This window comes from Oncorhynchus masou, chromosome 16 (assembly GCF_036934945.1).
Source record: "Oncorhynchus masou masou isolate Uvic2021 chromosome 16, UVic_Omas_1.1, whole genome shotgun sequence".
Taxonomy (NCBI): domain Eukaryota; kingdom Metazoa; phylum Chordata; class Actinopteri; order Salmoniformes; family Salmonidae; genus Oncorhynchus; species Oncorhynchus masou.
The window spans coordinates 9061076-9122023 of record NC_088227.1 but is presented as its reverse complement, the minus strand read 5'-3'; the positions used below and the strand labels follow the sequence as shown (position 1 = coordinate 9122023).

The 60948-nt window shown below is 43.9% G+C and overlaps 1 protein-coding gene across 1 annotated transcript; it reads right to left on the bottom strand.

The window, feature by feature from the left end:
- Positions 1–2381: 2381 nt before the first annotated feature.
- On the bottom strand, positions 2382–34713 carry LOC135557425 (bifunctional protein GlmU-like). Its single transcript, XM_064990680.1, has 3 exons — positions 34457–34713; positions 17975–18160; positions 2382–7388 (listed from the first exon to the last, which is right to left on the bottom strand). The coding sequence occupies exons 1-3, from the start codon at positions 34457–34459 to the stop codon at positions 7137–7139; spliced, it is 441 nt and encodes a 146-aa protein (XP_064846752.1). The 5' UTR covers positions 34460–34713; the 3' UTR covers positions 2382–7136.
- Positions 34714–60948: the final 26235 nt, after the last annotated feature.

Below are 60948 nucleotides of genomic sequence, written 5' to 3'. Positions count from 1 at the left end.
TTTTAGCATAGCAATAGGAATGCCCGCTGTGTGCCCGCTATAACAAACAGCCCTTATCAACATGGCATCCGAGTGTGTACTGTACACAGTAAATAATACCCACTGTACAGGGCATTACTTTTGACCAGAGTCACATGGGCCCCGGTCAAAAGTGGTACACTGTATTGGGAATAGGGTGCCATTTGGGACGGAACCAGGCGGACACCATAACAACTTCTGTCCCCAATAAGTGATTTGTCAACTAAGTTATTCAGCCCGAGGCCAAAGCCCCGTGCTGTGATTTAAACAGATCTCCCTGTCATTAGGCTGGGAAACTTTGGCTTTGACATGAAAGCTACGTGACACCAGTAAGAGCGACAGTTCTGCCCAATCAGTGCCGGCACCCCGGGGGGGTGACCATATTCCCCGCTTAGGGGACTTGCATATTGGTACTGCTCAGTTGGCACGTTTTTCTTGTTCTCTCAGTTCACAGCTAGATCAGAGACTGCTAAGCAGATGTGTGATAATGACATGGATTTGTTTGTGTTTAGGGCCCACGGCAGGGGAGTTGGGGCACTAAGCAGCCAGAGCTACTGAACCTGCAACTGTAGACCATCTCATTATATCACTAATATGGCTCACAAACATAGGCATCGATAAAGAAAAGTCACTAATGAGAAAACACATGCTAAATAGGAGCTCTCTGAACTGCCCTGGCTGCTTTCAACAGGCACACACAACATCAACAGGCACACACAACATCCACACACAACATCAACAGGCACACACAACATCAACAGGCACAGACAACATCCACACACAACATCCACAGGCACACACAACATCAACAGGCACACACAACATCAACAGGCACACACAACATCAACAGGCACACACAACATCCACAGGCACGCACAACATCAACAGGCACAGACAACATCCACACACAACATCCACAGGCACACACAACATCAACAGGCACACACAACATCAACAGGCACAGACAACATCCACACACAACATCAACAGGCACACACAACATCAACAGGCACACAAAACATCAACAGGCACACACAACATCAACAGGCACACACAACATCAACAGGCACACACAACATCAACAGGCACACACAACATCAACAGGCACACAAAACATCAACAGGCACACACAACATCAACAGGCACACACAACATCAACAGGCACATACAACATCAACAGGCACACACAACATCAACATCCACACACAACATCAACAGGCACACACAACATCAACACGCTGACCGACACACACACAAACACAAAATGCAGGATATTTCACTTAGGCCTTCCGTTATCTTCTTCTTACTGCAGCTTTATCTGTCCCTTGTAGAGGGACAATAATAACGATGATAAATAACTGGGAAGAAAAAGCCTTCAATGACTGAAGAAGAAAGGTCTATAGACCAATGACAGGACAGGAGAAACCAGGAGTCATACCATCTATCTACTTTGCCTTATCACAAAACCATGGCCTTATTTGGGGAATTATACATCCAGGCCTACTGTATGTGCAATATTAACAAGAAACACAGATAGTTGTCGCCTATTACACATGCTGAGGATGGCAAACAATGCAAATGCTGTAAAAGAAAAATGGCAGCCAGAGATCGATTTAGCAGAGCAGAGGCTTCTGTTATGCCTCCTCCTAGCTGCCAAATTATTCCAGTCCCACTCATTCACTCCAAGCCCTCATCCCTAATCATCTGCCCACACTACTATGACTGCCAGCCACCGCTGCCTCTCTATACACATGGAACAGGAAAGGGGGATTATTGCACAGTTTGCTGTGAATGAATGAGAGATCCTTCAAATGTAATGGTGCTCTTAAATGATTCATTAGCACAACCGTGTATTCAGGAGGGAAGAATTCACCCCTTTTTTTTAGGAAATCTATCCAGATGTAAAATGAGGACACAGTGAAGGGGGCATTCACATTCAGTTCTGTTAGCCAGGGCATTGAGTGATAGCAACCAATAAATACTCTCTGGTTAATGATGTTGTCAGTGGGGATAATTTATGCTAGAGAGCAACACAAAAGAAGATTGTCCACAAATAACTATTGCTTTTTCCATCCTCATTAAGAAAGACTGAATGCTACTGTTTAGTGCCCGCAGCAGCAAAGCTACTCTTTGTCCCATTGATAGAGGCCATTGTGTGTACCGAATCTACGGATGACTGTGTCACGATTCCGGAAGCTATGAAACGGATGGAGGATGATAAAGCCAATCAATCATTTAGTGTAGAGAGATTGATGTCTTTGGATTTCACAGCACAAAACTGTACTATAGTGACATCAGGCCTCATTCATTTACTAAAGTGTTTCCTTACTGTATGTGCAGTTTATTCTCAAATGAATACAACGTTTTATTTATTTATCCTTTATTTAACTTGGGAAGTTACTTTGAGATTGTTATTTTTCAAGTGAGCCCTGAATGTAGGTCTTTAGTAGAGGGTTTAAAGTAGGGTAGGATTTAGGGTAAATGTACTTAAAGTGTTTTTAACATAGTTTTTTTGTTGTCATATTACTCCCTTATACCATAAGATGTAAAATAAAAAAAATAAAAAAAAAGCTTCTTAAATCGAGACCATAGATTGCACGCCTTCCATTATCAAGCCGTCATTTTATATGCACATTGAACAGCATTACATTTATCAAATTTCTTCTTTATCACAATTCTCCTTGACCTCACCTGAAATGCATTTGTGAAATAGCTTTTAGTACTTGCATCCATTTCACTGTAGCTCACTGGTTTGGCGTTGAAGTGTTTTTTTCCCCAACAAAATTCCAGCATGAATCTAGTCCCATGCAGTTGAAAGGGAAATGTGTAAATATGTAACACTTCCAACCAATTATCATTGGATAGTGCCTCCACATCAATTAAATTCATTTCCAATTATTTTCAAGACACAAATGATATATTTAACCGGCGCACCATGTCAAGGTACATTTCATTAGACCATTATACTGTATATTTGGAGACAAATCATTTTTGTCAGTCAGTAAAGAAGGACAGATAGCTTTCCAGTGGACAACAAAAGCCTTTTGTTTAGGACTGTAGCCGTCTCGGTCAAGTTCTATCTGCTCCGTTCTCTTGTCGCGGGGGAACAATAACAAGCTTCCTCCGCAGACAGAGGCTGTCGTGTACGTCAGTGGAGGCTGCTAAGGGGAGGACGGCATTATAACGGCTACGACGAAGCGAATGGAATGGCATCAAAATCACGTGTTTGATGAATGTAATTCCATTCCCCTCGAGCCATTACCATGAGCCCATCCTCCCCAATTAAGGTGCCACCAACCACCTGTGGTGTTTCGTGTAAGTCTCCAGATAGAGTGCAACCTTCTGCAGGATCACTACAATCCAGACAGTGTGCCCCAGAGCAGAGAGAGAGAGCTCCAACCATGACCACCCCCAATCACAGAATTTGCATATAACAGTTAAACACAGTAGAGGGTGGAAAACTAAGCACCTTCTCTCTCACTCAGAAACACTAAGGGCACGTTGGACTCGGAGAGCAATGAAAACCAACAACACAGATCTTTGAACACTTACGGCACGATCAATATGCTGCAGAACTGTAGGAAATCTTTAGATCTCAGGATGTAGATCAAACAGTATATCTCTTTCAAATCCAGAAACATCCGTTTGGGGTCACTGTGCTCGCCTGCTCATTTGTCACAAAAGAGGACTTTGAGCTGCTTAGCAGTACGTGTAGCTAAAGCAGTCCCAGTGGGCACGGGGGCAGACCACCAACACATTCGGCCACCATGCTGTTTAAATAGATCAAAACAAAAGCACAAAGATGCTTGCCGCGGGAGCTCTATAGTTCCCTCAAACTCTGGCTTGATTTACTTCCACCTTGTAGGCATCTAGCTGTGTCCCCTTGGACTGGAACCATCCGTTATTGTGACACAGTAACAGTGACTAAATGCCCTTTTTGGGGAGAATATTCCAGTTGATTGTCCCTACTCCCAGTGGGCAGCTGTGTCAATACACATGTCTTTCTGGATTCTTACTGTTATATCAGCCTTCTGCATACTTTACTGAAATTTTACATTAACATGACATTGTGTTATCATTATAAAATTATACCAAGCGAGAGAAAGAGTTAGCTACCTCTTGAAGGAAAGAAATTCATACAAGAACATCGCCTGGTGTTGAGGGTAATCCACACAAAAAACATGAGTGGTGACACTACAAATATGGCTTAAGAGAGGACATTAAAAAAGCCATGAACCAATGGCTCGTCTGATGTAAAAATGAAAAACTAAAATGGGATTTTTTTTTGTGACAGGATTAGCATTCCACCCCAAAGCGGGGATTGTTGGGGAGAGGGGTGCATGGCCACTTCAGCATGCCCGCTCAGAGCTGAAAGCACTGGGAGCCCAGTAGTAAGTGATGCTCCGGCTCATTTCAATGGGCACTTAGAGGCTCAGCCTCTCGTCCACATACTGTGAAAATGTATCTGTAGTGCTGCCCGGTGAGTAAGTGTGTATCCATGTGTCCCTTCGTCAATGTCAAAAACCTTGCTGTACCTATTGCTGTGCTTTGAGGCACTCTTCCGTCCTGCACACTTTGAGTTAATTTGGAACATGAACTATAGTACACACAAAATACAGCTCTCTCAGAATAGCACCATGTAAACTTTGAGTTGTGTGATGCAGTTAAATGTACAATATATTGATCATGGTTTCCTGCTTTAAAAAAAAGTATAATGTAATGGGTTAGTTACAGTATGTTAAACTGCTTGCTTATTCCAACTCTAATTTTACTGCTCTAGCCCTCTGACTGTAATCCGAAACACAATCAACTGTCTCTCTAGAATCAGGATGAGGACCAAATGGCACCCTATTCCCTTCATAGTCTCTGGTCAAAAGTAGTGCACTATGGGCCCACTTTATAGGGAATCGGGTGCCATTTGGAATGCATTCTCAGTCTAGCTTCCTCCTCCAGCCTACCAAGACTTTGCGGAGACTCATAAGCAGGAACCCACGACAAAAGCCATATAATCTACTGTATTGTTTCCAGCCCAATTCATGTTGTATTCCTGATTTAACATCGTTGTGGGATCTATTACGATAAGACCGGTAATCAACACAGGGCCTTGATGGCCCACTCCTTCACTAGCCATTTGACATTGAAGAATGACAACAGGCACACCAGCAGGTGCCTGGAAGGGAAAGCAAAAGAAGATGCATAAAATGGATAAAGTTCCATGCTAAAAAATCTGTAAAATCCTTTAGGAAATGTGGTGAAGGGCTTAGTTATGCACCGTCTAGCTCCTATTTGAGTCATCATCAACACTCTGATCTGAAGAACAACTTAATGTAGCACTCGTTCAGTAAGCACTTACAACACATACAGGTATGCTTTCAATGTCACCCCTCTCTCCCTCCCTCCATCGGGCCTAATTAAAGCACATAGATCTATGTGAACCCTGCTCCATCAAAATGTTGTCACCACTCCCTGCCCACATACAACCATGTATATGTCCCCTCAGACAGCCCTGCGCTAGCCTACTTTCTTCAGTCGGGCGGCTGGGGCTGTGTGGATGTCACAGCTAATCCTGGGGGAGTTCTCACATTGTGTCTCAGCAAACAGGCGGTCAGAGCCATTCAAAAGACATGCTTTGGTTAGACATCTATTAGCAGAACACTGCCCAGGCCCCTAGAGATTCTCCTATTGGTCAGAACAACTTCACGCTCAGGGGAGGGAGGGTTTCTGTTCGAAACGATTTCTCCCACAGCTGTTCGGTGTTACATCATTAGTCATCTGCTCCATAGAAAGTGTTACCGTCCAAAGGCGCTCTATGGAGGCTGTATTTGGGGATCGTCAGTTCACATTAGCAGAGGAAAGGTGGAAGAAAATAATATATAACTACTGTGAAATGGCTGTTTTCCTAGCAATTTTACAACCTCCCAGTGAACAAAAGAGCCAAACCCAACATCTACATGTGGAAACTGTAAGAGACAACAAAATGGAAGAGTGCTCCCTCCAGTTGGCTGTTCCGTCAGCTGTTGACATATGCTACAAACATCCTTATGGTATTGTCAGCGCTCTCCAAGGCCTGCTCTGGTAAAGACCACTGTTCACTGGTGGCTGTATGTGTGGGGGAGAATAAGAACACTAAGCTTAAGAAAGTGACCAAGAAGTGGGTTAGATTAGGGAGGTGTGCTGTATTAAGGCTGGTCTTGGTGAACGTAGTATACTACATTACAAAAGCGTAATAAGAGTGTAGTAAACGACAAAGACAAAGCTGTCTCCAAATATCAAATATCTGGTATCTGGTAAGTGTTACACTGCCATTGTAGTCAAGCAGAATGAATTAAATCTCATTACAATCTATTTATATCAAACTGCTAGAGGAGAAGATAATTTCTATTAGACATCCAAACACGCCCATCCATATGAATTTAGTCAGTGAAGCATTTTTTTTGAGGGGGGGGGCCTCTATACTCCAGCATTTTTTATTTGAGATCAAATGTTTCATATTACTTGAAGCACTTTGAGATTCTATGATTAGCGCTACAGAAGTTTAATAAATGAAAATGCTAACCTGCTATTGGTAATGGTGAGAGGTTAGCATGTTTTGTTGTAGCCTCTGTAACCTTCTCGATCGTCATTATTCCTGATTCTCTCCTGATTTTTCTTAATCGTGGCATTTACAGGATTCATTTAGAAGTGTTGAGAAACATCTTATCTTTTCACTTCGAAAGAAAACTACTCCAGACATCATTCACCATTCAGTTCCTATTGGGCAAAACGCAACCAAAACCAACTGCAAATGCATCCATCGAGTTTGTAGGGTCACCAGATTGATGTAATCATTGTGTACTAGGAATATAGGACCAAATGCTAAACTTTAGACCACTTCAATACCCTATAAGTGAATTTGTCCAAATACTTATGACTTCTTTAAAATGGGGCAACTTGATACATGAAGTGTTTTCATATCTTAACAATGAAACAGAAAAGGTGACATTCTGTACTGTCGCCTCATAGGAAACATTTGATCATAAATCCAAAATTCTGGATTACAGAGAAATAATTGTAAAAATGCCTCACTGTCCAAATAAATATGGAGGTGAGTATAGAAGAATAAAGGCCTCCTCCTTCATCTAGTTCTTTTCAGAGCGGGGTTGGATGACCAGTTCAGGGAAGCCTGTGCGATGGTCCATCTGTCTGTCAAACAGCAGATCAGAGGCCTCACCGATGACCACCTCAGCTGTGGTGAACACCTCCAGGTCTCCCAGTACATGTCCTCCCAACGTCTTCCCCTCCTTGTCGGCCAGGCAGATGTGGAGGTGAGCCTCCTTGTTCAGCGTGCCCACCAGCGACACGATCTCAAAGCGCTCGTCAAGATGGGTCACCTGGAAACAGGTTGGAGGAAAAAACAACTTAGGGTGGTAACACAAGGTTATTGCAGTGCCTTCGGAAAGTATTCAGACCCCTTGACTTTTTCCCACATTTTGTAATGTTACAGCCTTATTATAAAATGCATTAATGATTACATTTTTTTTTTTATCTACACACAATACCCCATAATGACAAAATGAAAACAGGTTTTTAGAAATGTTTATACATTTGTAAAAAAAACAAACCCAAATACATTATTTACATAAGTATTCAGAACCTTTGCTATGAGACTCTAATATGAGCTCAGGTGCATCCTGTTTCCATTGATCGTACTTGAGATGTTTCTACAACTTGATTGGAATCCACCTGTGGTAAATACAATTGATTGGACATGATTTGGAAAGGCACACACCTGTCTATATAAAGGTCCCAGATGACAGTGCACGTCAGGGAAAAAACAACAAACAAAAAAAACAAGCCATGAGGTCTATTTACTATACAGGATTACAGTCTATTTTCGTCATTTCCGGTCACAACTTGCAGACTTGTTGACGTGTTGCTGTGCGTTCTGTTGCCAACCTTACTTTGCTACCTGACAACTTTATGGTTTTTACTTTTTAATTACTGTTTATATTTTTAGTTTTTCCCTCACTCAACTTTTTCACTCCGGACAAGGTTCGCCAGGACTTCCAACAGCCGATGCTAAGTAGTAACATTAACATGATGCCTTCTAATTGCAGTCGCTGTACTCATAATATATAGGAAAACGATCGCCTTACGGCGAGGATAGCTGTGCTGCGAGCCCAGCTTCAGACGCAATCTTTAGGCGAGGGTCATTCCAGTGTAGGAAAAGATGAAACAGCATCTGTGCCACCAGTAAGTACAGATAGTAACGTTAGTACAAATCCCCTCGCGCGGTCCCTGCAGCCGGACAACTGTCTCACGGTTTCTGGAGGGAAATGCTGTAGGAATGCTCAACCGGTGTCACTCATTCAGCCGACAGAAACTTTCAACCGGTTCTCCCCATTAAGCAGCGAGTCGGAGTCTGAGGCCAAGCCTTCTCTGGTCTCTACTCTTCCCATTACTGGGTCTGAGACGCCAAAGGCTTCCACCATTAGCTCTGACAAATTGAAAATCCTAGTCATTGGCGACTCCATTACCCAAAACTAATCATCCAGCGATCATACACTGTTTACCAGGGGGCAGGGCTACCGATGTTAAGGCTAATCTGAAGATGGTGCTGGCGAAGGCTAAAACTGGCGAGTGTAGAAAGTATAGAGATATTGTTATCCACATCGGCACAATGATGTTAGGATGAAACAGTCAGAGGTCACCAAGCGCAACATAGCTTCAGCGTGTAAATCAGCTAGAAAGATGTTTTTGCATCGAGTAATTGTCTCTGGCCCCCTCCCAGTTAGGGGGAGTGATGAGCTCTACAGCAGTCTCACAAGTCAATCGCTGGTTGAAAACGTTTTTCTGCCACTCCCAAAATATAGAATTTGTAGATAATTGGCCCTCTTTCTGGGACTCACCCACAAACAGGACCAAGCCTGCCCTGCTGAGGAGTGACGGACTCCATCCTAGCTGGAGGGGTGCTCTCATCTTATCTACCAACATACACAGGGCTCTAACTCCTCTAGCTCCACAAAGCCATCCTCTCTTGGGGAATTAGTTAGCTTTGCGACAGTATCAAAAATACATTTCGGATCGTTCTGTTAGCCAGCCTGCCAGCTTAGTGGAGTCAGCTCAGCTATCCCCTATCCTCATTGAGACTGTAGAAAAGGCCCATGGAGTTGGTGGAATAATCCTTTAATTCATTGCCATTTACTCAGCTGGGCCAGGGGCGCTTTAATTAGGTCAGGTGGAAATGTCAGATCTCAACTCCATAAAAGGAGGAAATTACCATTGCCTGATCTCGCTGCTTTCTCTTCCTGGACTCTATCTGATCCAGAAGTTCTGTGCGTCCATGAATCCACACTACTCAGTAAATATACCACTTTATGGTTAAAGGAATTCCTGCCTCAGTCTCATCCATTCCTCTGTCACCTGACACGTGACCACCTGTTCACCTTCACTGTCAGTCATCCTACCTGTCCTGCTACCCACACAGATTCCACTAATCTTTCAGAGACCGTGTCTGTGCCTCGACCTAGGTTGGGCAAAACTAAACATGGCGGTGTTCGCCTTAGCAATCTCACTAGAATAAAGAACTCCTCCATTCCTGCCATTTTTTAAAGAGATCATGATACCTCACATCTCAAAATAGGGCTACTTAATGTTAGATCCCTCACTTCAAAGGCAGTTATAGTCAATTAACTGATCATATTCTTGATGTGATTGGCCTGACTGAAACATGGCTTAAGCCTGATGAATTGACTGTGTTAAATGAGGCCTCACCTCCTGGTTGCACCAGTGACGATATCCCCCATGCATCGCAAAGGTGGAGGTGTTGCTAACATTTACGATAGCAAATTTCGAGCTGTACCTCGCTGTACCTACCACCATTTTGTTACATTTGCAATCCCAACAAATAATCTGCTCAGACCCCAACCAAGGAGCATCAAAAGTCGTGCTATAAATTCTCAGACAACACAAAGATTCCTTGATGCCCTTCCAGACTCCCTCTGCCTACCCAAGGACATCAGAGGACAAAAATCAGTTAACCACCTAACTGAGGAACTCAATTTAACCTTGCGCAATACCCTAGATGCAGTTGCACCCCTAAAAACAAACAACATTTGTCATAAGAAACTAGCTCCCTGGTATACAGAAAATACCCGAGCTCTGAAGCAAGCTTCCGGAAAATGGGAATGGAAATGGCGCCACACCAAACTGGAAGTCTTCCGACTAGCTTGGAAAGACAGTACCGTGCAGTATCGAAGAGCCCTCACTGCTGCTCGATCATCCTATTTTCCAACTTAACTGAGGAAAATAAGAAGGATCCGAAATGTATTATTGATACTGTCGCAAAGCTAACTAAAAAGCAGCATTCCCCAAGAGAGGATGGCTTTCACTTCAGCAGTGATAAATTCATGAACTTCTTTGAGGAAAAGAAAGCAAATTACGGACTCCTCTTTAAATCTGTGTATTCCTCCAAAGCTCAGTTGTCCTGAGTCTGCACAACTCTGCCAGGACCTAGGATCAAGAGAGACACTCAAGTGTTTCAGTACTATATCTCTTGACACAATAATGACACAATCATGGCCTCTAAACCTTCAAGCTGCATACTGGACCCTATTCCAACTAAACTACTGAAAGAGCTGCTTCCTGTGCTTGGCCCTCCTATGTTGAACATAATAAACGGCTCTCTATCCACCGGATGTGTTACCAAACTCACTAAAAGTGGCAGTTATAAAGCCTCTCTTGAAAAAGCCAAACCTTGACCCTATTGGCCTATATCGAATCTTCCATTCTTCTCAAATAGAAAAAGCTGTTGCGCAGCAACTCACTGCCTTCCTGAAGACAAACAATGTATACAAAATGCTTCAGTCTGGTTTTAGACCTCATCATAGCACTGAGACTGCACTTGTGAAGGTGGTAAATCTTGTGAAGGTGGTAAATGACCTTTTAATGGCGTCAGACCGAGGCTCTGCATCTGTCCTCGTGCTCCTAGACCTTAGTGCTGCTTTTGATACCATCGATCATATTTTTGGAGAGATTGGAAACCCAAATTGGTCTACACGGACAAGTTCTGGCCTGGTTTAGATCTTATCTGTCAGAATGATATCAGTTTGTCTCTGTGAATAGTTTGTCCTCTGACAAATCAACTGTAAATTTCGGTGTTCCTCAAGGTTCCGTTTTAGGACCACTATTGTTTTCACTATATATTTTTACCTCTTGGGGATGTCATTCGAAAACATAATGTTAACTTTCACTGCTATGCGGATGACACACAGCTGTACATTTCAATGAAACATGGTGAAGCCCCAAAATTGCCCTCGCTATAGAAGCCTGTGTTTCAGACATAAGGAAGTCGATGGCTGCAAACGTTCTACTTTAAAACTCGGACAAAACAGAGATGCTTGTTCTAGGTCCCAAGAAACAAAGAGATCTTCTGTTGAATCTGACAATTAATCTTGATGGTTGTACAGTCGTCTCAAATAAAACTGAAGGACCTCGGCGTTACTCTGGACCCTGATCTCTCTTTTGATGAACATATCAAGACTGTTTCAAGGACAGCTTTTTTCCATCTACGTAACATTGCAAAAATCAGAAACTTTCTGTCCAAAAATGATACAGAAAAATGAATCCATGCTTTTGTCGCTTCTAGGTTAGACTACTGCAATGCTCTACATTCCGGCTACCCGGAAAAAGCACTAAATGAACTTCAGATATGTGTGCTAAATACGGCTGCTAGAATCCTGACTTGAACCAAAAAATGTGATCATATTACTCCAGTGCTAGCCTCCCTACACTGGCTTCCTGTTAAGACAAGGACTGATTTCAAGGTTTTACTGCTAACCTACAAAGCATTACATGGGCTTGCTCCTACCCATCTTTCCGATTTGGTCCTACTCTACGGTCACAAGACGCAGGCCTCCTAATTGTCCCTAGAATTTCTAAGCAAACAGCTGGAGGCAGGGCTTTCTCCTATAGAGCTCCATTTTTATGAATGGTCTGCCAACCCATGTGAGAGACGCAGACTCGGTCGCAACCTTTAAGTCTTTACTGAAGACTCATCTCTTCAGTAGGTCATATGGTTGAGTGTAGTCTGGCCCAGGAGTATGAAGGTGAACGGAAAGGCTCTGGAGCAACGAACCGAACCACCCTTGCTGTCTCTGCCTGGCCGGTTCCCCTCTCTCCACTGGGATTCTCTGCCTCTAACCCTATTACAGGGGCTGAGTCACTGGCTTACTGGTGATCTTCCATGCAGTCCCTAGGAGGGGTGCGTCACTTGAGTGGGTTGAGTCACTGATGTGATCTTCCTGTCTGGGTTGGCGCCCCCCTTGGGTTGTGCCGTGGCGGAGATCTTTGTGGGCTATACTCGGCCTCGTCTCAGGATGGTAAGTTGGTGGTTGAAGATATCCCTCTAGTGGTGTGGTGGCTGTGCTTTTGCAAAGTGGATGGGGTTATATCCTGCCTGTTTGGCCATGTCCGGGGGTATCATCAGATGGGGCCACTGTGTCTCCTGACCCCTCCTGTCTCAGTCTCCAGTATTTATGCTGCAGTAGTTTGTGTCGGGGGCTTGGGTCAGTCTGTTATATCTGGAGTACTTCTCCTGTCTTATCCGGTGTCCTGTGTGAATTTAAGTATGCCCTCTCTAATTCTCTCTCTCTCTGAGGACCTGAGCCCTAGGACCATGCCTCAGGACTATCTGGCATAATGACTCCTTGCTGTCCCCAGTCCACCTGGCCGTGCTGATGCTCCAGTTTCAACTGTTCTGTTATAATCTCCACCCGGCACAGCCATAAGAGTACTGGCCACCCCTCATAGCCTGGTTCCCTCTCTAGGTTTCTTCCTAGGTTTTGGCCTTTTTAGGGAGTTTTTCCTAGCCACCGTGCTTCTACACTTGCATTGCTTGCTGTTTGGGGTTTTAGGCTGGGTTTCTGTACAGCACTTTGAGATATCAGCTGATGTAAAAAGGGCTATATAAATACATTTGATTTGATTTGAAATTGTCCGTAGAGCTCCAAGACAGGATTGTGCCAAAGCACAAATCTGGGGAAGGGTACCAAAAAATGTCTGCAGCATTAAAGGTCCCCAAGAACACACTGGCCTCCATCATTCTAAAATGGAAGAAGTTTGGAACCACCAAGACTCTTCCTTGAGGTCACTGCCCGGCCAAACTGAGCAATCGGGGGAGAAGGGCACTCTGACAGCACTCTAGAGTTCCTCTACGGAGATGGGAGAACCTTCCAGAAGGACAACCATCTCTGCACCACTCCACCAATCAGGCCTTTATGGTAGAGTTTCCAGACAGAAGCCACTCCTCAGTAAAAAGGCACATGACAGCCCGCTTGGGGTTTGCCAAAAGGCATCTAAAGGACTTTCAGACCATGAGAAACAATATTCTCTGGTCTGATGAAACCAAGGTTCAACACTTTGGCTTGAGTGCCAAGCATCACATCTGGAGGAAACATTGCACCATGGTGGTGGCAGCATCATGTTGTGAGGATGTTTTTCAGTGGCAGGGACTGGGAGACTAGTCAGGATCGAGGTAAAGATTAACGGAGCAAAGTACTGAGAGATCCTTGATGAAAACCTGCTCCAGAGAGCTCAGGACCTTAGACTGGGGCAGAGGTTCACCTTCCAAAAGAACAACAACCCTAAGCACACAGCCAAGACAAAGCAGGGGCTTTGGGATACGTCTCTGATTGTCCTTGAGTGGCCTAGCCAGAGCCCAGACTTGAACCCAATAGAACAACTCTGGATAGACCTGAAAATAGCAGTGCAGCAACGCTCTTCATCCAACCTGACAGAGCTTGAGATAATATGCAGAGAAGAATGGGAGAAACTCCCAAATAAAGGTGTGCCAAGCTTGTAGCGTCATATCTAAGAAGCCTCGAGGTTGCAATCACTATCAAAGGTGCTTCAACAAAGTACTGAGTAAAGGGTCTGAATGCTTATGTAAATGTGATATTTCAATGTTTTTTTTATTTATTAGCAAACAATTTGCAAAAACCTGTTTGGAGGTCGACCGATTATGATTTTTCAACGCCGATACCGATTATTGGAGGTCCAAAAAAAGCCACGATCGATTAATCGGACAATTTATTTGTGATAATGACAACTACAACAATACTGAATGAACACTTATTTGAAATTAATACATCCATAAAATCAATTTAGCCTCAAATAAATAATGAAACATGTTCAGTTTGGTTTAAATCATGCAAAAACAAAGTGTTGGAGAAGTAAAAGTGCAATATGTGCCATGTAAGAAAGCTAACGTTTAAGTTCCTTGCTCAGAACATGAGAACATATGAAAGCTGGTGGTTCCTTTTAACATGAGTCTTCAATATACCCAGGTAAGAAGTTTTAGGTTGTAGTTATTATAGGACTATTTCTCTCTATACCATTTGTATTTCATTAACCTTTGACTATTGCATGTTCTTATAGGCACTTTAGTATTGCCAGTGTATCAGTATAGCTTCCGTACCTCTCCTCGCCCCCTACCTGGGCTCGAACCAGGAACACGTCGACAACAGCCACCCTCGAAGCAGTGTTACCCATCGCAAGGGGAACAACCACTCCAAGTCTCAGAGCGAGTGACGTTTGAAACGCTAATTATCGTGCACCCCGCTAACTAGCTAGCCATTTCACATCAGTTACACGAGCCTAATCTCGTGAGCAAATTGCTCCTAGCCTCCCACACATGCTTTCTTTCCCAAACACAAACTAAATCATATAAAAACTAAATAAATATTTTCATACAGCTATAACTAAAACTATTAAATCCTTTCTGAAAGTAAGCTGAATTCAAAATAAACATATAAAAACAACTATAATAACCTTGGTAGTACAGCATTACTTTAAACATTTTTTGAAAGATTTATATTTGACTCAAAATGCTGTGACATACAGTAAGACATTGTTAGATGCAGTTCAATGCATGATTAATATAATTCACCAATACATTTCTTGGTAGTCCAAAAAATATTGCTATCAGGTTGTAAATCACAGCTGGCTTGGTACATTGTTTGCTGCCTCCACCCATTCCGGATGCACGGTTTCAGTTTCAATGACTCAATATTTGGAACAAAAAACGGACGATTAACTAGGAAAGTAATGTCAATACAATCAAACTAGCAAGGGCAATGATCACAAGTAGTGGCTAATAGGCTAGCGCACATGTGTCAAACAATGCCCTGGGACCGAATAGGACACACAAGCAAGTATAAATAAGTTATCGGTGAATTCAACTTCAATATGCGCAGCTTTCATGTGTCCCGTTTACAGCGCGCAGCTGTATAGACATGCCACGGTCCTAGCTAGGCTACTAAAATGTTGGCTTGGGTTTTTAATGGTTAACAATGAATAACCCACAAAAAAATCAACAAAACAGCATGCAAAGGAGAAATATGTAGGCCTATTACAGCAACATCTGAGAAGTAGCCTAGGCCGGCTACTCAACTACAATACATGTTGTGTGCTCGATACAGTTTTTTTTTCACCTTTATTTAACCAGGTAGGCTAGTTGAGAACAAGTTCTCATTTACAACTGCGACCTGGCCAAGATAAAGCATAGCAGTGTGAACAGACAACACAGAGTTACACATGGAGTAAACAATTAACAAGTCAATAACACAGTAGAAAAAAAGGGGAGTCTATATACAATGTGTGCAAAAGGCATGAGGAGGTAGGCGAATAATTACAATATTGCAGATTAACACTGGATTGATAAATGATCATGTACAGGTAGAGATATTGGTGTGCAAAAGAGCAGAAAAGTAAATAAATAAAAACTGTGGGGATGAGGTAGGTGAAAATGGGTGGGCTATTTACCAATAGATTATGTACAGCTGCAGCGATCGGTTAGCTGCTCAGATAGCTGATGTTTGAAGTTGGTGAGGGAGATAAAGGTCTCCAACTTCAGTGATTTTTGCAATTCGTTCCAGTCACAGGCAGCAGAGTACTGGAACGAAAGGCGGCCGAATGAGGTGTTGGCTTTAGGGATGATCAGTGAGATACACTTGCTGGAGCGCGTGCTACGGATGGGTGTTGCCATCGTGACCAGTGAACTGAGATAAGGCGGAGCTTTACCTAGCATGGCCTTGTAGACGACCTGGAGCCAGTGGGTCTTGCGACGAATATGTAGCGAGGGCCAGCCGACTAGAGCATACAAGTCGCAGTGGTGGGTAGTATAAGGTGCTTTAGTGGCAAAACGGATGGCACTGTGATAAACTGCATCCAGTTTGCTGAGAAGAGTGTTGGAAGCAATTTTGTAGATGACATCGCCGAAGTCGAGGATCGGTAGGATAGTCAGTTTTACTAGGGTAAGCTTGGCAGCGTGAGTGAAGGAGGCTTTGTTACGGAATAGAAAGCCGACTCTTGATTTGATTTTCGATTGGAGATGTTTGATATGGGTCTGGAAGGAAAGTTTGCAGTCTAGCCAGACACCTAGGTACTTATAGGTGTCCACATATTCAAGGTCGGAATCATCCAGTGTGGTGATGCTAGTCGGCATGCGGGTGCAGGCAGCGATCGGTTGAAAAGCATGCATCAGTAACGCTGCATTCAATTGCACAGGTGATCCATGCAGTGCAAAAAAATACGAAACACATTAGGTTGTTGTAACATTTCAACTTATCTACGTCTTTGTTATTTGGAGTTATTAAATACTTCTCGATTAAGGTCGCAGCATATTCTGCACAAATGATGTATATTTTTCGTACGTGGACATTATACAAGGGCTATATTTAATCAAATAAAACAATGGCCAGTTTGGGTCGCAGCTGCAATTTTTGTAAAGACAACTAGGTTACGTCTGGCCCGCGAAATCCTTGTGGTTTTTTCTATATGGCCGTGCACTGATTCGAGTTTGACACACCTGGGCTAGCGTATCCATTTACGTAGCTAGCTATTTATTTAGTAGGCTAAAAACACGGGAGACTAACTTTAGCTAGCTAGCTGCTGGGAAATGTCATTTGAGGAGTGGGTGTGTGACTGACTTGTTACCCTCATATCGTTTTTTTCGGTGGCTACAGCTAGAGATGCAGGTGTCATTTGGTTAGCTAGAAAAATGTCAATCGCTTTGCTAGCTGAAGTTAGCTAGATATGTAAAAAGACAGTCCAGTTCAAAGTGAATGATGGCAGGCCCCTATAGCAAATTGCTTATTTGCATACAGGCCTAATGTAGCTATGGTCTGCGTAGACTCCAGCCCTGGTCTAGACATGTATTTATTAGGTTTTATTTACTGCAGTGTCTACTTGTCCAAACGCACAGCCGTGTTCCCACTCTATTGCCACAGAATGTTCACAAATGCCTTACTATACGTCCTATCCAAACATTAAAACGTTAAAATGACCATATATAAGTGCTCTTTTGTCTGATTTAAAAAAAATTAAAGTAGTCATTCTTCCTGGTGGTGTATACTGATACACCACCAGGAAGAATGACTATGTTTAATTTTTTTTATTTAAATGTATGAACAGATTTTAATAAGATTTTAATAAGATTGTTGTTGCTAAAACGCTGTCAGTTCCACTTTAAGCAGGTAGTCCAAATGAGCTCAGAGGACCTCTTTCCCAAGGGAGACTGTAGTGTAGTATTACTTGTAGTATATTGTCGTACTATAACACAACACGTACCCATTTATGAGAGATTTGCTGTGTGTACAACAGTGCTCAAAGGCCCTTTCATCATGTCCTTTGACATCTTGCCAGATGTCCTCCCAATCCCACTCAGTCCCATCCCAAACCCCTGTGAATTCTGTGGAGGCACTTACAAGACTTGGCTATGTCCCAAATGGTACCCGATTCCCTAAATAGTGCACTACTTTAGACCAGAGCCATCAGAAGCCTGCTCAAAAGTAGTGGACTATGAAGTGTATAGGGCGCCACTTGGGATGCAGACATTGTCTTTTCATTTACAACAACAATTTAGACACTTCACCAGAAGCATGACGGCTGGTTGCCAGCCAACATCTCTGCCAAGTACCTCATTGGTATTCCCTGCAGTGGCGTTTGCCAGCCGGAGTGTTGCCTTGGTTACGCTGCCCACGCAGGTGATGATGAATGGTGCTTTGAGGTTTCTCTCCTCCACGAATGCCAGCAGGGAGCACAGCAACTCCTGTCCCGGCCCAAAGCGTACTGCGTGGACCTTGAGGGCAGAGCCTGCAGATGCCTAGGCACAGTGGACATAGAAAGGGAGGGGGGGGGGGGGTAAACTGAGACATGAGCATGTTTGGTACTGGGCTGGTGGCGAGCTGTAGCATTGCAAAGCTCCCAAACTTTATTCACTCCCAACCCATAGCAGCCATCGCTTCTTTCTCCTTCTCAATCTGGGTCTGCTCTCTATTGCTCCAGGCCTGGCTTGACCCAATTATGGTTTTCCGCAGTCATTAAGCCCAAGAAGTCCATTAATCATAGTTCAGATGTTGGGTAAAGGGGAACAGAGGGAGAGGAGAGGGGAGGAGGATAGAGGTATAGACTCGAGGCACACTCGCTAGGATGGTGGCCCATTCAGTTCTTTAACAGGATCTTAACAGGATCATCACGGTTAACTGGGTGTAAAAGCTTGATTCCTCCCTGACCTTTGACAGCCACGTCAAACAACCGCGTAAAGCGCCATTCCATCTCCTCACGGCTGAACTACCTCGACACACTCTTCATCGGGAACCCAGGCAGGAGTCTCCAGAAGCTCCAGTACATCCTGAATAGAGCTGCCAGGATCCTGATGAGAGTGCGGAAACGCCATCACATCAACCCCATCGCAGCATCTCTCTGCACTGGCTCCCCATCTCATTACGGATTGAATTCAAAACCCTCCTGCGGACATTCCAGTGTGTACATGGCAATGCCCCTCCTTTATCTAAAAATAACTACTCTCCCTCCATAACCCCACCTGCACCCTTAGGACAAGCGACTCCACGCCCCCAGGACCAAGCTCAGCTTCTTGGGAGATCAGCCTTTCAGCTCGACCGCCCCCAGCCTCTGGAATGCCCTCCCGGACCACCTGAAGGCATCACAGACTCTGGGCTCCTTTAAAATGGGCCTAAAGACCTTTCTCTTTAGGAAGGCTTTTAAATCCAATTTTATTTGTCACATGCTTCGTTAACAACAAGTGTAGACTAACAGTGAAATTCTTACTTACGGGTCCTTTTCCAACAATGCAAAGTTAGATAAAGAAAGCTGGGCTTGTCCTTGTCCCTTGTAGCGTCAACTGTGTTCTTTGTGTCAGTTGTCTGGTCTAGTTGTCCCAAAAAACGTTATTTGTTTTAAAATGTATTTTATGCACTTTGAGATTATTCTGTATAATGAAAAGTGCTTTACAAATGTAATTTATTATTATTATTATTATTATTATTTATAACTAAATACGAGCCAGACCCCATAACCTGCAGTAAAGACATGGGCCCCGCCGGTGTATGCAAATGAGTTTATCACCACCTCGGTGTTCTTTCCAACGGATTCCATATCGTATTCTCATTTACTCAGTGTTCACCCTGCTGGTCTTCAACCGCCTGACAGAGCAGCTCTGCATTACAGAAGTAAAACCATAACATCATGATTTTTCTTAAAGCTATCCACGGCTTGCCTCGTTCAACCAACCTGATCTCATGAACTACACATTCAAGTTACACAAACTGAAAGGCAATGGGAGCGTGAGGTCAGTCGGTTTCATGAGACTAATCAACAATTTATCAATAATTAAATTGAGGCAAATCATGCAGTATGACCATAAGCCAGTGAGTTTGTATTGGAAAGTTGGGCTTCATCTTGAAATTGAGCCAGTCTTCAGGACTGGTACGTGTGTGGTTCAAAAATCCACAACCACAAGCACCACCTGGCAAGTAGCTCATTACAATAAAGGAAAGGGAGGATATTCTGTCTTTCTTTCTCCAAATCCTTCATTCAAACCAGCAGCTCTGGTATCATCCTTTTCTCCCAGCAGGGGAGGAGATTCCAGAATGCAACAGCCAGAGGAGGATGATGGGAGGAGTCAGACTGGATTGGTGGACGAGAACATTTGCGTTATTGATGCACATTTTAAAATTGTATTTGTTTAACTAGGCAATTCAGTTTAGAACTAAATCTTATTTACAATGACGGCCTACCCCAGACAAACCTTATGAACCAGGGTGTGTGGTGATGCCTATAGCACTGAGATGCAGTGTCTTAGGCCGCTGCTCCCAAATATTGTAACAATACGGATGGGTCCATGTAGCTCCATAATTTACATGATTGGTTGATGGTAGGCGGGGACGGGAGGTCCTGTATAAACACAAACACACGTCCTTGACAACTTCCTTCACAACAGGTCTGTGCTGCTCCGCGAAGCGCAAGAAGTATGAATGCCCTGACTTCTGCTGAGGCCGTATCCCCGGAAGTTCTGCACAGCCCAATGCAGATTCCAGATTGACTACTAAGCACCTTTTACCCTCCAATGACAAAATCTACCCGCATATGGCAGGTGTTAATTTTAGGCCCTGATGGTCTATAATGTTTGTAACAGGGTTTGTTAGTATCTAACCTGCCACAAACACAATCAGGGGACTTTTGTTCGAACCAAAACAGTGATTGTAACCCTGGATCTGAACAAGCAACTTCCAGCTTTGTCACAGAGCAGAGAGAGGCTCTGATGACTGCACGCTTTTAAAGCACATAATTATCAAACCTCTGTGAAGCACCTCTCTGTCACTCTCTCCTGCTCATCTAACTACTTAAAATCCCCTGGATTGGATCACCACAAATAAACACTTGTACAACCAAGTGATCAAGACAACCCAAATATTTCAGGTGATGAATACATGTTTGGAGTAGCTGTAAGTGTGCTTGATTATGCAAGGACATTTTGGTTTGACAATGACAATTAATGCACATTTATTTATGGGGAAACTTTAAATGAGCTCAAAAGAGAAGATGCCAAAGCGTGTATTCATACATACAGGCATAATGCAATGTCGTATGGGCAGATGACGTTACAATTAATTTATATTGCTATGTTTGTTATAGGTTACCCCGTTCATTAGCACCTATTGATGATATCTTAAATGCGCATTGATTGTGGGAAGTTCCTTATGTTTCCAACATGTATCTTTCATATCAGATAGAAATAATTTAAAAAAAAAGCTTAAATTACTACACACCGCCCACACAGCCATAGCTCTATGTTAGAGGCAACCACCTGGGCTAATTAACTATCTAGCATGCTCCGCACACCTGTGTGTAACAGAAGGCCACCAGAAACGTGTTGTAACTGACAAATACTGTTGGCTGCAACTGTAATAAGGCTAATTATAACAGCGTACAGTAAGTGTGTATTTTGAAAATATTTTTGAGGAGATATGAAAGTAAATGGCTTTATGTTTCGAGAACAGTATCGCAATTGAGATTCGATTCATGTTTAGATGGGGTATTTGGCTGCCAGAGCCAGTCAACCTCGGGAAATTAGGTAGTAGTCTGGGTCCAGCTTCCCAAAAGCATCGTTAGGCTAAATTCATCATTAGAGCCTTCGTAGGAGCATCAGAATATCTCGAGCTGTTTTCCAAAACCATCGTTATTAACGTTGCACTTAAATGTAGATCAGCGAAGTGCATCGTTAGATGCTTTTTTTGCACTTCTTCATCACTTTATACAATATAATCACATGGTTTATCGGCCCTCTGTGAACACTTTTGACTTCAGAACAAAGTTGACTACACATACAATGTTGTCAACCAATGTCTTTGCAATTGATAGAAACAAGCGACGTATAAAATATGCTTAAAATGAAAAAGGAAATAAATGCATTAAAATATACAATGAGCAAAGTATTGAGACAGTGACACATTTTTTTTGTTTTGGCTCTGAATTCCAGCACTTTGGGTTTTAAATGATACAATATAGGATGTTAAACTGCAAATGGTCAGCTTTCATTTGAGGCTATTTTCATCCATATGGGGTGAACTGTTTAGAAATTACAGCAACCCCTTTATTACAGCACCCCCCCCCCCATTTTAGAGTACTAACAGTATTGGGACAAATTCATTAAAGTCACTTTTATTGTAAATAAGAATATCATTTTTCTAAACACTTCTGTATTTATTTACAATAAAAGTGAATCCAAAAAGACACAATATATTATTTAGCCTACCATTAATTTCTATTAGACACAAAATAATCTGAAACACAACCAAAACAAACAAAATGCATCCAACAAATGTCTAGAGTCACAAGTTTGATGTAGTCATTACGTGCTAGGAATATGGGACCAAATACTTAACGTTTTACTACTTTAATACACATTTGACCAAGGAGAGTGATGGGAGTGCTGGATCAGATGACCTGGCCTTCACAATCACCCGTCCTCAACCCAATTGGTATGAGTTGGACCGCAGAGTGAAGGAAAAGCAGTTAATAAGTACTCAGCATATGTGGGAACTCCTTCAAGATTGTTGGAAAATAATTCCTCATGAAGCTGGTTGAGAGAATGCCAAGAGTGTACAAAGCTGTCATCAAGGCAAAGGGTGGCTACTTTGAAGAATCTCAAATATATTTTGATTTGTTTTTTGGTTACTACGTGATTCCATGTATTTCATAGTTTGTCTTCACTATTATTCTACAATGTAGAAAATAGTAAAAATAAAGAACCCTTGAATGAGTAGGTGTCCAAACATTTTTGACCGATACTGTAAGTGAATTTGTCCCAATACTTTTGGTCCCCTAAAATGGGGGGCCTATGTACAAAAAGTGTTATAATTAGTAAACGGTTCACCTGATATGGATGAAAATACCCTCAAATTAAAGCTGACAGTCTGCACTTTAACCTCAGTCATTGTATAATTTCAAAAATGGTAACCTTTGGAGCTCACCAATACTTTTGGAGTCCTACCCTCCGGCACCACTAGGGTCGGGCTGCCGTATTATCGACTCTCAACCAATCATGCTATTCCCCCCCCCCGCATTGTTCGTAACTTGTTTTGTACATAATGTTGCTGCTACCATCTCTTATGACCGAAAAGAGCTTCTGGACATCAGAACTGGGATTCCTCACATCAAATTGGACGAGGAGTTCTTCAATGAGTCGGACGCGAGGGATATACTGCAGACACCAGGCCCCGATCCCCATGATTCGCTGGAGAAGGAAACTGAGATTGAGAAAAAAGATCAGAGTGCCTTGAGACGAGTGGCTAATCTGCCCTTGCCATTCTGCTAGCTAATTTTCAAATGCTGGAAAATAAATGGGACAAACTGAAGGCACGTACAGTTGAAGTCGGAAGTTTACATACACATACAAGGAAGTGGATGGCTGCAAACTTTCTATTTTAAACCCGGACAAAACAGAGATGCTTGTTCTAAGTCCCAAGAAACAAAGATCTTCTGTTGAATCTGACAATTAATCTTAATGGTTGTACAGTCGTCTCAAATAAAACTGTGAAGGACCTCGGCGTTACTCTGGACCCTGATCTCTCTTTTGATGAACATATCAAGACTGTTTCAAGGACAGCTTTTTTCCATCTACGTAACATTGCAAAGATCAGAAACTTTCTGTCCAAAAATGATGCAGAAAAATTAATTCATGCTTTTGTTACTTCTAGGTTAGACTACTGCAATGCTCTTCTTTCCGGCTACCTGGATAAAGCACTAAATAAACTTCAGTTAGTGCTAAATACGGCTGCTAGAATCCAGACTAGAACCAAAAAATGTGATCATATTACTCCAGTGCTAGCCTCCCTACACTGGCTTCCTGTTAAGGCAAGGGCTGATTTCCAAAGTTTTACTGCTAACCTACAAAGCATTACATGGGCTTGCTCCTACCTATCTCTCTGATTTGGTCCTGCCGTACATACCTAAACGTACGTCACAAGACTCAGGCCTCCTAATTGTCCCTAGAATTTCTAAGCAAACAGCTGGAGGCAGGGCTTTCTCCGATAGAGCTCCATTTTTATGGAATGGTCTGCCTACACATGTGGGAGACACAGACTCGGTCTCTCTAACCCCATTACAGGGGCTGAGTCACTGGCTTACTAGTGCTCTTTCATTCCGTCCCTAGCAGGGGTGCGTCACTTGAGTGGGTTGAGTCACTGATGTGATCTTCCTGTCTGGGTTGGCGCCCCCCCTTGGGTTGTGCCGTGGTGGAGCTCTTTGTGGGCTATACTTGGCCTTGTCTCAGGATGGTAAGTTAGTGGTTGAAGATATCCCGTTAGTGGTGTGGGGGCTGTGCATTGGCAAAGTGGGTGGGGTTATATCCTTCCTGTTTGGCCCTGTCCTGGGTTATCATCGGATGGGGCCACAGTGTCTCCTGACTCCTCCTGTCTCAGCCTCCAGTATTTATGCTGCGGTAGTTTGTGTCGGGGGGCTAGGGTCAGTTTGTTATATCTGGAGTGGAGTACTTCTCCTGTCTTATCCGGTGTCCTGTGTGAATTTAAGTATGCTCTCTCTAATTCTCTTTCTTTCTCTCTCTTGGAGGACCTGAGCCCTAGGACCATGCCTCAGGACTACCTGGCATGAGGACTCCATGCTGTCCCCAGTCCACCTGGCCGTGCTGCTGCACCAGTTTCAACTGTTCTGCCTGCGGCTATGGAACCCTGACCTGTTCACCGGACGTGCTACCTGTCCAAGACATGCTGTTTTCAACTCTCTAGAGACAGCAGGAGCGGTAGAGATACTCTTAGTGATCGGCTATGAAAAGCCAACTGACATTTACTCCTGAGGTTCTGACTTGCTGCACCCTCGACAACTACTGTGATTATTATTATTTGACCATGCTGGTCATTTATGAACATTTGAGCATCTTTGCCATGTTCTGTTATAATCTCCACCCGGCACAGCCATAAGAGTACTGGCCTCCCCTCATAGCCTGGTTCCTCTCTAGGTTTCTTCCTAGGTTTTGGCCTTTTTAGGGAGTTTTTCCTAGCCACTGTGCTTCTAAACCTGCATTGCTTGCTGTTTGGGGTTTTAGGCTGGATTTATGTACAGCACTTTGAGATATCAGCTGATGTACGAAGAGCTATATAAAAACATTTGATTTGATACGCCTTAGCCAAATACATTTAAACTCAGTTTTTCACAATTCCTGACATTTAATCCTATTAAAAACTCCCTGTCTTAGGTCAGTTAGGATCACCACTTTATTTTAAGAATGTGAAATGTCAGAAAAATAGAATTATTTAGTTAATCTTTTATTTATTTCATCACATTCCCAGTGGGTCAGAAGTTTACATACTCAATTAGTATTTGGTAGCATTGCCTTTAAATTGTTTAACTCTCGTCAAACGTTTCGGGTAGCTTCCCACAATAAGTTGGGTGAATTTTGGCCCATTCCTCCCGACAGAGCTGGTGTAACTGAGTCAGGTGTGTAGGCCTCCTTCCTCACACACATTTTCAGTTCTACCGAAAAATCTTCTATAGGATTGAGGTCAAGGCTTTGTGATGGCGACTCCATTACCTTGACTTTGTTGTCCTTAAGCCATTTTGGAAGTATGCTTGGGGTCATTGTCCATTTGGAAGACCCATTTGCGACCAAGCTTTAACTTCCTGACTGATGTCTTGAGATGTTGCTTCAATATATCCACATAATTGTCCTACCTCATGATGCCATCTATTTTGTGAAGTGCACCAGTCCCTCCTGCAGCAAAGCACCCCCACAACATGATCCTGCCACCCGCGTGCTTCACAGATGGGATGGTGTTCTTCGGCTTGCAAGCCTCCCACTTTTTCCTCCAAACATAACGATGGTCATTATGCCAAACAGTGTTGTTTCATCAGACCAGAGGACATTTCTCCAAAAAGTACGATCTTTGTCCCCATGTGTAGTTGCAAACCGTAGTCTTGCTTTTTTACGGCGGTTTTGGAGCAGTGGCTTCTTCCTTGCTAAGCAGCCTTTCAGGTTATGTCGATATAGGACTTGTTTGACTGTGGATATAGATACTTTTGTACCTGTTTCCTTCAGCATCTTCACAAGGTCCTTCGCTGTTCTGGGATTGTTTTGCACTTTTCACACCAAAGTCGTTCATCTCTAACTCTTCTCCTTCCTGAGCGGTATGACGTCTGCGTGGTCCCATGGTGTCTATACTTGCATACTATTGTTTGTGCAGATGAGTGATACCTTCAGGCATTTGGATGAACCCAAGGATGAACCAGACCTGTGGAGGTCTACAATTTTTTCCCCATGATGTCAAGCAAAGAGGTACTGAGTTTGAAGGTAGGCCTTGAAATACATCCACATGTACACCTCCAATTGACACAAATTATGTCAATTAGCCTATCAGAAGCTTCTAAAACCATGACATCATTTTCTGGGATTTTCCAAGCTGTTTAAAGGCACAGTCAATTTAGTGTTTGTAAACCTCTGACCCACTGGAAATGTGATACAGTGAAATAATCTGTCTGTAAACAATTTTGGGAAAAATGACTTGTCATGCACAAAGTAGATGTCCAAACCGACTTGCCACAACTATAGTTTGTTAACAAGAAATTTGTGGAGTGGTTGAAAAATTTGTTTTAATGATTCCAACCTAAGTGTATGTAAACATCTGACATCAACTGTATATCCTACCAACGGGACATTAAAACTAATATTTTATGTTTCGTGGCTGAACAACGACATGAAGAACATATTTCTGGTGGGTTATACACTATCGACAAGACAGAACAGCAGCCTCTGGTAAGACATTGGGTGGGGACCTATGCATTAATGTAAACAGCTGGTGTCACGCCCTGGTCTATATTTATTATGTTATCTTCATTTATTGGGTCAGGCCAGGGTGTGACATGGGTTTATTTGTAGTGTGTTTCGTCTTGGGGTTGTGTGGGGTGTATAGATTGGTCTGTGGCTGCCTGAGGCGGTTCTCAATCAGAGTCAGGTGATTATCGTTGTCTCTGATTGGGAACCATATTTAGGTAGCCTGGGTTTCACTGTGTGTTTGTGGGTGATTGTTCCTGTCTCTGTGTTTGTTGCACCAGTCAGGGCTGTTTCGGTTTTCAACATTTTTTGTTTTGTATTGTTCGTGTTCTTCAACATTAAAGATGTATCGAACGACGTTGCATTTTGGTCCGATCCTTGTTCCACCTCTTCGTTAGAGAAGGAGGTAGAAGAAACCCGTTACAGAATCACCCACCACAAACGGACCAAGCAACGTGTCAACGGGCAGGAGCCACAGGAGAAGCAACAAAGGCAGCAACAGCGATCACAGGACTTCTGGACTTGGGAGGAGAAATTGTTCGGAGAAGGACCCTGGGATCAGCCTGGAGAATATAGCCGCCCCAAAGAAGAACTGGTGGCGGAGAGAGCTGAGAGGCGCTGGTATGAAGAGGCAGCGCGGCGATGCGGATGGAAGCCCGAGAGTCAGCCCCAAAAATGTATTGGGGGGGGGGGGGCTCAGGGAGAGTGTGGCAGAGTCAGGAGTCAGACCTGAGCCCACCCTCCCTGTTTATCGTGAGGAGCCAAGGAGGAGACCAGAACCGGTGTCGGAGGTGAGCGAAGCAGAGACTGTGAAGGAGTTAATGGGGAAATTGGAGGAGAGAGAAATGAGGGAGTTGCTGTGTTGGTGCTTTTTGCATGGAATTCGCCCGACGGAACGTGTCAGGGATTTGATGGCACCTGGGTCAGCGCTCCATACTCGTCCTGAGGTGCGTGTTAGTCGGCTGGTGAAGTTGGTGCCAGCCTCACGCACCAGGCCTCCTGTGCACATCCCTAGCCTTGCACGTCCTGTGCCAACACTGCTCTCAAGATCTCCAGTACGCCTTCACGGTCTAGCCCATCCTGTGCCACCTCCACACACCAGCCCTCCGGTGGCAGCTCCCCGCACCAGGCTTCCTGTGCGTGTCCTCGGCCCAGTACCACCAGTGCCAGCACCACGCATCAGGCCTACAGTGCGCCTCGCCTCTCCTGCGCTGCCGGAGCCTTCCTCCTCTCCTGTGCTGCTGGAGCCTCCCGCCTGTTTAGCGCTGCCAGAGCCTTCCGCCTCTACAGCGTTGCCGGAGTCTCCTGCCCGTTTAGCGCAGCCAGAGCTGCCAGTCTGCATGGAGCAGGCAGAGCTGCCAGTCTGCATGGAGCAGCCAGAGCTGCCAGTCTGCATGGAGCAGCCAGAGCTGCCAGTCAGCGTGGAGCAGCCAGAGCCGTCTGTCTGCCAGGATCCCCCAGTTATCCAGACTCTTCCAGATCTGCCAGTCAGCCAGACTCTTCCAGATCTGCCAGTCAGCCAGACTCTTCCAGATCTGACAGTCAGCCAGACTCTTCCAGATCTGCCAGTCAGCCAGACTCTTCCAGATCTGCCAGTCAGCCAGACTCTTCCAGATCTGCCGGTCAGCCAGACTCTTCCAGATCTGCCGGTCAGCCAGACTCTTCCAGATCCGCCGGTCAACCAGACTCTTCCAGATCCACCGGTCAGCCAGGATCTGCCAGAACCGCCAGCCAGCCAGGATCTGCCGGATGGGGACTAAGACATTCATAGAGTGGGTTCCACGTCCCGAGCCGGTGCCGCCACCATGGACAGACGCCCACCCGGACCCTCCCTATTGTTTTTGTTGTGCGTCCGGGAGTCCGCACCTTAGGGGGGAGGTTCTGTCACGCCCTGGTCTATATTAATTATGTTATCTTCATTTATTGGGTCAGGCCAGGGTGTGACATGGGTTTATTTGTAGTGTGTTTCGTCTTGGGGTTGTGTGGGGTGTATAGATTGGTCTGTGGCTGCCTGAGGTGGTTCTCAATCAGAGTCAGGTGATTATCGTTGTCTCTGATTGGGAACCATATTTAGGTAGCCTGGGTTTCACTGTGTGTTTGTGGGTGATTGTTCCTGTCTCTGTGTTTGTTGCACCAGTCAGGGCTGTTTCGGTTTTCGACGTTTTTTGTTTTGTATTGTTCGCGTTCTTCAACATTAAAGATGTATCGAATGAACCACGTTGCATTTTGGTCCGATCCTTGTTCCACCTCTTTGTTAGAGAAGGAGGTAGAAGAAACCCGTTACAGCTGGTGCACGATATCTAAGGAAGTCTCAGTTTTGCTCGCCCGAGGTAGAGTATATAAGTTGTAGACCACACTATCTACCTAGAGAGTTTATCTGTATTTTTCGTAGCTGTCTACATACCACCACAGAACGAAGTTGGCACTAAAACCGCACTCAATGACTTGTATTCTGCCATAAGCAAACAGGAAAATGCTCACCCAGTGGCTCATGGTGGCCGGTAACTTTAATGCAGGGAAACTTAAATCAGTTTTACCGAATTTCTATCAGCATGTTAAACGTGAAACCAGTGGGAAAAAAAATCCAGACCACCTTTATTCCACACACAGAGATGCATACAAAGCTCTCCCTCGCCCTCCATTTGGCAAATCTGACAATAACTCTATCCTCCTGATTCCTGCTTAGAAGCAAAAATTAAAGCAGGAAGTACCAGTGACTTGGTCTATAAAAAAGTGGTCAGATGAAGCAGATGCTAAACTACAGGACTGTTGCTAGCACAGACTGAAATATGTTCTGGGATTCTTCCGATGGCATTGAGGAGTACACCACGTCAGTCACTGGCTTCATCAATAAGTGCATTGAGGACATCGTCCCCACAGTGACTGTACGTACATACCACAACCAGAAGCCATGGATTACAGGCAACATCCACACCGAGCTAAAGGGTAGAGCTGCCGGGACTCTAACCCGGAAGCATATAAGAAATCCCGCCATGCCCTCTGACGAACCATCAAACAGGCAAAGCGTCAATACAGGAGTAATATCAAATCATACTACACCGGCTCCGACGCTCATCGGATGTGGCAGAGCTTGCAAACTATTACAGACTACAAAAGGAAGAACAAACGAGAATTGCCCAGTGACACGAGCCTACCAGACGAGCTAAATAACTTATATGCTCGCTTCGAGGCAAGTAACACCAAAACCTGCATGAGAGCATCAGCTGGCCCGGATGACTGTGTGATCACGTTCTCCGCAGCCAATGTGGGTAAGACCTTTTAAACAGGTCAACATTCACAAGTCCGCTGGGCCTGACGGATTACCAGGACGTGTACTCCAAGCATGACCTGACCAACTGGCAACAGCCTTCACTGACATTTTCAACCTCTCCCTGTCTGAGTCTGTAACACCAACATGTTTTAAGCAGAACACCATGGTCCCTGTGCCCAGGAACACTAAGGTAACCTACCTAAATGACTACTGACCCGTAGCACTCACGTCCGTAGCCATGAAATGCTTTGAAAGGCTGGTCATGGCTCACATCAACAGCATTTTCCTAGAAACCCTAGACCCACTTCAATTTGCATACCGCACCAACAGATCCACAGATTATGCAATCTCTATTGCACAAAAGGAACACCTATGTGAGAATGCTATTCATTGACTACAGCTGAGCATTCAACATCATAATGCCTCAAAGCTCATCACTAAGCTAAGGACCCTGGGACTAAACACCTCCCTCTGCAACTGGATCCTAGACTTCCTGACGGGCCACCCCCAGGTGGTAAGGGTAGTTAACAGCACATCCTCCATGCAGATCCTCAACACGAGGGCCCCTCAGGGGTCCGTACTCAGACCCCTCCTGTACTCCCTTTTCATTCATGACTGCTCGGCCAGGCATAACTCCAACACCGTCATTAAGTATGCTGATGACACAACAGTGGTAGGCCTGGTCATAGACAATGATGAGACAGCATATAGGGAGGAGGTCAGATACCTGACCATGTGGTGCATGGACAACAACCTCTCCCTCAACATCATCAAGACAAAGGAGATTATTGTGGACTACAGGAAAAGGAGGACAGAGCACGCCCCCATTCTCATCTAAGGGGCTGCAGTGGAGAAGGTTGACAGCTTCATGTTCCTTGGCATCCACATCACCAACAAACTAACATGGTCCAAGCACATCAAGACAGTCGTGAAGAGGGCACGACAAAACCTATTCCCCCTCAGGAGACCGACTAGATTTGGCATGGGTCCCCAGATCCTCAAAAGGTTCTACAGCTGCACCATCGAGAGCATCCTGACAGGTTGCATCACTGCCTGGTATGGCAACTGCTTGGCCTCCGACTGCAAGGCACTACAGAGGGTAGTGAGTACAGCCCAGTACATCACCGGGGCCAAGCTTCCTGCCATCCAGAACCTTTATACCAGGCGGTGTCAGAGGAAGGCCCTAAAAATTGTCAAAGACTCCAGCCACCCTAGTCATAGACTGTTCTCTCTGCTACCGCACGGCAAGCGGTGCCGGAGCGCCAAGTCTAGTTACAAGAGGCTTCTAAACAGCTTCTACCCCCAATCCATAAGACTCCTAAACAGCTAATCAAATGGCTACCCAGACTATTTGCACCCCCCCCCGCTCGAACCTGCATGTACATAATTACCTCGACATCAGTGCCCCCGCACATTGACACATTGACTCTGAACCGATACCCCCTGTATATAGCCCCACTATTGTTATTTATTGCTGCTCCTTAATTATTAGTTTTTCTTATCTCTTTTTAAAGGTATTTTCTTAAATGCATTGTTGGTTAAGGGCTTTTAAGTAAGCATTTCACTGTTGTATTCGGCGCATGTGTTGACTGTATGTTTGTTTATTCCATGTGTAACTCTGTTATTTGTGTCCTTTGCTTTATCTTGGCCAGGTCCCAGTTGTAAATGAGAACTTGTTCTCAACTAGCCTACCTGGTTAAATAAAGGTGAAATAAAAAAAATCATTTTGATTTAAAATACAGTATGATATAGCCCTATTTCATGTTCAATAAATCATTCTATTTTGCTACTTTTAGAGTAGTCTATCATTTGTCTCAATATATTTTATGACGTGTGCGCAATGATGTGCCAAATCGGTGATTTAGTGCATTTTTATTGGGTAAGCATTAGAATAAGCCACCTCAATATTTGTAGCCATGGGTGGTAATATCTCTCTAGGAGCTGATCCGTCATCAGTATTGTGAAATAATTCTAATGATAAGGTAAGATTTTAAATGATAAAGTTGACCTGAGAGCAGCACTGCCTTTCTTTCGATTCCAGCAGTATCAACAAACGCTCCAAAGACGCACTTCGCGACTGTTCTCTCTGCGTGGTGTTTTGGGAAACACGTTACATATTGGCTGCTGTAGAAAAGATGCATCGTTAAAACACCCATACACCTAAGTTCTATCGCTATCGAGAAACTGGGCCCTGGAAAATATTGCGTTGAGAGCAGTGGCGATCGGCACCATTGAAGATGAGGGAGGACTTTAAAAAAAAATATATATTTTTTTTTAATTTATGAGCATAACCTTATTTATATTACAGCATATTGGATGACTGTCATTCATATTCCATTCACCCAACTCAATGTAACATCGATAAGTTTAGGCTACAACATGATACTCAAATTTTCTCAATACCCATCATGAGGTTATAACAACCTAGCCTATGAATGAAAGTTTAGAACTTAGGTGCACAGGTCGACAGAATTGTGAGTAATCAAGGTGTCAGACAGTGACACATTCAATACCGCCTTGCACACTCTGGCCTGCATCTAGCTGATCTAAGGTCTAATAATTAGTCCAACAGTTGCAATTGAGAGTTTCTATTTGACAAACTCAGGTATGTTTATCCCAGTTTCATTGCATATGCTGAGGGTGCTGCAGCACGCCCTGAATAATCAGTATTACATTATTTATTTATTTTATCTCACAAATGTAGTGCACTGGGACTTTACTAGTCCTGTATTAGCGGACCGACATAGCTGTCTGTAGTGCGGGCAACATTTTGTTGCAGCTATGTTTGTAGCTATAATTCCTTCTTGCATCTATGCGCTCTCCTCCTCTCACCTTTTCCCTTAGCTTGTGGACTTCAGTGCACAACCCCTCAGCTGTCTGACTAGATGAAAAAATCTTAACAAGCCAAACCTTTATATCATAACCGCTAACTGCTACACGCAATCTAAATCGTTGTCACCATTATTAGCCAACGTCATAGTCAATATAGCTACTAGAACTAACACATTAGTAAACCCGCTACAAACATGCAGCAGTTTAGCAGTTACACCGGTTGGCCCTGGTGGCAATAAACTAATAAAACTGACCTTGACTTGGAAGAGTTCCAGTGTTGTAAAAGCTATAACCAGCTAGCATCCCTCTCTGTTTGAGCTGGGTGTAACATTCCTCTCTGTTTGAGCCGAATGTTTTTAGTAGGCTAAACTAGCTAGCTGCATTCGCAGTAAGTGAAAATGAAAAAAATAATAATAATACAAATATAGCTCTCTTGCGTCACCTTCATTTTTGAATAAATTAATTTATTAAACTCTTCAATTATTGTGTTTCTCTCTCTTTGAGTCAACTACTCACCAAATGTTATGCACTGCAGCGCTAGCTATCTGTAGCATATGCTTTCAGTATGAGATTTATTCCATGATCCTTTCATTGGGTGGACAACATGTCAGTTCATATTGCAAGAGCTCTAACAGGTTGGAGGACGTCCTCCAGGAGTTGTCATAATTACTGTGTAAGTCTATGGAAGAGGATGAGAACCATGTGCCTCCTGGGTTTTGTATTGAAGCCAGAGGACGGAAACTAGCTGTCCTCCGGCTAATACACCATGGTGCTACCTTACTGCGCTGTTGAGGCTACTGTATACCTTTATTGCAAAACGTTTTTTAATCAATTATTTGGTGACGTGTGACTATATTTAGTACAATTTTATCTATGCAATTCACTGAGGAAGATGGTCCTCCCCTTCCTCTGAGGAGGAGGCTCCACTATTGAGACCTTTCTCCATAGGGGCCACATTTCAAGTTTTGTGCAAATGGTTAATTTAGTGTTTTCCACAAAATTCTAAATGGCGGACCCTGAGGCAAATTTGTTCCTTGTGAGGAGAAGGACCAAGGTACTGCATTTGATGACTTTGGGTCAGTGGGTGAGGGCCGTCATCTTCCCAAGTTTTCATTTTCAATCTCTTGTTATGGCGCTAACATCTGGCCAATTAGTGTAATTTAACAACGCATTCCAAGGTGCTGGCTTGTTTTTACCAACACTCGTCACCCTCTGTGTCCCTTGTCTAAACGCAGCATGAACGAATTTACGAACGGAGACAGATCCACAGTCCCCTTCCCGATTTCATCGTGGGGGACCATAACATTAAAATCATTAGACCTTAAGGAGTAACAGTAGGCTGGCCTACAGTCATTACGAGTACATTATTGGGCTAGTTATAGGTTAAAGGCCTATGAACATCACACTCAGAAACTCGGATGCTCACATTCCCGCTCACCCGATCTTGACATCGCTAATGAGAATACCCAGGTCTATGCAAACACTTTACTGTGACCTATAGAAAGCCGAATTAATTGGGGGGGGGGGGGGGGGGCACAAATAGCACCCTATGTTCAAGGTATTTTGTACGTTGGGTGATATGTTGCTCCCGCGGAGAGCCTTAGAACGAAGGAAGGTTAGTAGCCAAACTAGTGCATTTATGAATCTAAATACCTTGAAAACCGATGTAAAACAAGGCATGTATTAAAGCAGGAAACAGTCGGTCAACTCACCATACTTTCAAAGAGACCGTCAGTTTAGGATTGAAGTTGTGTATTTTTTTCCTGCCACTTGCATAACGTGGCACTGTTTTAATAAAAGATTAACTTTCCCTTGTTTTGATAAAGCAGTAGGTCAAGTTACACAGGTTCCGGTGCATGAACTGCTGAACGTTGCAGTTAAAAACACACACCTCACTGCAGTTTTCTGTAGTCTACCCCTTAAAATCCCAAATATTGGTAATTAAATGGGCATTACGTAGTAGCCTACGCTACACGATAAACCTAATATTATTGTCCGGAGCGAATTTTCTTCTGCCCCAATTTCTTGGCTTTTACTGCCACCTGCTGTTGAATAGTTGGTGCCAGAGCCATTCATTTTGCGTTTAATATAGGCGGACCTAATTTTGTTGAAACTGCTCAGTCATCACGAACTCTTCATCATAATGTTATTTCACGCATATGGCCTCAAACCTGCTTGATAATTACTAGACAGAGTCTTTGTGGCCCACCAGACACAGGCCTGCAAGCTGAATATACCCTAGTAGGTAGGCTAACTTACATAGAGAGGGTATTTATTCATTATTTTATTACACTCTGGTAAATAGCCTACTGCAATGTAATCGTTTTTAATTGAACAGTCAGCCTACAATTCAAGTGGTTTATTTCCTATGTAAAATCAACACCCAACTCAATTGTTTGACTTATTTCTCTCTCTCTCTCATGCACACACACGCGGACCTCCTCACCCCTTCTATGCTACCGAAGGGCATCAATTGTGAAAACGTGTTATTCAGACACAGGGATAAAAATTTCCACTGCAGAGGACACATTCTTCACTAATCATCTTGGCAGTGACCTTTTGTGTGGGCTGTGCTATGTGTCCTTGGACGTAAACACCTGTGCTCCAGCGTGCAAAACATGTTGTTATGTTGGAATGGGGATGAAGTGAATTTGAAAGCTGTTGCCCTCTAAGTGTTTACTGAGCTGAAGGTTGGCAGTTGATGGTCCTTGTGGCCTATGGAGACTAACTAATGCAATACAATGTATTACATTTGTTACCCTAATGCACTAGCGGCCACAATTCCTGTGTTTCGTTTATCAGCGGCACACTGCTGCTGCTAAATTCCTGCTGCCATACCAATTTTAGAAATGCATTTCACGATGGAAAAATTGACTTATATGTTTAAAAATAATAATAATATGATCTTTGAGAACTAGAAATCACAAAAATAAAAGCTAAACCAATAAAATAAAATAATGCATTTAGGAGTACATTTGGCATAGCTGGATTACCGACCGGGCACACCCAGGGCCCCCGATTGGGGTTCCCATTGAATTTATTATAAAGTTTGAGCATAAGAACACAGAGTTAGCCATGGCAAAAACAAACTTTTTTGTTGTTGTCATGGCTAAAGCGACCTTTGCCACCGCTGCTAAAATACATCTAAGGAAACACTGAATTTGATCCTGTCTCATACATTTAATGCAATGGTCAATTCATTCTAGACTGTCTGTCTTGATAAACATGAGAGGAGTAGTGATTTAGGCTTAGGTGTAGTCTCTAAGCATTCTGCACATGTTTATTATAGCAATTTAAATAGATAAACATATTTGACTCTATTCAAATTTGTAGTAGGCTACATTCAATTCATAATACTTCAGGGGTAAAATAATGCTTATGCAATAAACATGACAATTTAATTTCAGTGAGATTAATGTTTTTATATGCCTTTTATCAAATGCCATCAAAGATCTATATACAACGTGTTGGGCCATGCATGTTGATGTTGGCCATATGCATTTAATCTGGTTGTGGTAGGGTGGTCTGTCGTTGTTTACTCTCTAGATGGCACTGTGGTGAAAGAAATCAAGCGTTTGATTATGAAAGTCAGCTGAGAAGACACAAGGCTGAGGCGGAACAGGGATTCTCTCCATTTCAAATGTGTTACACCGGTATCATAATAATAATCATATTAATTGAAGAGTGGCAAACTATTGTGATTGTGAGAGAGCAAGCAACTCAAAACACACTTCAACCCACCTTTCAAATAGAGGAAAGGAACTATATATATTATTTAACAAATAGCTGTGGTGATAGTATTTCAAAGATGTGCCAAAGGATTTGGCTGCTCATACCAAAGCACAGCAAATAACCTTAGCAAGACAGGTTCAGCATCAGCAGTGCTCTACCCACACCACAAGTGTGCGTCCCAAATGTCACCCTATTCTCCCATAGGGCTCTTGTCAAAAGAAGTGATATAGGGAATTGGGTGCTATTTGGGACGCAACCCAAGTCTACCTCTAAAATGTCTCCAGTATAAAATACCCTCCTTATGGGCATGATTGGGCAGCATTCTCTGTGGTGCCACTTTGCTAAAGCTGGCCAACAGAGATTTGGCTCCAACTCATTACTTGTTTGGCCGAGTGCCAGTCCAAAAAAACCTTTTGTAAAGGGATAACGCAATCCTACCCCAAAACAATGACAGGCTTAAAATATGATTGTAATTACCAGATCCCTTTATCATTATTAGCAATTCACCCAACGCTAGCTGGCTGGGTGTTTGTATTCAAAACATATACATAATCTGCCCACAAACCAAAACAGGTTATTTGTAAATGATTAAATATTGGCCACATCATATTGTGATGGAGTAGCAGCATTTGTGTGCGTTCATCTATGTGTCCCTCAACTGTGAATTGCATCATAAATGATAGCTGTTTCATTAGAGTAACAGTGCAGCACAACCTGCATCAGGGGTAGACGTAACATAGTAAACACAAATCCTGGACACTGAAATTAGTATAATATCTTACATGGTATGGCACAGTGCATTCTGAAAGTATTCAGACCTCTTGCCTTTTTCCACATGTTGTTACGTTACAGCCTTATTCTAAAATGGATTCAATACATTTTTTTCCTCATCAATCTACACACAATACATCATAATGACAAAGCGAAAACAGGTTTTTAGAAATGTTTGCAAATGTATTAAAAAAACGGATACCTTTTCAGACCTTTTGATATGAGACTCGAAATTGAGCTCAGGTGCATCCTGTTTCCGTGGATCCTCCTTGATGTTTCTACAACTTGATTTTAGTCCGCCTGTGATAAATTCAATTGATTGGACATGATTTGGAAAGGTGCACACACCTGTCTATATAAGGTCCCACAGTTGACAGTGCAAGTCGGAGAAAAAAACCAATCCATGAGGTTGAAGGAATTGTCCGTAGAGCTCCGACACAGGATTGTGTCGAGGCACAGATCTGGGGAAGGGTACAAAAACAATTCTACAGCATTGAATGTCCCCAGGAACAGTGTCCTCCATCATTCTTCAATGGAAGAAGTTTGGAAACATCAAAACTCTGGCCAGGCGGCCAGCTCTAGGAAAACTGAGCAATCAGGGGAGAAGGGTCTTGTTCAGGGAGGTGTCCAAGAACCCAATGGTCACTCGGACAGAGCTCCAGAGTTCCTCTGTGGCGATGGGAGAACCTTCCAGAAGGACAATCATCTTTGCAGCATTCCACCAATCAGTCCTTTATGGTAGAGTGGCCAGACGGAAGCCACTCCTCAGTAAAAGGCACATGACATCCCTCTTGGAGTTTGCTAAAAGCCACCTAAAGACTCTCAGACCATGAGAAACAAGATTCTCTGGTCTGATGAAACCAAGATTGAACTCTATGGCAATGAATGCCAAGCGTCATGTCTGGAGGAAACCTTGCACCATCCCTACGGTGAGGCATAGTGGTGGCAGCATCATGCTGTGGGGATGTTTTTCAGTGGCAGGGACTGGGACACTAGTCAGGATCGAGGGAAAGATGAACGAAGCAAAGTACAGAGAGATCCTTAATGAAAACCTGCTCCAGAGTGCTCAGGGCCTCTGACTGGGGCAAAGGTTCACCTTCCAATAGGACAATGACCCTAAGCACACAGCCAAGACAATGCAGGAGTGGCTTCGAGACAAGTCTCTGAATGGCCCAGCCAGAGCCCGGACTTGAACTCAATCGAACATATCTGGATATAGCTCTGCAGTGATGTTCCCAGCCAACCTGACAGCCTGAGAGGATCTACAGAGAAGAATGGGAGAAATTCTCTAAATATGTTTGAAATGCTTGTTAATGTATGTGATATAAACAGAGGTATATTTTCTGGGTGATTTAACATTTTGAACTGGCTTTCATCAAGCTGCTCACTCAAGAAAAAGCTTCAAACTGTAACCAGTGCCAGCAACCTGGTTCAGGTTATCAGTTAACCTACCAGCGTAGTTACAAACAGCACAGGAATTAAATCATCAACATGTATTGATCACAGCTTTACTAGTGCTGCAGAAATGTGCTTGAAAGCAGTATCCAGATCATGAGACTAAACTAAATAAAAAGAAGATACTACACTATGAAACAAAGATGAATGATAGTAAAAAGCTTTGGAGCACCTTCAATAATTTTTTGGGGGAAAAGGCAAACTCAGCTCTGTCATTCATTGAATTAGATGGCTCATTCATTACAAAACCGACTCCTATTGCTAATATACTTTAATGCTTTTTTTAATTGGCAAGATTAGCACATTTAGGCATGACATGCCAGCAACAAACACTGAAACTACACATCCAACTATATCTGACCAAATTATGAGACCAGAATTGTAATGTTGAATTCTGTAAAGTGAGTGTGGAAGAGGTGAAAAAATTGTTGTCCATCAACAATGACAAGCCACCGGGGTCTGACTACTTGGATGGAATGGAACATAATAGAGGATGATATTGCCACTCCTATTTGCCATATATTCAATTTAATTTCTACTAAGTGTGTGCCCTCATGCCTGGAGGGAAGCAAAAGTAATTCCTCTACCTAAGAATAGGAAAGTCCCCTTTACTGGCTCAAATAGCAGACCAATCAACCTGTTACCAACCCTTATTAAAGTTTTGGGAAAATTGTGTTTGACCAGATAAAATGCTATTTTACAGTAAACAAATTGACAACAGAAGGACATTCAACAAGCAGAGCACTTACACAAATGACTGATGCTTGGCAGAGAGAAATTGATGATAAAAAGATTTGGGGGGGCTGTTTTGTTAGACTTCAGTGCAGCTTTTGACATTATCAATCATAGTCTGCTGTTGGAAAAATGCATGTGTTATGGCTTTACACCCCCTGCTATATTGTGGCTAAAGAGTTACCTGTCTAACAGAGGGTGTTTTTTTTAATGGAAGCCTCTCAAGCACTTCCATTTAGAATCAGGAATTCCCCAGGGTAGCTGTTTAGGCCCCTTGCTTTTTTCAATCTTTACTAACAACATGCCCCTGGCTTTGAGTAAAGCCAGTGTGTTTGTTTGCGGATGACTCAACACTATACACATCAGCTACTACAGCGACTGAAATGACTGCAACACTTAACATAGAGCTGCAGTTTCAGAATGGGTGGCAAGGAATATGTTAGTCCTAAATATTTCAAAAACTAAATGTCCCACCAAACATACAAAGAACATGGTTGACATGTTCTCAGAACATGTTGTTAGACACATTTTTATGAGAATGTTGCACCTACAGACAGAATTTTACATACACTTAGGTTGGCGTCATTAAAACTTGTTTTTCAACCACTCCACAAATTTCTTGTTAACAAAATATTGTTTTGGCAAGTCGGTTAGGACATCTACTTTGTGCATGGCACAAGTAACTTTTCCAACACTTGTTTAGACATATTATTTCACTGTATCACAAGACGGTACCTTTTAAACAGCTTGGAAAATTCCAGAAAATGATGTCATGGCTTTAGAAGCTTCTTATATTGGAGTCAATTGGAGGTGTACCTGTGGCTGTATTTCAAGGCCTACCTTCAAACTCAGTGCATCTTTGCTTGACATCATGGGAAAATCAAAATAAATCAGCGAAGACCTCAGAAAAATTATTGTAGACCTCCCCAAGTCTGGTACATCCTTGGGAGCAATTTCCAAACGCCTGAAGGTACCACTCATCTGCACAAACAATAGTACGCAAGTATAAACACCATGGGACCACGCAGCTGTCATACCGCTCTGGAAGGAGATGCGCTCTGTCTTCTAGAGATTTAATGTACTTTGGTGCGAAAAGTGCAAATCAATCCCAGAACAACAGCAAAGGACCTTGTGAAGATGCTGGAGGAAAAATAGATGGCATCACGAGGATGGGAAATTAGGTGGATATATTGAAGCAACATCTCAAGACATCATTCAGGAAGTTAAAGCTTGGTCACAAATGGGTCTTCCAAATGGACAATGACCCCAAGCATACTTCCAAAGTTGTGACAAAATGGCTTAAGGATAACAAAGTCAAGGTATTGGAGTGACCATCACAAAGCCCTGACCTCAATCCTATAGAACATTTGTGGGTAGAACTGAAAGCGCGTGCGAGCAAGGAGGCCTACAAACCTGACTCAGTTACACCAGCTCTGTCAGGAGTAATGGGCCAAAATTCACCCAACATATTTTGAGAAGCTTGTGGAAGGCTACCTGAAACGTTTTAACCAAGTTAAACAATTTAAAGGCAATGCTACCAAATACATATTGAGTGTATGTAAACTTCTGACCCACTGGGAATGTGATGAAAGAAATAAAAGCTTAAATAAATTATTCTCTCTATTATTATTCTGACATTTCACATTCTTAAAATGAAGTGGTGATCCTAACTCACCTAACCTCGGTACTTTTTTAACTAGACTTAAATGCCAGGAATTGTGAAAAACTAAGTTTAAATGTATTTGGCTAAGGTGTATGTAAACTGTAATTACACATCTTGTTACTTTTTCAGAACCAATCAAGGCCCCTCCTGTCTCAGCCTCCAGTATTTATGCTGCAATAATTTGTGTCTGGGGGGCTAGGGTCAGTCAGTTATATCTGGAGTATTTCTCCTGTCTTATCCGGTGTCCTGTGTGAATTTAAGTATGCTCTCTCTAATTCTCTCTCTCTCAGAGGACATGAGCCCTAGGGCCATGCCTCAGGACGATCTGGCACGATGACTCCTTGCTGTGTGAATTTTAAGTATTCTCTCTCTTTTTCTCCTCTCTCTCTCTTCTCTCAGAGGACCTGAGCCCTAGGATCATGCCTCAGGACTACCTGGCCTGATGACTCCTTGCTGTCCCCAGTCCACCTGGTCATACTGCTGCTCCAGTTTCAACTGTTCTGCCTTCGGCTATGGAACCCTGACCTGTTCACTGGACGTGCTACCTTGTCCCGGACCTGCTGTTTTGGACTCTCTCTCTCTACCTGCACCCGCTGTCTCTAACTCTGAATGATCAGCTATGAAAAGCCAACTGACATTTACTCCTGAGGTGCTGACCTTTTGCACCCTCTACAACCACTGTGATTATTATTATCTGACCCTGCTGGTCATCTATGAACGTTTGAACATCTTCTGTTATAATCTCCACCCGGCACAGCCAGAAGAGGACTGGCCACCCCTCATAGCCTGGTTCCTCTCTAGGTTTCTTCCTATGTTCTGGCCTTTCTACGCAGTTTTTCCTAGCCACTGAATGGTTAATGATCCATTCATAACACTTTGTCTGTTGGCAAGGATACTCACACACTTTTAACATATATAAATACATTGAGCATGTACACCAGTTGTAATATTCAACATGTCTTCACCTGGGATTTGAACTCACAACCTCTTGGTTCTCAGTACTCCAGCTCTTCCTGCTACGCCACCATATCCATGCCAGGTATCAATTAATCTGACTATTTTCTCATAATTGATTTTATGTACTTATTTCAGCAATTGAAGGGCTTTCTGTATAGTTGTTTAATGTTTGTGGGGCATATTAGCCTGTTTTAATGATGCTCCTGAATCACTAGGATAAATAAAATCATTTTCTTGAGTATACATTTAGCAGAGCTGAGATTTACTTCAAAGCACATTCACCCAATTGCTGACACCTATCCAGTGGCGATTTTAGCATGTAAATCCTGGTCAGGCAATCTCAACTTTTTATTTGATTTTTTATGCATGCCAGCAAAGCCACTACACAACACTACACAAACGGTGACAAACGGTGCCCACACACTGTTAGGGCCTACATAAAGCTGTCCCAACAGCGGAGCTTTCTTTTCAGCACCATGGAGTGAATCCTTACTATCACTACACCTGGCTCTCAGAGGAGCCTTGTCTGGCAGCGAAACAGTTCATTCAGCCTCATTTACTGCCTTTTTTAAAAACATAGCTGAAATGGCTGACTTGCTTAAACTAATGTGGTTTCTACTGACAATTGAGATGTACAAACTATGGCATAAGGGGACAACGAGCCGATAAGAGGCGATCTGTAATTTCGATGAAGACCTTACAATCGTCATAGCTCACTCATTAGTCTATACAACTATTTGTTCAGCACTTTTGAAATGTACAGCGACAGGATTCAGATTATGGGACGTTCTTATAGTTTTCTCCCTGTACACCATGTCAGAACTGTAGGATAAATAAAGGACGCATATAAGCAGACAATGTAAGCTCTTACATTATTCGTTGATGGCATTTCTCTAAAACAGGCTATGTGCACCATCAAGTCAGAACAGTAGGCTAAGTTATGAGGGGGGGAATTATTAGGATGATACATATCTCCCTGGCCTATTACATCATTTATGCAGCAGCATACAAGACATTTTTGGACTCACCTTGTTGTGCTGTGCTCACTTGAACAGGAAGGTGGTGCGGCGGTCCTTCTTTTTGTAGGCAAATTTTGTGCTAACTTTGTCACCAAAGTCTAGTATTCTCTGGATTTATGGCACTTTCAAGACAACTGGGAACTCTGGGGGAAAAAACAAGGTTGAGTCATGACGTCAGTGATCTTCAAATCGGAGCTTTCGAAAGAGGCCAGAGTTCCCAACATGGAATTCTGAGTTGGATGACCGTTCAAAATGTATTTTTCCAGTCGGAGCTCGTTTTTCCCAAGTTCCCAATTGTCTTGAACTCACTGAAGTCTGATATTTTCCAGTTCCAAGATTCCACCTGTTTTGAATGCGGCAAAAGTCATGCTGTGTTGACAGCATGGCCAATATTTTCAACCTTCTCTGGCCCATGGTGTTGCGTGTGCATGTTTAGCCTTTTAAGCTGGGAAAAGAGACCCTTAAATCCAGATTTGGACCACACACCCTCTCCACCGAATAGCAGGCAGGGGAAGCAAAATGGCGATTGCTTTGCAAAGCTTGCAGTTAGCCACTGATTCCTTCCAAACCACTCATTGTTTAATTTGCGATTTCCAACATGTTGTGTAATGTTTATGTCCAATGGCCGACGAGCACCGAAACGTTTTATCTATAATTTCTCTTCATATGATAAGGATTTGCCAGTAGATTGTCGACGTGTTGCATTAAGATGACTGCTTGTCTATCTTGCTAGCTAAGATCAAAGAACCAAAGCTAGAGTAGATATAACATGATTTGACGTCATTTTATCTGTGGCCAATGACCTTGAGCCTTCTTGGATGGGCACTTCTAATGTAACTATATGGCAGCACCCAATGGCTATTAAAACAGCAGCAAATCACCCTGCATACCACTGCTGGCTTGCTTCTGAAGCTAAGCAGGGTTGGGCCTTGTCAGTCCCTGGATGGGAGACCAGATGCTGCTGGAAGTGTTGTTGGAGGGGCAGTAGGAGGCACACTTTTGTCTGATCCAAAAAATGCCCCAGTGATTGGGGACACTGCCCTGTGTAGGGTGTCGTCTTTTGGTGTCCTGGCTAAATTCCCAATCTGGCCCTCAAACCATCACGGTCACCTAATAATCTCCAGTTTACAATTGGCTCATTCATCCCCCTCCTCTCCCCTGTAACTATTCCCCAGGTCGTTGTTGTAAATGAGAACATGTTCTCAGTCTACTTACTTGGTAAAATGACGGATAAAAAAACTTCTAGCCTGCCTGTAGATTCGGGGTGACGTAGATGAGTGACAGAATGCTAGAGAAGATCACCAACCCCTATGCTCTGCATTTTCCGCTGGCTACCCCTCCAGCACAGAGCTTGATATAATGTATAATTTTTTTTGCTAATCAGGTGGGGCTCAAAGCAGGTGGGGCTCTGACCCATATGCCCTTAATGAAGGGTCATCACTGCACCTATCACGTTGTGTCAGATTTACACAAATGCCTAGTGAGAAGGGGTAGGGTTTCTTTTGGACAAGGCCTAACTATACTGGCCCAATAAGCACATGCCCCTGAGATACCCATTATTGGGACAGTGGCTAGACTTTTTGTCATTGGTGCTGGTGTCCTGGGTTCATGACCTACAAGGGGAATCACCATACTCTAACATTCTTAGAACTATATCTTAATGTCATTATTGCCATTTTTAATTGCATTTATCAGACATTTAGATTGTTATATGGAAATTTAATTAGAACACTTGAAAATATTATTTATGCATCTTTGTTTCGTATCATAATGTGCATAGATTTCTCCTGTTTCAGGAATTTCTGGAAATGTGGCTACCAGCTTTGTGCCTTTGTGCACAACCTCCAGATGTTTTTTCAGGTTTGATGTGGTATTTGTGGATGAAGAGATCAATGCTGCCTTTGCAGAGTTTGCATTTTACAAAAATGTTGTTTTTCTCCTCGATCAACTCAAAATAATAGGAGCATTTGCACAAGGAAAATAAGCGGAGTAACTGCATCTTTCTTAGATTTTCAGATTTACAATAGCCTACTGGAAACAAATGAGCATATAGCATGAATTCCGTTAGCATGAGAGAGAGATGCTTCTGAAAGTAATATACGGGTTACTTGAAAAAGTAACTAATAATATTATAATATTTGAAGACAGTTACTCATTACTCCATTACTCACAAAGTAATATATTACCCCTAACACTGGTCCCAAGGGATTCTGTTGCAATTTATCTGTTTTTCCCCATTAAAACTTGGAGATGGAACTCTGCTGTGTATTGTTTTGGTATAACTGGCATCATCATTGCTTAAATGGCAAATATAAATAAGTATAGATATGCTTATGTAAATATACACATTTATGATGTCCTGAGAACGTGGAAACCTTCTAGGTTATTGGTATGTTTCTATCATAAGTACCACTACCACCTGGGCAATATTTTGGCAACAAATGATGAATGTTATAGATAGAAATGCAATGGCGAGCTGATGTGGCCTTGATGGGCTTGGCAACAAATTTGTTGTGAGAATGTTTTCTTGGGACGATCAGACGACGTCCTGGCAACTGATACACATAAATGTTCTTGCAACGTTCCCATGAAAGGTGTCGAGAACATTCATATTTTGTATTCTGAGAACATGCCAACCATGTTCTAAGTATGTTTGGTGGGACGTTGATGTGATTATTCTCCTCGCCCTCAGAAAACTGAACACGTGAATGATATTGCAACGTCACATGAAACATGTCTAGAACATATCTTATTTTCTGAGAAAATGGCAACCATGTTCTAGATAAGATCTGTTTGACATTAAGGGAACGTTCTTAAAAACAAAACATGCAAGAAAAAGTTATCTAAAGGTTTTTGCTAACATAGAATGTTCCCCTAATTAATGGAAAACTGGACACTCAAACATTAGGGGAACATTACTGGTAACGTTACAAAAACGTTCTCTCTCCCTAGAATTGTTAGCTAGGTGGGCTAACATTAGCTCGGTTAGGGTTTAAGGTTAGGTTAAAGGGTAAGTTTAGGGGAAGGGTTAACTAACATGCAAAGTGGTTGCAAAGTAGCTAAAAAGTTAGCTAGTAGTTGTAAAGTTGTTCAAATGCTAAAGTGATGAGATTTGAACACGCAACCATTTGTTTGCAAGACGTTTGTGTTATACACATACCCATCCACCCTATCAACCCCCCTCCTTTAATTTTTGCCTTAAGTACCTTCTGTCTTATGTAACCATACCAAACGGAGCATATCATTCTAATTTGAGTGTCCCGGATTTTTTTTTTTACTATGTTACGTCTCGTCCATGAGACCAGCCTGTGCAGCAATACCTTTGTAAACTCACACAGTGAGTCTAAAATTAAACAGTAGATATGTATTAGCACTCTTAAACCCAGCATCTAGGGTGAGTCAGGTGGCTTTGGTGATCAAAGACCAACAATGCTGCATTGCACTGCTTTTCTTTGTCTCCATAACATCCAAATCAAAAAAGAGTGTTATGGAGACAAAGAAAAGCAGAGTAACGCTTTACCTTAAGGTTCCATTTGTAAAGGGGTTTGCAGTTACATTATTAACAGTTATTTAATCATTTGTAAATGTATTATAAACTAGTAAAAGTTCTAAAGTTCTAAAAACTTGGTCAAAATTGTGTGAAAGCCAGTCAGTGCTTTCCAATTAGTGAGCCATCTATTAGCCATTTATAAATGCACTTACTAATGCGTATAATATTGAACCCTTATGTATCATCATGCAACCTTATTTTCAATTATCGCACAGTTATACAATAGTTAGTTTCTCACTTTTGGGTGTGATGCATTGTTGCTCTGTCCCAGGAACAGAAAAAATGGTCAATTCCCATTATGTATCTTGCCCCACGTTTTAAACCCTGATGATACATTGGTACACTTGTTTATTCCAGGAATGAAGGCTTCATCTCAAGATCTCAAGCCATATTATTGGTGTGGTTCGCAGGTTTCTGAAAAATGACCCGACCTTTGTGAGATCTGTCCATCTGTAAAACGCACTTGAAAAAATGATGACCTGGAATGTGCCCTGAATGTTGACACTGACATCGTGTGACAGTGCCCCATGAAGAATCATGATGGACGTGGCTATGAGAAGGGTGCAAAGGCCAGACAGAAGAGATTGCGCAAAATGAATGTTGTTCACGAGATACAAATGTTGACAGAGGGGAGAGGGTAAGTTATTTTATGCAGTTTGTTTCACTTTTGAATACAGAAGTTCTGCTAGATGATTTAGCACACTGCTCAGCTAAGTTTGCTAGCACCTCTGTCCTACCTAGCTAACTAGGAAACGTTAGCTATCCAACTAGCCAGCATTTATATTTTTGTATTTATAAAATAGAAATAAAAATGCGGGCAGATCAACTTTAATATTGCATATAGATTGTGGCTTAATCAATGTTTCAGCTTTAATATTGCATGTAGATTGTGGCTTCATCAATGTAATGTTTTAAATTTTTTTAAAGAAATATATATTGCATAATTATTTTCCCCTAACCCTACCACCCATCCCTTAATTGTATTACACTAATGGACAACAACACTTAGGCTTCTACTTCCAGCTCGACAGCATTAGGTAAAACCTAAAATGTATTTTTTAATATAGATATTCTGCTAGATGATTTAACACATCATTGGCATGATATAGCTAACTAGCTAAGTAGATCACGTTTGCTGGCTAGTTAGCTTCACTAGCTAGCAAACACAAGCTGCCAGCTAGCTAGCTAACATCGACATAATATGACATCCTTTTTTCAGCACGCTATCATGAGTGGTTCCAATTTGAAGACTAACTAGCTAGCTAACTAGTGTCAAAGATATTTATAACTAACTCAAGATAGTTCATCTGTGTCATTTACAGTGGGAGCAAATTATTAAGCAAAGTGGGCAGAACAAGCAAGGAGGTGGGCAAAGCCAAGCACGAGCTAGCGAGATCCTATTGGCCACGTTGTAGGATGTATTTGCATGTTTCCGTTAGGGAATGCCTCCTCTGTGAAGTGAGCTTGTGCACAACTTTAATTCAACCATTCATTCCTTCTAAATGACAATTTAAAAAAAAACTTTGCAAAGGGTCAAGTCTATAGCACTTAGTGCACTGTGTTCGTAACATATTCTAGTTTTGGGAACAGAAACAATTATTGATGAGAAAATCTGCAGAATGCTGTCCCAGTTTCACCTAGTTCCATCCTCTCCCACTAACTACGACTGGACTTTCTCTCATTTCCATATTTGGTGGTGAGAAAACGTTCTAAACGGATGCTTCAGCTTTATAGCCCCTGTGACTTTGTCTGGGTTACCCCTTTTTCTGTGTCCTCATTTCTCCTACACATTCCCATAAAGTCTTGACTCCAGGATGGGAAAATGCTTAACTAGAAAGAAACAGATGACACAGAAGGGGATCATGAGACCCTATGTTGTATTTTAAATTAATCTGTTACCAATTTTTATTCTGACTTGTACATAATAACAACGTAGCCTATTATACTGCATTCAGACAGCCTTGCCAGAGGCTGCAATTTGTAGATGGATGCAAGTGTATACATATTCTAATGAAAATCATATACAAAAAAAATATATTGAGTACGACTGTACCAGCAGTAAGTATTTCTAAAATGGTTACTGACAAAAATAAATTCTGAGGGTAAATAGAATAGAATAACAAGGCTTATTATAATAGATACCAGCTATTTGAAACATGCACCTATGTAAGCAGAATACTAGCTAGGCTAATTCAGATAAAAATGTATCCTTTTATTAAATGTCATTTTTTTCTTACTATGTATTGCATGTTTGACATGATATACTATTATAAATGTTTATAACTTAACATTTATTTATTTAACTAGGCAAGTCAGTTAAGAACAAATTCTTATTTTACAATGATGGCCTACCCCTGGCCAAATCCTCCCCTAACCCGGACAACGCTGGGCCAATTGTGCGCCGCCCTATGTGACTCCTGATCACGGCCTGTTGTGATACAGCCCAGTTTCGAACCAGGGTCTGCAGTGACGCCTCTAGCACTGAAATGCAGTGCCTTAGACCGCATATTGCATATTGCACCTTTTGAAAGTATATTTTCAGCAATCGGTAACTCGTTGTTAATGGTCAGTTTATTGCCATTTGTCACGTTCGTCATAATGATTGGACCATGGCGCAGCGTGTGTAGAATTCCACATGTTTAATAAATAATAAACTCACCAAACAAAGCAGAAGAAACACTAAACGTGAAGCTAATAATAGTGCTAACAAGCTACAATCCATTGTCAAGATCCCACAAAGCACAATGGGGAAATGGCTACCTAAATATGATCCCGAATCAGAGACAACGATAAACAGCTGCCTCTGATTGGGAACCATACTAGGCCAGCATAGATATACAATTCCCCTAGATAACCCACCCTTAATCACACCCCGAGCTAATCAACATAGAGAATAAACAGCTCTCTACGGTCAGGGTGTGACACCATGTTAAAATAAGTTATACTTTTAGCAGTTATACATGTTGATAACTCCAGTTATAAATGTTCATAGAGCTGTCACTTAAGGTGTACATAAGGTGTACTTTTAGCAGTTATAAATGTTTATAACTGTGTTATAAATGTTTGTAGGTCTGTCACTTTAAAATAAGGTATACCTTTAGCATTTATACATGTAAATCATTTGTAGAAGATTTGAGATTTCACTCAGAGTTTAGACATATTTATAGGCAGTGTTGGGTATTCATCACTACATACATAAGAGGCGATTCAATACTTTGTTAATCATGTTCAGTCAATGAATGGGAGGTATGAAGACCAAAACATTCAATGTTGTGAGAGGAAATACCTCCAAAGGTATTACAGTTATCATTTCACACCAGAGTGTTCACCATACTCACAGAGAAGTGGTAAGTGTGTTTATATAATCTGGTAAGGAGTATTGATGACTTTATAATGTCCTGGATGTAAATTTGGCCAGGGCATAAGGGTTTCAATAGTCTGTCAAGACACATCATGAAAACCAACCTCTTCTGTTCCTGGGACAGAGCAACAATCCATCAAACCCAAAAGTGAGAAAATAAAAAAATTTCATCTTTGAAACTATTCAAAAAAAAGGGAGCATGATGATACATAAGGGTTCATCTTTTAAGGATTTCTATGTGCATTAATAAATTATTAATAACTGGAGGTAAATATTGGCGGAGTATTTGGCAAACACTGAACAGTCGAGTGGCACAGCGGTCTAAGGCAGTGTATCTCAGTGCTCTAGGTGTCACTACGGACACCATGGTTCAATTCCAGGCTGCATCACAACTGCCCGTGATTGTGAGTCCAATGTAGCGGCGCACAATTGCCTAGCGTCATCCGGGGTTGACCTGTGTAGGCTGTCATTGTAAATAAGAATTTGTTCTTAACTGACTTGCTTAGTTAAATAAAGGTTAAATGAAAAATTATTGCACTTTTTTTGACCAATGTAAACGTTTAATGGTTTATAATGCATTTACAAATGATGAAATAACCATTAATAATGTCATTATAACCCCTTTTACAAAAGGAACCTTATTGTAAAGTGTAAAGTGTAGGACACTGTCAGGATTTGGCCAGGGTTGTTCCGGGTTTTGGTCACTAGATGCCCCCATTGTGCTTTTTGACCTTATGTTTTTTCCCTTGTTCCCCATTATTATTTGCACCTGTGCCTCGTTTACCCTGATTGTATTTAAACCCTTAGTTTCCCTCAGTTCTGTGCTCTGTGTTTGTATGTTAGCACCCAGCCCTAGTGTTCTGTGTATTCTTGTTGATTCCGGTGGATGCTCTTGTGGAGTTCTGTTTTTGTTTTTGAGGATCTCTTAAGGCTTTTTTGTGCTATTCCTACCATCTTTTGGATTTACTGTTTTTGTATTGAAGGACTTCTCCTTTTTACTTTATTAAATACACCGTCTTAAGTACTGCTGTGTCTGCCTCATCTTCTGGGTTCTGCTGACTATTTGTGGCTCAGTTGGGTAAGTGACTGTTTCTCACTCCGGAGACCCAGGTTCGTAACCGGGTCCTGACAGAAACACAGAGCCAAAAATGAACCCAGAGGCAGCCAGTTCCCAGGACCATTTTGCCATGCTGTCCCACCACCAGGAGACTGTCCAACGCCACGAAGCTGCCCTGGTTCAGCAAGAGGCCTTAATGGCTAGACATTCTCATCTTCTGTCGGAGATGCTGACTTCCATTAAGCAAATATCTGATCGTCTTACCCCGGCAACAGATCCCGTCCCAGTACCTCAGATTCACGTACCCATGGCAGTTGAACCTCGTCTTCCACCTCCCCAACGGTTCTCAGGTGATCCAAGTGCTTGTAAAGGGTTTCTCACCCAATGTTCTCTCTCCTTTGAGCTCCAACGGTTCTCAGGTGATCCAAGTGCTTGGTGTTTCCCACCGACCGGTCTAAGATCGCTTATATCATCACCCTGCTGTCGGAAAAAGCCCTGGCCTGGGCTACTGCTGTGTGGGATGCCCATAGTTCCTGCTGTGCCAGCTACTCTGCCTTTGCTGAGGAATTCAAACGAGTGTTTCAAGGCCCAAGCAGTGGTTCTGACTCAGCCAAACAGCTCCTGACTCTCCACCAAGGTTGGCGCAGCGTGACGGACTATGCCATCCAGTTCCGCACGGTGGCAGCAGCAAGTGGCTGGAACAACGAGGCGCTCACGGTGTGCTTTCTGAAAGGCCTTTCCGACACTATCCAAGATGAACTGGCCACTCGGGAACCACCGGACAATCTCGAGTCCCTGATCAAGTTGGCCTCACGCATTGACCAGCGTCTGAGAGAGAACTCAACCGTAGACCTCTAGCCACTATCAGTCCCAGCTCCGAGTCCCCACCTTTATCCTCGCTGGCTCCATCGGAACCCATGCAGATTGGACGCATCTCCCAGGCTGAGAGAGACCGCCGGATGAGGGAGCGACGCTGTCTATACTGCGGCAAACCGGGCCATTTCCGTTCCACGTGTCCCGGGCTCCAGGGAAACGCTCTGTCCCGTACAGACCGGGGGGAACTGTAACGGGAAACATAACCTCCTCCCATCCGTCCAACTCCCGTCTGCTCATTCCAGTCACCCTCTCCTGGGACAACCACAAGCTTCACCTTCAAGCCTTGGTAGACTCTGGAGCCGCAGGTAACTTCATGGATGGTGTCTGGGCGAAGGAGAATGGCGTTCCCTCTGAACCTCTAAGTGAACCCATGAGGGTCACTACATTGGATGGAAGCCCTTTGGGATCTGGACTTGTCACTCATGTCACTACCTCCTTGCGACTTTCAGTTTCACAACACCAGGAATTGATGAACTTTCATTTGATCTCCTGTTGAGTTCCCTCTCGTCCTTGGATACCCCTGGCTTCACAGCCATAACCCTCACATCGACTGGTCTGTGGGCACTATCAAGCAGTGGGGTCCTACATGCCAAGCTACTTGTATTTTCCAGAATTCCCGAGTTCTACTCCCGAGTCTTTAGAATCCATCGACCTGACCCGAGTTCCCGAGTGTTACCATGACCTCAAACTGGTGTTTAGCAAACAGAGGGCCACCATGCTACCACCCCATAGACCTTATGATTTCCCCATCGACCTGTTTCCGGGCACTTGCCCCCCACAGTCGGATCTTTTCCCTATCTCCACCCGAACGAGCTGCTATGGATACCTACATCAAGGACGCTCTGGAAGCAGGCCTCATGCGTCCATCCACCTCCCCGGCGGGAGCAGGGTTTTTCTTTGTGGCCAAGAAAGACGGTGGATTACGTCCTTGCATCGACTACCGGGGACTCAATGCCATAACCGTCCGTAACCGTTACCCGCTACCCCTTATGGCCACAGCCTTCGAGCTGCTCCAGGAAGCAGTTGTTTTCACTAAGCTTGACCTGCGGAACGCATACCATCTTGTGCGGATCAGACCTGGTGACGAGTGGAAGACCGCTTTCAACACGCCTACTGGTCACTATGAATACTTGGTGATGCCCTTCGGCCTGACCAACGCCCCAGCGGTGTTCCAAGCGCTCATAAACGATGTGCTTAGGGATATGCTTAACATATTTGTGTTCGTTTACTTGGATGACATCCTCATCTTTTCGAGCTCCCTTCAAGAACACACTAAGCATGTCAGACAAGTACTCAAACGCCTCCTGGACAGCCATCTGTACGTTAAGCCGGAAAAATGTGAATTCCATTCATCCGAGTACAATTCCTGGGATTTGTAGTGGAACCCGGTCGAGTCCAAATGGACCCCAGGAAGGTAGGGCGGTAGCGGATTGGCCCACCCCAAATCCGTTAAGGAAGTTCAGCGTTTCCTGGGCTTCACAAACTTTTACCGCAAGTTCATCAAGAACTTCAGCTTGGTGGCAGCCCCTCTCTCAGCTTTAACCAAGGGTGGCAATGCAAGGTTTTTGTGGGGAAGAGAAGCTGAGACGGCCTTCCAAGGACTCAAGCAGCGCGTTCTCTCTGCTCCCATCCTGATACTACCGACTACGGATGAACCATTTGTGGTGGAGGTAGACGCATCAGAGGTTGGTGTTGGAGCTGTCCTGTCTCAGAGGGGTGAAGACAAGAAGCTTCATCCTTGCGCTTTCTTCTCACACCGGCTTACCCCGACTGAGAGGAACTACGATGTGGGGGATCGTGAACTTCTAGCGGTTAAGATGGCATTGAAGGAATGGAGACACTGGCTCGAGGGGGCTTCTCACCCGTTTCAAGTGCTTACGGACCACAAAAATCTGGAGTATATCCAGCAGGCGAAGCGGTTGAACTCTAGACAAGCTAGATGGTCTCTTTTCTTCAATCGATTCCAGTTTATCCTCACCTATCGGCCCGGGTCGAAGAATCTCAAACCGGATGCCCTGTCCCGAGTCTACGCTCCTGCCATTCGAGATGACACGGACATGCCTGTCCTTCCTGCTGCTAAGATTGTGGCTCCGATCTCGTGGCAAGTTGAGGATACCGTGAGACGTGCTCAAGCTAGCGAACCGGACCCGAAAGGAGGTCCTGCCAATCGGTTGTTTGTCCCCAAGGCAGTGAGGACTCAGGTCCTTCTGTGGGGGCACTCCTCTCGCCTCACCTGTCATCCGGGCGTAGGTCGCACCTTGGAGTTCATCCAGCGTAAGTTCTGGTGGCCTACCATAAGAGAAGACGTTGCCACTTTCGTCAATGCCTGCCCCGTGTGCTGCCAGGGCAAATCTTCTCACCTCCGCCCTCAAGGACTCCTTCACCCTTTACCTGTTACCCACAAACCCTGGTCCCATATCTCATTGGACTTTATTACTGGACTTCCTCCATCCCATGGCAATACTACTATCCTAGTCATAATCGACAGGTTTTCAAAGGCGGCCAGGTTCGTCCCTCTGACTAAGTTACCTTCTGCCAAGGAAACGGCTGAGTTGGTAATTAATCATGTGTTCCGAGTCTTCGGCATTCCTCAAGATATGGTTTCTGACAGAGGTCCCCAGTTCGCCTCAAGGTTTTGGAAGGCCTTCTGCCAACTCATGGGGGCTTCTGCCAGTCTATCTTCAGGGTACCATCCGGAGTCCAACGGCCAAACAGAGAGGATGAATCAAGAGCTGGAAACCACCCTCCGATGTATGACTCGTGACAACCCGTCCACATGGTCATCCTTTATTGTTTGGGCCGAATACGCGCACAACACCTTGCGCTCCTCCTCCACTGGTATGTCCCCGCACGAGTGTCAGTTTGGCTATGCTCCTCCATTGTTCCCGGACCAGGAGGCAGAAGTCAGAGTGCCTTCAGCCTTGAAGTTCGTCAGACGCTGTCGGCTTATGTGGAGGAAGACCCGTCTTAATCTTATGCGTTCCTCACAGAGGTACCAACAACAAGCCAACAGACGTCGCCGTCCCGGGCCTACCCTGCGCCCCGGCCAGAGAGTCTGGCTCTCCACAAGAGACTTACCTCTACGGGTGGAGTCTCGCAAGCTGTCCCAAAAATACATCGGTCCCTTCAAGGTTGCCAGGAGAGTTAACCCAGTTTCTTATCGCCTACACTTACCCAGATCCCTTAAGATTAATCCCACATTTCACATTTCATTGTTAAAACCTGTTGTTTTTTCTCCCCTTGTCCCGGCAGACAGACCTCCCCCTCCGCCTCGTGTCATTGGAGGCCAGCCTTCTTATACCGTCCATCGGATACTGGATTCCCGCCGGGTGCAGCGGTCCTGGCAGTATCTGGTGGACTGGGAAGGCTACGGTCCCGAGGAGCGCTCCTGGGTTCCTGCCAAAGACATCCTGGACCCTGACCTCATTCGTCAGTTCAGGGCCCTCCACCCTAAGAGAGCTGGTAGGAACGTCAGGAGCCGTTCCTAGGGGGGGGGATTCTGTCAGGATTTGGCCAGGGTTGTTCCGGGTTTTGGTCACTAGATGCCCCCATTGTGCTTTTTGACCTTATGTTTTTTCCCTTGTTCCCCATTATTATTTGCACCTGTGCCTCGTTTCCCCTGATTGTATTTAAACCCTTAGTTTCCCTCAGTTCTGTGCTCTGTGTTTGTATGTTAGCACCCAGCCCTAGTGTTCTGTGTATTCTTGTCGATTCCGGTGGATGCTCTTGTGGAGTTCTGTTTTTGTTTTTGAGGATCTCTTAAGGCTTTTTTGTGCTATTCCTACCATCTTTTGGATTTACTGTTTTTGTATTGAAGGACTTCTCCTTTTTACTTTATTAAATACACCGCCTTAAGTACTGCTGTGTCTGCCTCATCTTCTGGGTTCTGCTGACTATTCGTGGCTCAGTTGGTTAAGTGACTGTTTCTCACTCCGGAGACCCAGGTTCGTAACCAGGTCCTGACAGACACGAGTGCTCATATGAGTGGTTGACAGAAAACAAAGGACACAAAAAGACTACTCCACTACACGACACTCATTTCCTTCCGAGGTCACTTTATCCACCTCTCATCTCCTGACACAACGCCATAAACCATCTAGCCAGTCACTCAGTGAGATCAAATAAAGTCATATCCGCATCAAATAACATCAGGCTCCTCCTGAATGCCAGCCATTCATTTCCTCACTAACAATGACAAGGTTTTGTCAGAGTACCTTTGTCATGGTGTTATAAGAGTACAGCGCCATTGCTTTATATTGGACAACTGTCAATGAGGATAGCTATTTCTAGAGGTTGGGGAAAATTACAGGAAACATTAACAAGGTTAACTCATATATCAATATGGCTGAGCTACCTGTATATACACTATATACAAAAGTATGTGGTCACCCCTTCAAATTAGTGGATTCGGCTAATTCAGCCACACACGTTGCTGACAGGTGTATATAATTGAGCACACCGCCATGCAATCTCCATAGACAAGCATTGGCAGGAGAATGGCCTTACTGAACAGCTCAGTGACTTTCAACGTGGCACCATCATAGGATGCCACCTTTCCGATAAATCAAGTCGTCAAATTTCTGCCCTGCTAGAGCCGCCTCGGTCAACTATATGTGCTTTTATTGTGAAGTGGAAATGTCTAGGAGCAACAATGGCTCAGGCGCGAAGTGATAGACCATACAAGCTCACAGAATGGGACCGTCAAGTGCTACCGAGTTCCAAGCTTCATGAAATGGACTTCCATGGTCGAGCAGCCATACACAAGCTTAAGATCACCATGCGCAATGCCAAGCGTCAGCTGGAGTGGTGTAAAGCTCACCGCCATTGGACTCTGGAGCTGTCACGTCCTGACCATAGAAAGCCTTTATTTTCTATGGTGGAGTAGGTCAGGGCGTGACTGGGTGGGGGGTGTTCTAGTTTATTATTTCTATATGTAGTCTAGTTTTTGTATTTCTATGTTGGCCTGGTATGGTTCCCAATCAGAGGCAGCTGTCTATCATTGTCTCTGATTGGGGATCATATTTAGGTAGCCTTTTCCCACCTGTTGTTTGTGGGATCCTGTTTTTGTGTTTTTGCTTTTGAGCCCTACAAGGCTGTACGTTCATTTGTTTGTTTCTCTTTATTGTTTTGTTGCTGGTTCATTTAAATAAATGATGATGAACCCAAATGACGTTGTGCCTTGGTCTACCCATTATGACGATCGTTACAGAAGATCCCCCCACAAACGGAACAAGCAGCGTGGCCAGGCGGAAAAGACATTCTGGACTTGGGAGGAGATAATGGCAGGAGACAAAAGCCTTCCATGGAAGCAGACGCAGGAGGAACAACGGCGACTCCGAAGTTCACGACCACGGCGGAAGCCCGAGAGGCAGCCCCAAAACATTTTGGGGGGGGTGGCACACGTGTTGGTCGGCAAATCTGAGAACAAAGAGGAATATTGGGATAGACTGAGTGAGGAGTATTGTGAGTTAGTTGAGGGGAGTGATGATGTAGAGTGGATGTTTTGGTGTCTGGAGCAAGACAGTCGCCGTGAAGAGCGTGGGACCAGTCAGGCACCATGTTTTGCGGAGATACGCAATGTGTCTCCAGTGCGCATCCACAGCCCAGTGCGTCCTGTGCCAACGCCCCTAAAGTGAGCATCCAGCCAGGACGCGTTGTGCCAGCTCAACGCTCCAGACCTCCAGTGCGCCTCCACGGCCCAGTGTATCCTGCGCCGGCCATACGTACTGTGTCTCCAGTGCGCCTTCACAGTCCAGTACGTCCTCTGCTTCCTCCCCGCACTCGTCCTGAGGTATGTGTCATCAGCCCGGTGCCACCTGTACCGGTCCCACACATCAGGCCTCCAGTGTGCCTCCACAGTCCAGTACGTCCTGTGCCTCCTACCCGCACTCGCCCTGAGGTGCGTGTCATCAGCCCGGTGCCACCTGTACCGGTCCCACACATCAGGCCTCCAGTGTGCCTCCACAGTCCAGAGCTTCCGGCAACGTTTCACAGTCCGGAACCTCCTGAGACGGTCCACAGTCCGGAACCTCCTGAGACGGTCCACAGTCCGGAACCTCCTGCAATGGTCCACGGTCCGGAACCTCCTGCGCCGATGCCCAGTCTAAGCATGGCGTCCAGTCCAACTCCAAGGCCAGAGTCTTCTTCTGCGTTGGTGACCAGTCCAGGCACAGCATCCAGTCCTGCTCCATGGTGGAAGCCTTCCCCTGCGCCGATGCCCAGTCTAAGCACGGCGTCCAGTCCAGCTCCAAGGTCAGAGTCTTCTTCTGCATTGGTGCCCAGTCCAGCCACAGTGTCCAGCCCAGGTTCAAACAAGCTAAGCGTCAGTATAGAGACAAAGTAGAGCAGAGTCTTCTTCTGCATTGGTGCCCAGTCCAGGCACAGTGTCCAGCCCAGGTTCAAACAAGCTAAGCGTCAGTATAGAGACAAAGTAGAGTCGCAATTCAACGGCTCAGACACAAGAAGTATGTGGCAGGGTCTACAGTCAATCACGGATTACAAAAAGAAAACCAGCTCCGTCACGGAGCAGGATGTCTTGCTCCCAGGCAGACTAACAGACTAAATAACCTTTTTTGCCCGCTTTGAGGACAATACAGTGCCACTGACACTGCCCGCAACCAAAACATGCGGACTCTCCTTCCCTGCAGCTGACGTGAGTAAAACATTTAAATGTGTTAACCCTCACAAGGCTGCAGGCCCAGACGGCATCCCCAGCCGCGCCCTCAGAGCATCCGCAGACCAGCTGGCTGGTGTGTTTACGGACATATTCAATCAATCCTTATCCCAGTCTGCTGTTCCCACATGCTTCAAGAGGGCCACCATTGTTCCTGTTCCCAAGAAAGCTAAGGTAACTGAGCTAAACGACTACCGCCCCGTAGCACTCACTTCTGTCATCATGAAGTGCTTTGAGAGACTAGTCAAGGACCATATCACCTCCACCCTACCTGACACCCTAGACCCACTCCAATTTGCTTACCGCCCAAAAAGGTCCACAGACGAATCAATCACAACCACACTGCACACTGCCCTAACCCATCTGGACAAGAGGAATACCTATGTGAGAATGCTGTTCATCGACTACAGCTCAGCATTTAACACCATAGTACCCTCCAAACTTGTCATCAAGCTCGAGACCCTGGGTCTTGACCCCGCCCTGTGCAACTGGGTACTGGACTTCCTGATGGGCCGCCCCAGGTGGTGAGGGTAGGTAACATCTCCACCCCGCTGATCTTCAACACTGGGTCCCCGCAAGGGTGCGTTCTGAGCCCTCTCCTGTACTCCCTGTTCACCCACGACTGCGTGGCCACGCACGCCTCCAACTCAATCATCAAGTTTGCGGACGACGCTACAGTGATAGGCTTGATTACCAACAACGACGAGACGGCCTACAGGGAGGAGGTGAGGGCCCTCGGAGTGTGGTGTTAGGAAAAAAAACTCACACTCAACGTCAACAAAACAAAGGAGATGATTGTGGACTTCAGGAAACAGCAGAGGGAGCACCCCCCTATCCACATCGATGGGACAGTAGTGGAGAGGGTAGTAAGTTTTAAGTTCCTCGGCGTACACATCACAGACAAACTGAATTGGTCCACCCACACAGACAGCATTGTGAAGAAGGCGCAGCAGCGCCTCTTCAACCTCAGGAGACTGAAGAAATTCGGCTTGTCACCAAAAGCACTCACAAACTTCTACAGATGCACAATCGAGAGCATCCTGGTGGGCTGTATCACCGCCTGGTATGGCAACTGCTCCGCCCACAACCGTAAGGCTCTCCAGAGGGTAGTGAGGTCTGCACAACGCATCACCGGGGGCAAACTACCTGCCCTCCAGGACACCTACACCACACGATGTCACAGGAAGGCCATAAAGATCATCAAGGACAACAACCACCCGAGCCACTGCCTGTTCACCCCGCTATCATCCAGAAGGCGAGGTCAGTACAGGTGCATCAAAGCAGAGGCCGAGAGACTGAAAAACAGCTTTTATCTCAAGGCCATCAGACTGTTAAACAGCCACCACTAACATTGAGTGGCTGCTGCCAACACACTGACTCAACTCCAGCCACTTTAATAATGGGAATTGATGTAAAATATATCACTAGTCACTTTAAACAATGCTACTTAATTTAATGTTTACATACCCTACATTACTCATCTCATATGTATATGTATATACTGTACTCTATATCATCTACTGCATCTTTATGTAATACATTATAACGGTTTTCTTGTGGTGAAGGAGAGGCGGACCATAACGCAGCGTGGTGGTTATTCATGGTTCTTTAATATAGACACTATACATGAATAAACTAACAAAACAAGAAATGTGAAAAAACCAAAACAGCCCTATCTGGTGCAAACACAGAGACAGGAACAATCACCCACAAACACACTGTGAAACCCAGGCTACCTAAGTATGATTCTCAATCAGAGACAACTAATGACACCTGCCTCTGATTGAGAACCATACTAGGCCGAAACATAGAAATACCGAAATCATAGAAAAACAAACATAGACTGCCCACTCCAACTCACGCCCTGACCATACTAAATAATGACAAAACAAAGGAAATAAAGGTCAGAACGTGACATACATGTATCACTAGCCACTTTAAACTATGCCTCTTTGTTTACATACCCTACATTACTCATCTCATATGTATATACTGTACTCGATACCATCTACTGCATCTTGCCTATGCCGTTCTGTACCATCACTCATTCATATCTTTATGTACATATTCTTTATCCCTTTACACTTGTGTGTATAAGGTAGTAGTTTTGGAATTGTTAGGTTAGATTACTCATTGGTTATTACTGCACTGTCGGAACTAGAAGCACAAGCATTTCGCTACACTTGCATTAACATCTGCTAACCATGTGTATGTGACAAATACATTTGATTTTGATGACTGGATTCACGGGATGAGCAGGTTCTTCGTCATGCACCTGAGCCGCCTCCGATGCTGGAGGAACCGCGGGATGAGAGGGTTCTTCGTCCCGCACCAGAGCCGCCACCGCCACTAGACACC

What these genes read in the sequence shown, in the direction of transcription:
- LOC135557425 (XM_064990680.1), bottom strand. An exon ending in CTGCAGGGAATACCAATGAG is followed by an intron (nt 7,389 to 17,974) that starts GTACTTGGCAGA and finishes ACCTGTTTCCAG; the next exon opens with GTGACCCATCTTGACGAGCG.